This window comes from Cibotium barometz, chromosome 11, assembly GCF_041138505.1.
Source record: "Cibotium barometz isolate CiBa-2024 chromosome 11, ASM4113850v1, whole genome shotgun sequence".
In the NCBI taxonomy this organism is placed as follows: Eukaryota; Viridiplantae; Streptophyta; class Polypodiopsida; order Cyatheales; family Cibotiaceae; genus Cibotium; species Cibotium barometz.
In genome coordinates this window covers 38,871,396-38,932,343 of record NC_141056.1, presented here as the reverse complement: position 1 = coordinate 38,932,343, position 60,948 = coordinate 38,871,396, and the positions used below count along the sequence as shown (strand labels likewise).

General features: G+C 41.8%; 1 protein-coding gene across 7 annotated transcripts; it reads left to right on the top strand.

The window, feature by feature from the left end:
• The first annotated feature begins 10,919 nt into the window (after nucleotides 1–10,919).
• LOC147634156 (uncharacterized) lies at nucleotides 10,920–54,298 on the top strand. Of its 7 annotated transcripts, none has more exons than XM_086805298.1 (5): nucleotides 10,920–11,073; nucleotides 33,129–33,175; nucleotides 53,181–53,307; nucleotides 53,412–53,509; nucleotides 53,682–54,298. In XM_086805298.1, exons 3-5 carry the CDS (start codon nucleotides 53,209–53,211, stop codon nucleotides 53,755–53,757), a joined length of 273 nt encoding a protein of 90 aa, XP_086661424.1. In that variant the 5' UTR covers nucleotides 10,920–11,073; nucleotides 33,129–33,175; nucleotides 53,181–53,208; the 3' UTR covers nucleotides 53,758–54,298. The 7 variants fall into 7 exon arrangements, with proteins under 7 accessions (XP_086661424.1, XP_086661423.1, XP_086661428.1 ...); XM_086805301.1 differs by lacking the exons at nucleotides 10,920–11,073; nucleotides 33,129–33,175 and adding exons at nucleotides 36,299–36,317; nucleotides 50,946–51,071; XM_086805299.1 differs by lacking the exons at nucleotides 10,920–11,073; nucleotides 33,129–33,175 and adding exons at nucleotides 36,658–36,769; nucleotides 50,946–51,071.
• The last annotated feature ends 6,650 nt before the right edge of the window (nucleotides 54,299–60,948 follow it).

Below are 60,948 nucleotides of genomic sequence, written 5' to 3'. Positions count from 1 at the left end.
TGACTCTCATCTCGAGGTGAAGCAGGACAAGCTCATGTACAGAATCAAAGGTGCACTTGCACGACTCAATGCATGTGCTTTGTCGTATCCTTGATTTGAACTTGCATGCTATATATGGAACAATAGTAGAAGCATAGTATTGTATCTTGTTTTCCTCGTATATGAAGTTGTTCTTGGCACACATAGGAGTTTCTACTCTAGGAATTTTGTGGACATACAAGATTTAGTCATGGGCTTGTACCATGCAAGACATAAACCTAATATCCTACAGATATTGGAATGCACCCAAGGAACCCAGCCAACTGGCTGAATCCGGGATGCCAAGTGCTGTGATTACTGAAAGTAGAAAGCCAAAGATAGTAAATGGACTTTTGAAGGTAGAGAGCCAAACACTGAAGGCGTAGAGCGAAGTGTTGAAAGCCGAAAGCCACACGCTGAAGGTAGAGAGCCAAGTGCTGAATGCTAAAAATTGAAAGCCAAACACTGAATGTGAAAAGTGAAGGGTTGAGCTACAGACTAGTTGACGTAGCTAAATGCGCTCACCAAGTAAAATTAACTAATGCAAAGGTCTAATGCTCAAGAAGAATGTTGAGGAGTTGATAGGTCAAAGTTGACGGACGCAGAAGTCCAATGTCAAGGAAAGCTGAATGACAGAACGGTAGCAGGAGTAGAACCAGCTGAAAAACTCTCAGTAAGCTTAGTGCAGAGCTAGTGTGGGGACGAGCCATGAAGGTACAGTAGTATCAACATTGAAATGACACCAATGTACAAAAGAAGGCAAAAAAAACTTTAGATATGTGGATTGAGTGAGAGCACAAACTCGATGAACAACCCCACAAATTAGATCTTTAGATCTGTGGATTGAGTGAGAGCACAAACTCGATGAACATGTTAGAATTCGTTGTGCTCATGCTGCTAGATTGAGATATGTGGAGGAGAGGGACTCACAAAATACAAGAACAATATCTTGCTTATTAAGTTGCTCAAATATAACTAGGCTTCTTGCTCCATTTAAATTGCCTTCTAGCTCCACCTTTAAATAGGTGAGCTAGTGGACCTTAAGTCCCTTTACACACACACCCTTCTCCTACCCTTTTACATGACCTTAGTCTTTTAATACCCTCCCTCAATACCAACTATGAAAGAATTGGAATAGGTGGTATTGGACATAGGTTGCCTTTATAACATTAGGCGTACAAGGTTTAGGAATATAGGTGTTGTTACATTGAGATTTAAAACAGGTGCTCAGAGGAGTTAGAGGTTGATACAAAGTTAGCCTCTATCTCTTTGTTAGGACATTTAGAAGTAATATGTCCCGTTTGTTTACACTTGTTACATTTCATTTTGTTGGGATATTTGATCTAACAACTATTTGCCAAATGACCCACCTTTTTGCAATGGGCACATTTTACTTTGACCACTTGATGTGACAAAGCTTGTTTGATATTCGATGAAGTGGTTGCATTTGAAGATTCAGCTCCTCCCTTTGGCCTCTTTTCTTCATCAAGACAAGATTGAATGACTCCTTTGAGGGTGGGATTAGGTATGTTCTTCAGGGTGGTGACTAAGGTGGGGTACACCTTCTTGACTGCTTTTAGCAAAACAGCCACACTGCATCATCTTCATCCATTCTCACTGATGCAAGTTGAGCCATAAGGCCCTTCAAGTGAGAGATGAAGGCTCCAATGCCGTCTCCCTCTTTGAGTTCCAAGCTGAAAAACTCAATTTTAAGTGAGATCTTGGAATTCTTACCACGAGCTCCATAGAGCTTATCAAGCTCATCCCATTTCTCCTTTGCAGTCGGAAGCTAAGTCCACATGGTGGAGAGCCTCATCAAGATGAAGCATGATGATGGCTTGGGCCCTCTCATCATCTTCAATATCTTCAGCCTTAGTTCGATCAATAACCTTAGTGGTGCCGGAGATGAATGGCCAAAAACCTTTGGACATTATCTTGTACTTGACAAGGACTTGCCAAGTGTGGAAGCCCTCTCCTGAGAACTTCTTGATTTGGGTGTTTTCCTTTGACATTGGGTATTAGAGAGTAATGGGCTGATATATGAAGAGAAAAAAACCAAAAATTTATGATATTTAGTTTTAATTAGAAAGAGAAAGGCTTATGAGAGTGCAACAACCCTTAATCAAGCCAAGGATGTTGCATAAATAGGAGATTAAGATGGTTAAGCTTATGGTTTAGCACTTAGGGTTTGTGCCCAACCATGAATATTGATTTAGAGAGCTTAATTAGTGTTAAGGAACACTTTCTTTGGTGATTAAAATCACCATTAGTGTTTAGCAACACTATTAGTGCTTAAAAGCACATGATTAGTATCTAATGATACTTGTGTTGGTGATTAGATTCACCATTAGTGTTTAAGAACACTCTTAGTGTTTAAAAACACTTTGGAATAACTCCTTTTTGCTAGATTAGAAGCCTCATTAATGTTAATCAACACTATTAGTGCTCATAAGCACACTTTGAAGAGCTTTGTGAGCTTGAAGATGATGAGGAAGCTTGATGACGTTTTGATGAATGAGACTTATGAATACCTCATGTGGTTGGCCATCACTTCAAAATCAAGAATAAGATCAGCAAAACAAGCCCTCACAAGATACTTTAGGTGATTAGAGCAAAGAGGGGAGGATTAGAGCAAGAAAAAGCATAATTATGAAGCTTTAATGGTGAGCTTCAATGGAGTTGAGGGAGTGCAGCCTGGTTTTTCTGCTGTAGCAGACGCGTGGATGGATCATTTGCCTTAAAACTTGAGCTGTAGACTCTTGAGAGTGTGGGCTTCAAAAGCCCTAAGACAATGCAGCATCTAGTCGCCTATACACGGCACATTTGTGTACGGCTGCAGCTGCGCAGGGGAAAAACAGGCGACGTGCTTAGGCGGCAATGCAGCGGTGAAGAGAGAAGCTACCCATCAAACAGTCATTCAAAGATGAGCGCCCAAGTGTTATCTTCACTTTCTTAGTTGAAGTCTCCCCTAGATATGGCCTCCACAAGCTGCTAGAGCTCCTCCACCAATGGATGGGGGTTTAGCTCCACAAGTGAAAGGATAAGAAAAAATGAAGAAAAAAGGACCTATTCTACACCACAAAGGGGCCTAATCAACCAAAGCTCTAGATACCATGTTAGAATTCGTAGTGCTCATGCTAGATTGAGATATGTGGAGGAGAGGGACTCACAAAATACAAGAACAATATCTTGCTTATTAAGTTGCTCAAATACAACTAGGCTTCTTGCTCCATACAAATTGCCTTCTAGCTCCACCTTTAAATAGGTGAGCTAGTGGACCTTAAGTCCCTTCACACACACACACACCCTTCTCCTACCCTTTTACATGACCTTAGTCTTTTAATAGAACAGTCCCACAAATTAGATACAACCAAAAAATACAAAAAAGGAACAAAAACCCTCGAACTCAAGAAAAGATAGCTCCTTACCTGAGATGTATAGTGGTGCAACTTAATGAGCCACGACAGTAATTGGGGGGGGCGAAGAGCTATTGGCTATGAAACCAAACTCTAAACCCTAGGCATTGTCTTCAAGGCAACATCGTGGCCTTGTTGAGAAGCACGAGCCTCAATAGATAGATGCCAAATCTAAAACACTAGGCGAAGTGTGCGCCATCTCTAGCTTGTAAAGATGATTAGACATGGCCTCCGTATTTGCATTCAGACACGCTGAAACAAATCTCTGATGATGAGCACCTATGCAAGACCCATAACTAGTAGCCCGAAACCAATGATAATAGAGGGATTGAAAGGGCTATAGCCCTTCACAGTGAGGAAGGGCGAGTGGAGCAAGAACTTGAGAGAACCCAAAGACCCTGACAACCAAGGCACAAGGGTGATGAAAAGAAAAAATCCTAGACTGTGATACCAATTGTAGAACACTCATGCCTTTGTGCTAGGGTTTTAGAGTATGAATAAAGAGCGGCGAAATCATGTAAGAAAAGAGAACAGATAATTGGAATCAAACACGCACAATATACACAATAGTCCTAAAACTATTGTTCTCTATTACCTAAAAATTTATGGAAACCCTAATATCAATGTTGAGTACCTCTCAAACCAACAAAAAAAAAATGCACAAAAAGCATACAATATAGATGGAAAAGTTAGGGCTATTCAAACAGATTTAAAGTTCTCCACTTTATAGATGTTGATCAAAAGCACTCTAGCAAAGCTTCCTGTTTGTTCCTTCAAGAGGGCATAACGATGGTTTTCACACATCAAACTAGGTGAATACACTTTGTAGAAATGCTGGATATGCTTCTCTGTAAGAAGTGGCGATGGTGCTGCACTTTCAAGGCTTTAATGGTGTGTAGGCCTTCGTATTATGAAGATTGAGTAGAATATTGGGTTACTTTAAAATTGTGAGATCCCTGCTCCCACCATGCAATGAATTCAGGGGTACGAGCAGCGGAAGTAGCACTTCTTGCACGGGGCACGGTCCCTCACTCGGGGCCTCGCCCACACGGATATCTGGAGAAGAGACTAATCCCTTGGTTCTTCCAAAACCGAACCCGAAAAAACTTCCCTCGCTCGGAGGATAATTTTACTCTAACGCAGTCAAAAGCCTTAACTAACTAAACTAATCTAACCGAACCCGTAAGTCCCATAGTCAGATCAAGAAAAAGATTGCACTTAGATCATAGAGACCAACGCCCATTCACATCCATTTTCATCACATCATTTCACATCTCATCCCATCACCTCTATTCACATCACATCCATCCATCCATTCACATCTATCTGATTCACATCACATCTCATCACATCTATTCACCTCACATCTCATCACCTCTATTCACATCACATCCATCCATCCATTCACATCTATCTGATTCACATCACATCTCATCACATCTATTCACATCACATCTCATCACATCTATTCACCTCACATCTCATCACCTCTATTCACATCACATCCATCAGATAGATGTGATGAGATGTGATGTGAATCAGATAGATGTGAATCAAATGAGATGTGATGTGAATCACCTCACAACTATCTGATGCACATCACATCTCATCACATCTATTCACCTTACATCTCATCACCTCTATTCACATCACATCCATCCATCCATTCACATCTATCTGATTCACATCACATCTCATCACATCTATTCACCTCACATCTCATCACCTCTATTTACATCACATCCATCCATTCACATCTATTTGATTCTCATCACATCCATTCACATCTATCTATTTCACATCACATCTCATCACATCTATTTGATAGAATTTAAGAGAATTCTAATTTTGATATAAAGATTCTTTACGCATCTATTTATGCATAAAAATCAACTTCAGTGGGAATAACACTTTTATAAAAATCCTTTTATGCATTATTTATCAATTTTAATGAGAATCACACTTTTGAAAGAAAAATAAATCCTTTATGCATCTTTCTATGCATAAAATTAATTTTAATGAGAATAATACTTTTGAAATAAAAATAAATCCTTTACTTTCTATGCATAAAATCAAATTCAATGAAAACATTACTTTTATAATAAAAATTTCCATTATACATCTTTCTATGCATAGAAATTAATTTTAATAATTAATATCAGTGATATCCATGCATATTCATAGGTGAATATGTACATGGAGTAAATAAGAATATTTCTTTTAGAATGCGCAAATGGTGGGAATTACTCTTTTGGAATAATATAAAAATAAACTTTCTTTTCCATAAAATTCTAAAAAATTTTGCCATAACCTCCTTTGTATGGCTGACCATTTCTCAGTTTTAACATTCTATTATCAATTTAAATTAACCCAATTTGATGCAAAGAACTCTAATCTATACAATTTCCAATTTCCAAGAGAGTAAACAATAAGAAAAAGTTTAATTAATCTTTTTGTTAAACATTCTAGGATAAAGAAAGGCTGAATTGTAAGGAAGAGAAGGGGATGGCCTTTTCATCAAGGCATAGCATCAGAATTTACTTTAATCAAAAACAAAAAGATCAAGAAAACCATAGATTTAAAATTAAAAAGTAAGAAGAATTTAGCTTACATAGAGTTTGTTTGAGGGTTCTACTCTTGTTTGGATCAAGAGTGGCCACCAATTACTTTGGAGAGGATTAAGCCAAAAACAATTGAATTATCAAGAAAATTCAATGTAATTGGCTCTGGATAGGAGTAGAGTAACAGTGCATAAACACTATTAACCTTTTACAAAGGGGGAGGCTTCTATTTATAGGAAAAAATGAGCCTCTAACCAAGCAAACTGATTTTAGAATTTTCCAGATCAGTTTGGTCAAATTTTAACCATTTTTGGGTCAGTTTAGCTTACTTTTTGGATCTAGTTGAAACAAGAGAGAGGAGAGATGAAAATATCTCATTATTTATGAGTTTAAAACTTCTCCACACATGTGAAATAGGTTCCTCCTTCATGAGGGGAGATCCCCACACTGAGGTGTGAAAAATGCATCATTTCCTCTAAATATCTCTTCTTTTTTAACTAATAAACCTTGTCCTTAGTCAACTCTTCATCTTATGTGAGCATTTACTCATTTTTGGGGGATTTTCTTTTATTCTTCAATTTATCTCCTCCCTACATTTGGATTAATCTTATTGGTCCATAGGAACCTTAATTGGACCATAATCTAAAAATTTCAGAAAATCTGGACCCTTAGGCTAAGTTCCTTTTTACCTATTTTCATTTAATTCCAATTGCACATTGGAAAGTTCTTTTAGAATTTCTGTTTCAGGGGAAACCATTTTAGACACTAGGAGGATTTTTATATCCAAAAATATCTCAATTTTGAATTACCTCCCTCTTCTAGACATTTTCTCTCTCTAGGCCAAAACATGATCTTTCTTTTATTTCACAGAGGGGAATAATTATAAGATCAGAAGGGGAGGTTCTTACACCTGCACACCTCAAAAGCCAGAGGGAGGAATCTTACAAAATTTTACGAGGAGTGATAATCGTGTGCGCATATAATTATAATTACAATTCTAATTATAAAGTGTATACACTAATTATATTTCAAAACCTTAGAAGTTTATACTTGTATCATTTAGATGTAGATGTAACAATTTACAATGTTTAGGAACCAAGTTCCAACATTAATTTATACCATTCTTCTTCTCACCAATCTGCATTCTCATATTTAACATAAAATGTTCCCTTCCCGAGTTGACCATGTCTATCATTAAAATTTAGATGATCTTGCGTCTCTTCATCTTCTCAACCACCCTCTTCTTCTTCATTCAAAGTTCGAACGTGCATGGCTCTCATTCTTTCCCCCAATTCTTCATGCCTATCATCATCAATAACTTTGATAACTTTCTCAAGAGTTACACTCACAAAAAGAAATCTCTGTAAAAGATCCTCTTCTTGTCCTAGGTCAACTACTGAATTTGTTTGATATGTAGCCATCTTGTGATTGTACAACAAAATTGCAAAAAAAAAAATCTCAAGAAAATGAAACTCTAGCTATATCACAAAAATAAAAAATAATATTAGTCATCCAAGACCTGCAACGTCCGAATCAAGTGCGGATTGCCCAACCTATACTCTGATACCAACTGAAACCTACCCATACTCTGATACCAACTGAAACCTACCCATATTCTGTTCCATGATCTATGTAGAAAATTTCTCAAGATTCACAGTAAAATCACATCATACTTCAGAAAAATGAAAAGATTTTCAATTAATCATAACCGTTGACAATCCAAAGTAATATAATAATCGCCAATAAAAAAATCTCAAAATCAAAGACATAATCACCAACAAAAAGATCCAGTCAATCTAGGGCTTTTCTCTGATGCCCGTCTACCCAACCTCCACGATGGACATCGCGGCTATCCCAGGTATGCCTCTTCTAAATCTCTTCCTCTTTAGATTCTACCGAATGACTCCCAGAGAGCATAAATCACGTTCTCTGTCCAGCGTTCCTTGTCTAAGGACGACTGGCCTGAATCTCAAAATCTCTCTCTCTCTCTCTCTATCCTGCATAGAAATCACCTCAAGGCTCTGGAAGAAGCCAAAAACAACAACCCACGAGAATTAGTAGATTATCATGCACGAAAATGTTAAAGATAGAAATCCCTTCTAAAAACATAATCTTAAAGCAAATTAGAGATGATACGTTTTTTTAACCACAACCCATGTCTCCAAACCCATGTCTCCAAACCCATGCCCTAGTCCTTCTTCCACAACCCATGATACGTTTTTTTAACCACAACCCATGTCTCCAAACCCATGCCCTAGTCCTTCTTCCAGCCACTCCAACTGATAGTGCACGTTTATCAAAATCTCTTACTACATAGAGGGGTGTATACATAGACTTTCATCAATGTCATACCCACCTCTAGTATTACCATCCCAACCAGTTCCTCCTGGGACTGCACACCAGTACAATATTACTTAGTGACTTTGTAGTAGCAAACTCCGAGAGTCTAGAATAGAAAGACTATAAACCACTAACCCCACCTGAGTGTATCCTAAAACCTATTATGGAGCTAGGCTTAGAACCAATAAGGGAACCTTAAAGCATGCCAAAGGCCTTAATCGAACCCATGACCATTCTTAAGAGGCTATAAAAAGAGCCACTTCTAGAGCCTTTGCCTATGAAACCAATCTAAAGAGACCCCACATTGTTAGATGTAGTGAAAGAGGGCTTAATGGGAGGTGATAGTTAGCCTTCCATGGGTCATCATAGTTATCATAATATTTTCTCTAAGGTGATTGGTGATGACTTTATTTCAATCTTGTTAGAGGGACTGCCTCCTAGGGCAGATTTAATGTGTATCCCTTATTTTCTCGGAGGTGATTAGTGATGACTTCATCAACTACCCTCTTACTCAATGCCCGACTACTCAAATATATGCAATATACCCACATAAATGCTGCCATGTAAACTATGAGAACTACAACTAGTGGTATCATGAATTTCTCCACATGCAAAAGCCCTAGAAGAATAGCATAATATATCTAGTAAGATGGTAGCCAACCTAGGGGCGTCAGAAGGCCGTCGAGGTGACATGCTCTTGCCTAGAATTGATCGCGGGCAGGGAAGAGGGTTCCACCTAGGCTCGGCCAGGTCAGGGTGACCTGGGGGCCAGTGGGCAGCCCAAGGGTGTGGCCAAGGCAGATGGCCCCTCCTTTCTTTAGTGAGCCAACAGGTCAAAGAGCCAGGAAGAGGGTTCCACCTAGGCTCGGCCAGGTCTGACCTGGGGGCCAGTGGGCAGCCCAAGGGTGTGGCCAAGGCAGATGGCCCCTCCTTTCTTCAGTGAGCCAACAGGTCAAAGAGCCCTTGCGGGCAGCTAGGGCAAGGCATGGTGGACAGCCCAAATGGGCGCAACCAGATCTGGAGGGGATTCCCCTCTCTCTATGGCGGCACAGGTAGGCAGCCAGGAAAGCAGTCAGGAAAGTAGGCCGAGTTGCTTTCTTAAGCAACCAGTTTTTTTAAGCAACCAGGAAAGTAGGCCGAGTTGCTTTGTTAAGCAACCAGTTTTTTTTTGGAAAAAAAAAAGCAAAGTTAAAAACTCACTTGGCCATTTAAAAAAAAGAGGGGGGGGGTGGGGGTTTCCCTGGACCAGTCCAGAGCAAGTGGGTTCCCACGAACCCCTTCTTCTCTCGAACTTCTTTTCTTTTTCTCGCAGAGAATTTCGGACTGTTTTTCACAGATTTGGGAGTAAGTTTTGACTCTCCTCTCGAGGTGAAGCAAGAAAAGCTCGTGTGTACGGAATTAAAGGTGTACCTTGCATGACTTGATGCATGTGCTTCGTCGTATCCTTGATTTGAACTTGCATGTTAAGAGGTATGCGTTCGTACCAGACACATGCTATATATGGAATGATAGTAGAAGCATATTATTGTATCTTGTTTTGCTTGTATACAAAGTTGTTCTTGGTACACATAGGAGTTTCTACTCCAAGAATTTTGTGGACATACAAGAGTTAGTCATGGGGGCTTGTACCATGCAAGATATAAACCTAATACCCTACAGATATTGGAATGCACCCAAGGAAGTAAACCCAGCCAACTGCTGTTGAATCCGGGATGCCAAGTGTTGATTACTAAAAGTAGAAAGCCAAAGATAGTAAATGGACTTCTGAAGGTAGAGAGCCAAATGCGGAAGGCGTAGAGCAAAGTGTTGACAGCTGAAAGCCACACACGCGGCAGAGAGCCAAGTGTTGATTTGCTGAAAACTGAAAGATAAACACTGAATGCGAAAAGTGAAGAGGAGCTACATACTAGCTGACATAGCTAAATGAGCTGACCAAGTAAAATTAACTGATGCAAAGGTCTATTGCTCAAGAAGAATGCTGAGGAGCTGACAGGTCAAAGCTGACGGACGTAGAAGTCCAATGTCAAAAGAAAGCTGAATGACAAAATGGTAGCAAGAGTAGAACCAACTAAAAAACTCTCATGTAAGCTTAGTGCAAAGCTAGTGTGGGGATGAGCCATGAATGTACGACAGTGTCAACAAGAAAATGATGCCAATGTACAAAAGAAGGCAAAAAACACTTTAGATTTGTGAATTGAGTGAGAGCACAAACTCGACAAACAACCCCACAAATTAGATACACCAAAAAAATACAAAAAAGGAACAAAAACCCTAGAACTCAAGACAAGATAGCTCCTAACCCGAGATGTATAGTGGTGCAACCTAATGAGCTACGACAGTAATGGGGGGGAAGAGCTATTGGCTGTATAAACTTCTAAGGTTTTGAAATATAATTAGTGTCTACACTTTACAATTAGAATTGTAATTAGAATTATATGCACACATGATTATCACTCCTCGTCGTAAAAATTTTAAAGTAACCCAATATTCTACTCAATCTATATACGAAGGCCTACACTCTATTAATGCCTTAAAACTGTAGCACCATCGCCACTTCTTATAGAGAAGCATATCAAGAATTTCTACACAGTGTATTCACCTAGTTTGATGTGTGAAAACCATCGCTATGCCCTCTTGAAGAAACAAACAGGAAGCTTTGCTAGAGTGCTTTTGATCAACATCTATAAAGTGGAGAACTTTAAAGCTATCTGAATAGCCCTAGCTTTTCCATCTATATGGTATGCTTTTTGTGTATTTTCTTTTGTTGGTTTGAGGTACACAACATTGATATTAGGGTTTCCACAAATTTTTCTTTTGTTGGTTTGAGGTACACAACATTGATATTAGGGTTTCCACAATTTTTTAGTTAATACAGAACAATAGTTTTAGGACTATTGTGTATGTTTTACGTGTTTGATTCCAATTCTCTCTTCTCTTTTCTTACATGATTTCACCACTCTCTATTCATACTCTTAAACCCTAGCACAAAGGCATGAGTGTTCTACAATTGGTATCACAGTCTAGAATTTTTTCTTTTCATCACCCTTGTGCCTTGGTTGTCAGGGTCTTTGGGTTCTCTCCAGTTCTTGCTCGACCCACCCCTCCTCAGTGTGAAGGGCTATATCCCTTGCAATCCCTCTATTATCACTGGTTTCGGGCTACTGGTTATGGGCCTTGCATAGGTGCTCATCATAGATTTGCGTGTCGAATGTCTGAATGCAAATATGGAGGCCATGTCTAATCATCTTGACAAGTTGGAGATGGCGCGCATTATATGCCTAGTGTTTTAGATTTGGCATCTATGTACTGAGGCTCATGCTTCTCAACAAGGCCATGAGGATTTTGAGAATGAAGTGGCAAAACTTCCTAGAGGATGGTTTTTCACTAGAGGCTTCCATAGGAACAGATTTGTGTGAGGATAGATTCTAGTGGAAAAGTGAGGAGATTAAGACAAGAATATAAGGCTAGCAGTTTAGTCTCACTCGTACTAGAAGCAAATTGGGATTTCTCCTGAGAGACTTAGATTAGGGATTGATTGCTTTAAGCATCTTTATCGAGGAAAGCTCTTTAACTCAGAATATTGGCCTCGTGGTAACTAGGGCGAATTTTGGTTGAAAGGGAGAGATTTCTGGCCAAAAGATGTGGAGAAGCAACAAAATCCATTGATTGATGAATCAATTAGAAACTCGAACTCAATTCAGCCCTTGATTTAGGTGGTTGATATAGAGGAATCTGGTAGTTAGACAATCACAATCAATTGACTATTGAGATTTGGTGCATATATAGTAGCAAGTGGAGTACAACACAAATGGGTCTTGAGGGTATGGACGATGTTGGGGAACCTATCTCAACTAGGGAAGCCTGTATTGTGTGTTTTACCAACAATGCTTTGATAGAAAGCTATTGACAGACAGCATGGTTTGATAACACAAGCGATCTTGAGGGTACAGACGATGTTGGGGAACCTATCGCGACCACGGAAGCCTGTATTGTGTGTTTTACCAACAATGATAGAAGCTATTGGGCGAACAACATGGTACGATGCTATAGTCTGTACAAGTGGTTGGTGTCACAATTGTGACTTTATCTCTCTAACTACTCTTGATTAGCCTTCAAACCTTGAAAGGATACTAGCAGTGAAGAGTCACACCCTGTCACATGGGTCATCACTAAAGGACACATCTCTTTAAAGAGACACATCTATTGATCAAACATCCAAAGGACATAACTATTCATTCAAGAGTCACACCCTTTCGTCAAGGATGTGCCTTTTCATTTGTACTATTTAGGTACTATTTAATGAGGCTTTGTGTCTCAGTGCAACACAACACAACTTTCTTCTCTTTGCCTCATATTTACTCAAGTATTTAAGTATTAATCTCTTTAATTATGTTTAAGAATATTTAATTAAGCTAAAAGCTTAACAACGGTATCAGAGCAAGCAAACTCCAACCTATAGAATGTCCACAGCCAAACCCTAACCCAACCAACCTTAACCCTAAAATCAGTCTTAGAAAGGATTTTATGGAAGAACTAGAGAGAATTCTCCTTTCAATTTTACCCAAAATCCCAATTTTTCCAGATTTAGCCTCTTTTAGCCTTAGTCATAAAAAAGCAAAAATTAGAAGAAAAAAAACAAGATGGAAAGCACCTTATTGGCAACCATGTGTACCCAGCACCAAGCAAGCCTGTAGGAAGATCAACCATCACACCATTTCATGCATTAGTGCCTCTTGAAACCTTAGTGACGTTTCAAAGCAGTACGTTTTCTAAATTAAAAAAAACAAATTTTGGGCTCCTTCACACCATGAGCCCACGGCAACAGCCCCCAGTTGATAGCGTACAGCCCCCAGTTGATAGCGTACAGCCCAACATCCAAAAAAGGGTCCTTATATTTAGATTTTCAAAGCAGGAATTAAAAAAAATCGAACCCTTTGCATCCTACATGCACATGCATACACTTTTACTTTTGCACACGTGTACACATTTACACATGCAGTCACACACACGTACATGGACCCTCTCTACACACATTTGATAAATAAAATAAAAATAAACTGAGTACGTTTGAACTTCTAAAAATTTTAGTTATGAAATCGAATTTTTTTTAAAGAAAAACATGTAAAGACCAATACTTCTGCTTCTTCAAAATATTTTGCAATGATGGCCCCTCCTTCCCCCTCATAAAAGGTAAATCACAAGTGCACTCTACCGGCATCTAACCCTAGTACTCTCCCGGTTCCAGCTGAACTTCCTCCTTATATAGGATGGTCTATAATAGCCTCCCAAGCTTGTGACCTACCTTCTCCAATTCACATAATGTATTTGCTTCCCCTACTTGCTCATGGTTCTCACTAGGGCTCAAAGCATCAGCACACACAACCCCTAGAGTCCCAATATTCGGAGTTCTCATCTCATTCTACTACTATGGAGGACAAAACCCACAAGCTTGGCAATCCAACTCCAGCAGATTGAAGTAGGCTTTGCACCAGATGCAGCAACAGTTCCAACAAAAACTCCAAGAGTCCATGGCCACATTGGCTTCTCAAATCCAATAGTTGTTGCAGACGAATCGCCATTCTCACACGAGTTCTATACACCAATAGTCAACATTACAGCATCAATGCCAGACAATGACGACACCAATACTCCTCAGGTGAAAGGTGACGACACCAATACTCCTCAGGTGAAAGGTGACGACCTTAAGACTCTTTATTGTCTTTTGCAAGCTAGTAAAACAAAGAAATTAGAAATTAAACCCTCTGAGTCCTATGCAGGACAACATAATGAGTGTACACTTGAACAATGGCTTTATGCACTTCACCTGTATTTTGACTTGACGATCCTTCTCGATGCCAAGAAGATTACATTTGCCGCATCCTTACTAGAATATTGCCTTAAGTTGTTGGCAATGGCAACAATATGTTGAAAAAACGACATGAAAAAATTTGAGCGAGAAGCAGCGTATCCCTACCAATTGGGTTTTTTCAAGCTCGAACTCATTTATGCCACTTGGACCAAACTAGTTCTCTAGCTTCTTATATCTCATAGTTCACTAATCTAATATTGGAGATTAATTTTGTCCCCCAGCGGACGAGCTTCATACCTTCATTGAAGGTTTTAACCCTACACTTTGTACCAATGTGCAAAAGTACAACCCTATCGACTTTGTTACTACCATTCATTATGTCGAGCGTGTTGTAGATCTGAATCCGAATTCTCAAACATTGGCCTCTCAAGGTTGCTATGGTAGCGGTTTGTTCATGTATGGCTCGCGAAGGTTATGAACAATCATCATCGGGCAACTTTTAATTCCGACCTAACTCCCCTTGCTGGCAACATTCACAACACCCTTGCCAACAAGAAGGGTCATCTTCTTATCATTCTCAACATCAGTAGTTCTTCCAACCACGTGCATGTGATCGTGGGGACAAGGCTCTCGACATGATCAACCTCCCGCTTCTTGTCTTGCAAAATAACTTCGTCTTCTCATGAATAGCAAAAGATAGGATTGTGCACAATTTGTAATGGCAATCATAGATGGTTTGAATGCCCTAAATCACCCCATGCTCCTCAAAACTATAATGTGGAACCTTCAACTTTAGAAGACTGATTCGATAAAAACAAGCAGTATCTCATGCACTTCATGTTAGTACTAGCCTTTCTTTAATCATTTCTTCATAGAGTTCACATATTGACATGGAATCCATTTGTGGAAGTAAAGTTGACTCTCCTAACCTTGGCATATCTATGGCAAACTTTATTGAGTCACTTGATGTCAACACCCAAGATTCTTCTAGCATGACTTCAAAAGAATAGCAAGATGATAGTGAAAAGACCTTGGATTCTTTATCGAGTCACTTGATGTTAACACCCAAGATTCTACCAGCATGACTTCAAAAGAATAGCAAGATGATAGTGAAAAGACCTTGGATTCTTTATCTCGACATGATGAGATGCTAATGATTCTTTATCTTGACATGATGAGTTGCTAATGATTCTTTATCTCGACATGATGGACTTTTGTGAAGACACATAGAGTACCAAAGCGGATATAACACTTGTTTCAACCTTACCCACATGGGATGACACAATTTACATCAACAAGCAAGAGGATAATGTTTTCAACATTGTACAGAATTTCACACATTCTTCTAACAAATTAGATGAGTACTTCACTACTTTCAAGTTGAACACTTTAGCAGATACTTTTCACGTATTGTCGAGAGAATTCATGGTTGAACCTTCAAAATCTTCTACATTGCAACATAGCCAAGTCGACTTCAAGCCCAACATTTGGAAGCAGACGAAAAAGGAGACATTAAAAAATGAAGAAGAAGACATTTGGAAGTAGACAAAGAAGAAGACATTAAAAAATGATGCTACAACTTTGGATTTAGCCTTTAAAGCACGATAGCAAGACAATAGAGGAAATTTTTTCTATATTTCTCAATGTGAGCTTCACTACAAGCATAAATGACCTAGTGAAAAAAGATCTTCAGCACAACATCAGAAGTCTCTTATTTAGCTAGTGCCTTATTTCAAGTGGGAGGGAATGTCATGATTGTGACTATATCTCTCTAACTACTGTTGATTAGCCTTCAAATGTTAAAAGGACACTAGCACGAAGGGTCACACCCTGTCACATGGGTCGTCACTAAAGGACACATCTCTTCATCTATTGATTAAAGGACACAACTCTACAACCAAAGGACATAACTATTCATTCAAGAGTCACACCCTTTCATTAGGGATGTGTCTTCATTTGTATCTTTTTAGGCCCTATTCAACACAAGGCCTTGTGTCTCAAATGTAACACAATACAGCTTTCCGCACTTTGCCTCATATTTGCTCAAGTATTTAAGTACTAATCTCTTTAATTATGTTTAAGAATATTTAATTAAGCTAAAAGCTTAACAATTGAAAGGTTCGCATGTTAGTACGAGACCTGTGACACAGTTGGTATGGGTATTGTTTGGCTTGACTTAGTGAACACAAGATTGTGCGTATATTGCATAAGTTTTTCACACAATCAAGATAGTCAAGTTGAATTTACATTTTCATGACTCTAGTTGTGGAGTAGATGCATGAGTGTCATGTGCACGCTAGGGACAAGTAGATTGGCGAGCTAGAGTGTGATATGTTGTGGGCAGACACATGATTTTTTGTCCACTATTGATAGTGTGTGCTTTTTGGGCATTCCTTCCCTATTTATTGGGGGGAGGGGTACCAGTTGGGCACACACCGACAGATGGAGCACAGGAGTGCAGAGCACGTTGAGCAGGAGCACCATTGTGCGCAGGAGGATGTCGTCCTTGGGGGGATAACCCCGGGTGATAGAGGAATCCAGATGAGGACGACAGGGCACTCACGAGGGCATGACGCTATAGCTTGTGGCTCGGTGGGGACATCCAAGATTGTGAGCCTCACTCATGGCTGTCATGGTTGGCTATGTTGCAATGGAGAAGAATTTGAAGGTTCAACCATGAATTCTCTCGATGATATGTGAAAAGTATCTACTAAAGTGTTCAACTCTTGAAAGTAGTGAAGTACTCATCTAATTTGTTAGAAGAATGTGTGAAATTTTGTACAATGTTGAAAACATTATCCTCTTGCTTGTTGATGTAAACTATGTCATCCCATGCGGGTAAGGTTGAAATAAGTGTTATATCCGCTTTGGTACTCTCTGTGTCTTCACAAGTGTTATATCCGCTTTGGTACTATCTGTGTCTTCACAGAAGTCCATCATTAGAAACTTATCATGTCAAGATAAAGAATAATTAGCAACTCATCATGTCAAGATAAAGAATCATTAGAAACTCATCATGTCGAGATAAAGAATCCAAGGTCTTTTCACTAAGTGACTCAATAAGTTTTGCCATAGATATGCCAAGGTTAGGAGAGTCAACTTTACTTCCACAAATGGATTCCATGTCAATATGTGAACTCTCTAAAGAAATGATTAAAGTAAGGCTAGTACAATGATGAAGTGCATGAGATATTGCATGTTTTTATCGCATGTTTTTATCGAAGCAGTCTTCTAAAGTTGAAGGTTCCACATTATAGTTTTGAGGAGCATTGGGTCATTTAGGGCATTCAAACCATCTATGATTGCCACTACAAATTGTGCATAATCCTATCTTTTTCTATTCATGAGAAGACGAAGTTGTTTTGCAAGACGAGAAGTGCGAGATTGGTCATGTCTAGAGCCTTTTCCACGATCAAATACACATGGTTGGAAGAACTATTGATGTTGAGAATGATAAGAAGATGACCCTTCTTGTTGGCAAGGGTGTTACGAATGTTGCCAGAGCAAGGGGGGTTAGGTTGGAATTAAAAGTTGCCCAATGAGGATTGTTCATAACCTTTTCAAGCCGTACATGAACCACTACCATAGCGACCTTGAGAGGCCAATGTTTGAGAATTCGGATTAAGATCTGCAACACGCTCAGCATAATGAATGGCAGTAACAAAGTTGATAGGGTTGTACTTTTGCACATTAGTACAAAGTGTAGGGTTAAAACCTTCAATGAAGGTATGAATCTCATATGCATGGGGACAAAATTAATCTCCAATATTAGATTAGTGAACTATGAGATATAAGAAGCTAGAGAACCAGTTTGGTCCAAGTGGCGTAAATGCGTTCGAGCTTGAAAATCCGCATATTGGTAGGGATAAGATAAGCTGCTTCTCGCTCAAATTTTTTCCATGTCGTAATCGTTTTTCCATTATATTGTTGCCGTTGCCACCAAAGTAAGGCAATATTATTAAGTAAGGATGCGATAAATGTAATCTTCTTGGCATCGGTAAGGACTGTCAAGTCAAAATACAGGTGAAGTGTGTAAAGCGATTGTTCAAGTGTACACTCATTGTGTTGTCCTGCATAGGACTTAGAGGGTTTAATTTCTAATTCCTTTGTTTTACTAGCTTGCAAAAGACGATAAAGAGTCTTAAGATCGTCACCTTTCACCTGAGGAGGAATGGTGTCATCATTGTCTGGCATTGATGCTGTAATGTTGACTGTTGGTATAGAACTGGTGTGAGAATGGAGATTCGTCTGCCAACTATTGGATTTGAGAAGCCAATGTGGCCATGACTCTTGAAGTTGTTGTTGGAACTATTGCTGCATCTGGTGCAAAGCCTACTTCAATCCGCTGGAGTTGGATTGCCAGGCTTGTGGGTTTGGTCCTCCATAGTAGTAGAATGGGATAACTCCGAATATTGGGACTCTAGGGGTTGTGTGTGCTGACGCCTTTGAGCCCTAGTGAGAACCATGAACAAGTAGGGGAAGCAAATACATTATGTGAATTGGAGAAGGTAGGTCACAAGCTTGCGAGGCTACTATAGACCATCTTATATAAGGAGGAAGTTCAGCTGGAACCGGGAGAGTACTGGGGTTAGATGCCGGTAGAGTGCATTTGTGATTTGGGGTGGAAGGAGGGGCCATCATTGTCAAAATATTTTGAAGAAGGAGAAGTCTTGGTCTTTACATGTTTTCCTTTCAAAAAAATTCGATTTCATAACTAAAATTTTCAAAAGTTCAAATGTAGTCACTTTATTTTTATTTTATTTATCAAATGTGTGGTAGAGAGGGTCCATGTACGTGTGTGTGTGTGAGTACATGTGTAAATGTGTACACGTGTGCATAAGTAAAAGTGCATGCATGGGCATGTAGGATGTAGAGGGTTTGATTTTTTTTAAAATTCTTGCTTTGAAAATGTAAATATGCCTACCAAGACGTGGGAGCTGACTGTTGGTGTGCTTTTCAGGTAAGTGGTTTTTTTTGTGCATTCTAATCATCATAATGCCTAGCGGAAAAGAAGGACCTTTTTTTGGATGTTGGGCTGTACGCTGTGGCGGCGGCGGCTGGGGGCTGTTGCCGTGGGCTGATGGTGTGAAGGAGCCTAATTTTTTAAAAAAAAAAACTTTAGAAAATGCACTGCTTTTTGAAATGTCACTAAGGATTCAAGAGGCACTAATGCGCGATGGCTGAGGCTTGCTCGGTGCTGGGTACACATGGTTGCCAATAATGTGCTTTCCATCTTTTTTTTTGAGTAAGGCTAAAAGAGGCTAAATCTGGAAAAATCAAGATTTTGGGTAAAATTGAAAGGAGAATTCTCTCTAGTTCTTGCATAAAACCCTTGTTGCTAAGGCTGATTTTAGAGTTAAGGTTGGTTGGGTTAGGGTTTGGCTGTGGACATCCTATAGGTTGGAGTTTGCTTGCTCTGATATCGTTGTTAAGCTTTTAGCTTAATTAAATATTCTTAAACATAATTAAAGAGATTAATACTTAAATACTTGAGTAAATATGAGGCAAAGAGAAGAAAGTTGTGTTGTGTTGCATTGAGACACAAAACCCTTTGTATGTTTGATCAATAGATGTGTCTCTTTGAAGAGATGTGTCCTTTAGTGATGACCCATGTGACAGGGTGCGACTCGTCATTGGTGTCCTTTCAATTTTTGAAGGCTAATCAAGAGTAGTTAGAGAGATAAAGTCACAATCATGACACCAACCACTTGCACAGATTATAGCATCGTACCATGCTGTCCACCAATAGCTTCTATCAAAGCATTGTTGGTAAAACACATAGCACAGGCTTCTGTGGTCGAGATAGGTTTCCCAACATCATCTGTACCCTCAAGACCGCTTGTGTTTCATCATACAATGTTGTCCGTCAATAGCTTTTTATCAAAGCATTGTTGGTAAAACACACACACAGTATAGGCTTTTGTGGTTGAGATAGGTTCCCCAACATCGTCCGTACCCTCAAGGCCCATTTGTCTTATACTACACTTGGTACTATATATGCACCAAATCTCAGTAGTCAATTGATTGTGATTGTCTAACTACCAGATTCCTCTATATCAACCACCTAAATCAAGGGCTGAATTGAGTTTGAGTTTCCAATTGATTCATCAATCAATGGATTTTGTTGCTTCTCCACATCTTTCGGCCAAAAATCTCGCCCTTTCACCAGAATTCTCCCTATTTACCCACGATGCCAATATTCTAAGTAAAGAGCTTTCCTCGATAAAGATGCTTAAAGCAATCAATCCTTGATCTAAGTCTCTCAGGAAAAATCCCAATTCGCTTCTAATATGGGTGAGACTAAACTGCTAACCTTATATTCTTGTCTTAATCTTTTCACTTCCACTAGAATCTATCCTCACACAGATCTGTTCCTATGGAAGCCTCTAGTGGAGATCCCTCAACATGAACTAGAAAGCTTGCAATTGAAAAGAACTCCAAACCCCTCATGAATCTAGACTTCTATTTGAGATATCCTCCATTCTATTTCTAAGCTCAAAGCTCGTAGAATAAGATTTCCAACTTAAGTAACTTCCTCATAGAGAACGGACATTCTCCCAAGTTACATTCATATCTTGGCCTAAATGGCCCGACTCCTTGAGTCATTACGTATTTCTAGAGCAATCCACAACGAAGGCAGTAGCACTTCTGGACTCTACTTGCTCTCCAAATACAAACCATAAGTAGTCTAGCTCAACCAATTGTCATAGACAAACTGGTTCAAGCCACTCTCCACCCCCAAAATCAAGTGTTAACTTAAGGGAAGATTTTCAACATAAGCTTTCTTTATAGGAATCTCAACGACACTCGGAGACTCCCCAAGACAATACACAAGTCCCAAAATCAAAGAGATCCTATCAACCAGCTCTTATAGCCATCCCTTCAAGATGCAACTGATTGAATCTTTGGGACTTCAAAAGATCTTACTCTCAAAAGCATCTAGTGCTGTAAAGCACCAACTGGTCCAAGAATCATCTTGCCTAGAGTTCCCAGCGGGTCACACAACAACCTTGGTGAATTGCCATGCTTAGGACATCCGAGAAGATCCATTATCTTGTTATACCACAAATCAAAGCATCAGGAGACCCTACATGCTTTAGGTTTTGGCATCCCATACCACCAGAACATATCCCATGTAAAACCTCCGATAAGTATACAAATCTAAGGTGAAAGTGCTAATTTCCCCAAAGAATGGACCTTGATGCAACCATGACATCCAATTGGATGTCATGGTCAAACCTCCAGATCAACCTAGCACCCAGCCAGTTTAATCAGTAAAACTAGAGATGAAAGATACCATCATGTCCACAACCCCAGTTTACCATTCAGGCCAAAAACTAGGTACAAGGTACCTCACAACCTTAGTTTCCGGAACCAGCTCGTCATCTCGCTAGCCATCCATAACCGTCCACAACCTTAGTTTTCGGAACCAGCTCGTCATCTCGCTAGCCATCCATAACCGTCCACAACCCTCTACGTTTTGTGTGTAGGTCATGCCTATAGTTGGCCACCCATGAACTGCTCAGGTACACAACATGAATATGGTCCAGGTATCATCATCTCTCCACCCTTTTAGAGGGTTTGCTCTAAAGGACATGTTCGCATTACCCCTCTCGATGAAAATATGGTATGTGGATGAGCCATAACATGCCACGATATGTGAACCAGTACATGAAAGCATAACGCTTCTACGCACTATCACGAATATTCAATTCACGACGTAGAAAAGGCACAGAGCATGTAACACAAAATTTTAACAAATAAAATTGGATTTAACAACAAAAATTTGGCAATAAAAAGGCTTTATGAAAAGAACTCAATAAATAGGGATTTTGACAAAAGTACAAAAGTACAAAAGTACCAAATAAAAAAATCAGTGTATAAGAGTTTTTGAGATAACTCAGAATATGATTCACGGAGTGAATAAACACTCCCTCAAAATTTCAGTTTTATGAAATCTGCTTTACCAATTAGCCACTCTTGAACTCATGCAAAAGCATGTGGATGTCAATTTGGGCCCCACACATCAGGAACCTCCCGGCACCAGGAGAGAACATTCAGCTCATTTGTTGGTACATAATAGGACCATGTCCATGTGACATGCAAAAGCTTCGGGGTAGATCGGTAACTTCAATGCTCAGAAATCAGCAATCGTTCACGATGAGAATAAAGAACAAAACTGAAAGTAGATGTGCAGAAAATAGAGAGAGAGAGAGAGAGAGAGAGAGAGAGAGAGAGAGAGAGAGAGAGAGAGAGAGAGGGAGAAGAGGACACAATATTGGGTCCCGAATACCCTCTGTATAGGGCCCCCACCACGAATGGTGTATTTGTTTTTATTAGAATGATGCAAAATCTAAAAATAAAAGGCTGACTTGACCTGTTTTGCTGAGATGAATCTCTGCCCTTCACCCTTCACCCTCTTGCGTAGCTTCTCCCTTGGCTGTCCGGGCCCTTGAGTAGATATAGCACTTTGTGAAACATGAGATGATAGAAACACTTGGTAGGGCTGGGTATTTATACCCCCTCACATATTTAGTCAGCCAGCTTAACCAAAGGTGGCCAATAGTTTTCTTTTCCACCATGACTAGATAAAGTAGCAACTTATGCTAATAAAACTTAGCGTTTCACACCTACTATGCTGTCCATCCTGTGCTTAGGCCCTGGTTGGGTGTCCAGGTTGTTGGGCAGCCAAATGCAACTAGTGTGGGCCACCCCACACACAACTGATTGGCTAGACAGGGCCTGGGACCCTGTCGACAACCTGCCCAACCCACACTAGGCCTGGGACCCTGTCGACAACCTGCCCAACCCACACTAGGGCTTGTGGGCTCATCATGGGGCCCTCTTGGCCCCTTGGGGGTGGTTCTACACCTCCCCCATGCCCACATAATTGATCTTGGGGTAGCCCTATGGGCTGGCCCCATCTTTACATGCAAATCCTACATGCCTACACAGAGGTCTGACACTAACATCATTCCAGAGGGAGACTTACAGCACGGACTGGCACTGCTTCATGTGCAGGACAATGCACACACATGATCTCGGACGCATGGAGTGGAACCCTGGTTGACTCATCCTGGACTAGGCTCACATGGGACACGTTTTCCACTCCAGGTCCTGCACCTTCTTGTTCAGATATGTCTACGTGGCATCCAAGTGCGGGATGCACCTGACATCCCCATCTGCTTGACTTGACGAAAGTTGCATAGCCTCTAAATAGTCCATCAATAAAGCTGGATAGTCATCAAAGAACTCTTTGTCAAGCCATACCACTTCGTGGGTCCCTCGGTCTTGAAACTTTGTGAGAAACTATCTTTGTCTTCGGCCTCAGCCGCCATGCTTAAAGTGGTGCAAAAAGATCTGTTCTGGAACCATCACTTCAGCTTCATCAATGATATTTGGTTCCACTTTGTCTTTCACTTCTGAAGGGATCGAACTGCATATGGTTTTAACCAAAACTGACATGGAACACATCGTGCATAGTCCAGCTCGGAGGTAGCTTCAACTTCATTGAAACCTCGTTAATCTTTCTCTGGATTAGAAAAGGTCCGAAGCTCCTGAATGACAACTTTGGGCATCGCTTGTCCACATGTTTCAACCTTTGCTTCATGATCCAAAGATAAATGCAATCACCTTCCGAAAACTTCATATCCCTTCGGTCTTTGTTGGCTTGTTGAGTGTAGACCTCATGTGCTTTAGCCAACCTGTCTTTTACTGACTCCAAAATCTCATGGTAAGACTCCGTCAATGTGTTCGCTTCAGGTACTGAAGACGAGGTTCTGGTCAATAGTGACTGGAATGGTCTTCCAAATACTGCTTCATATGGAGTCCTACCAATAGTTGAAGAAAAGGAATCATTGAAAATAGCTTGAACTAAAGGCAAATACGATTCCCACTTACCTCGCTATGATCATGGACATAACACTTCAGCACGTCAAAGACCAACGGGTTGTAGATTTCTGTCTGGCCGTCCGTCTATGGTTGAAATGCACTTGAAAAATTCAATTTAGTACCAAAGTTATCAAACAATGCCCTCCAAAAATGAGTAGTAAACTTGGCATCTCGGTTTGACACTATGGTCCTAGGGATCCCGCCAATCGAGTACCAATGCCGAATGAGCAAATGGACAACATCTACAGTGGTCACATTGGCCTTGCACGGAATAAGTATAACAAATTTGCTAAATCTATCAACTATAGTCAAGCACTAAGTATTGTGCTTACTGAGACTGGGAGGCAGATTCGTGACAAAATCCATTTGATATATCTTGGAAAGGTCCCTCAGGAATTGGTAAGGGCTGCCCTATCTTCTTCCCACGATGAGCTTTTATCTTTTGACAAATATCACATTGTTGCACATGTGCAAACACATCTCGCCTCATCTTTGGCCAATAATATTACCATTCTAACTTCTCCAAAGTCGAATTCATGCCCCTGATGACCACCAATAATGGCGTCATGGGCGTCATGGAGGAGAGCTGCCCTGAATGACTTCATGATACACATTTGATTTTCATAGAAAAGCCAACCGTTGCATATCAAAAAGTGGCATGGTCTTGTGGTATCCAATGCCAATTCCCATTGTGTACCGAATTCCTCAGAATCCGCGTGCGTGTGCTTCATGTCATCTAGTCTTATACCAACAAGGTCGAGTCTAGTGGTTTGAATCAAGGTCACCTGTCCCTTTGGGCTCAAAGCATTGGCCATTGGATTGGCCTTTCCTGGAAGGTACTCAATCATACCACCAAATTGTTGGAATATCTGGCTCCAACAGTGCTGTCGGTCACTCCACTATGCACTTGGCATTGTCTGAATCCAGCGTAATGCCTGATGGTGGTCAGTGCGAATCTCAAAGTCACGGCCATAAAGAAAATGTTTCCAATGTTTCAAGGCCTGAATAACTTCGAGAAATTCCCGATTGGAGACCGAGTAATTCCTTTCTCGGGCACAGTAACTTACGAGACATGTAAGCTACTGGATGGCCATTCTGTTGTAATACACCTCCAATTGCGATGTTACTCGTATCAAAATGATCACTTGGAACGGCTTGTTCCACCAGGCAAGCGCCAGACAAGGGGCTTGTGACAAAGCCACCTTGAAGTTCTTGAATGCATCCAACGCTCATGGAGTCATTCAAATCCGCTTCCTTTTAGTCTTGAATACCCTTCAACAGATCGGTGAGGTCCGCCAAGAGGTCAGAAAACTTGTCTATGTGGGTGGAGTATGCCTGGCATATACCCACAAAGGATTTGATGTCATAAGCAATTTGTGGTACTTCCCAATTGACAATCTTAGCCACCTTGGCCGGATCAAGTCGAATGCACTAATGATATATACAAGGTAATGAACCTCGAACAAATAAAATTCAGACTTCTTCTCATTGACGTAGAGCTCGTTGCTTTCATGCAACTTCAAGACTTTCTCCACATCAATGTCATGTTACTCAACCATAGCTGAAAATACCAGTATGTCGTCCAGAAATATGAACACACACTTTCCAATCAATTCCCGGATCATCATGCGGTTGAATGTGGCTAGGGCGTTCATCAAGCCAAAAGGCATGACCACAAATTCATAGTGGGCCCATTTTGTAGGAAGGCTATCTTGGGGATGTCTCCCTCAGCAATCCTCACTGGTGGTACCCACTCTTCAAATCGAGCTTTGAGAACACTTTAGCCCCATTCAGCCTCTCGAGAATATAGTCTATTCAATGCATCGGGAATCTACTTTTGATAGTCATCTTATTGAGTGCACGATAATCGACACACAATCGAGAAGACCCATGTTTCTTCTTGACAAATAGGATCGGTGCTGCAAATGGCGACACACTGGGACGACGAATGAACCCAGATTGCAGTAATTCTTAGAGTTGGCGGTGTAACTATGATTCCATTTCCTTGGAAAGGCAATATGGAAATTTGCTTAGGGGTTTTGAGCTTGGGAGAAGGTCGATCTTGTGGTCCTCTGGTCTAGCGGGGGGGGGGGGGGTTCCGGGGGGAGCTAGGGAGGGAGATTGTCCAGAAGAAAAATCTTCTGGAACTTTTCATGGAGAGCCAAATACTTCTCGGAAGCACTAGCCACTGTTTGGGCAGTCTGGATGTAAATCATCACACAATGTGTGCCTTTCCTGATTGCTCGTTTAGCTTGCTTATGAGTGGAAATTTTGGAATTTTTGGCTCACACTTAATGGTCACTGGGGTGTTGGACACATTCCGGCTAATCTAGAAAGTGTGCTTGTCCCACTTGACATCAAGAAAGAACTTGTGAAACCACTGAATGCCCAAGATTATGTCCGCCCCTCCTACAAGAGGGGCAACCATAAAATCACGCACAAACTCTATGCCCTGAATGACTAATTTAGCACTTAGAGCTTTAAGCTTGATGCTCATTGTCATGCCTATGCTAAAACCCTCAACTTGCTTGTCCACTGAAGTCAAGATGAAACGGGCACGCCGAGTGGCCTGTTCCGTGACCACATCATCTGTGCTCTGGCCACGTATGTAGCCAAAGGTCTTGAGCAATTCATTGCGCTCATACTCTTGGTCATGGGCGCCCTTCTGCTCATCTTCGCGAGCTCTAGATTAAGCTTAAGCGCATTGGTCGAGGTCTTGGAGCCAGAGCCTCCCGTGCTCTATTCTGGGGAAGACCCCATGTGGTTCTGGCCTTTTCCCCTCGAGGTGTGAGGAGCTGGTTGGGAAGTCTTGGGCTTTCCGCCATTGTGCTTCATTTCAGCACTCTGTGCAAGGAAGAGTGCGTCTTTGAAGGTGGCTGGCCTAAACATATACACCTCGCACTGGATTTGCATGTCAAGGCCATAAAGGATTTGCGTGTCAAGGCCATAAAGGAATTGCCCTTTCTTGTCCGTATCAAATAAGCCCAACTACAAACATAAGTTTGAAATTTTATTGGTAAACTGAAGGATTGGTTGCACGTTTTGACATGCTCCCCTAAACTCGTCTTCTAGTCGCTCAAGGTAATGGGACGGTAGAAACCGTTGCTTAAGGTCACGGATAAACTTGTCCAAACATAAGCTACCATACCTAATCTGGTGTGGGCATGAGCCCACTGGGCCCACCAAGGAATGGCCTCACCTTCCAAGTACCAACTAGCTAAGATCACCCTGTCAATATCACTTTTTCGAACTACGGAAAGTAAGCCTCAAATTGATGCAACCATGAATAAAGCGTTATGGGGTTGAGTTTACCATATACTGACTGAAGTTCATTTTCTCGAGAAAATGACTTGAGGAAGCCACTAGTGTCAGTCTTGCGTCCAAATCCGCAAGGTATTGTTCATGTTCCATGCGTTGCATGACGTTGTCTTCATGTGTTATCGAATCTCCATTGCACGTATCTGCAACTCAAGCATTGAACTTGGCTGCGGTCATGACCCTTCAAAAGGGTCTCTTTGTAGAGGATTCAGAATCTAGGAAATGGAAGGAGAGGGAGGAGGAGACGGAAAACGTGGAGCTGGAGAACGGGTGCGCTCTTCTAGAGCCAGTACCTATGCCTTTTGCTCTTCCAATTTGGTTCTTTATTCTGCGTGATTGCTTGCATCATCTTTTGGAACATCTCTGGTACACTCATGCCTGATGCCCTAGATGGACTACCTAGTGCACTTCGGTCCCAAGGTTCTTGTTCTCTCTCGACGTCGTAGCTTGCCATAGCAAGAAAATCCACTACCTTTTCGGAGCGCAATCTAACCATCCACTGTGTGTGGGAGACTTCTGGAGGCTGAAAACCAACTGTCCTTCAAGGGACAGGAGTCACTCTAGAAGCGGTGGTCCACCCGAGTCTGAAAACTAACCACACGAGTGAGAAAAATTTTCTGGTTCCTTGCTGAATCTTTACACTTGAAGTAGGCTCTGATTCCACTGTGACATGTAGAAGCTTCGGGGTAGATTCGTAACTTCAATGCTCAGAAATCAACAATCGTTCACTATAAGAATGACGCACAAAACTGAAAGTAGATGTGTAGAAAATAGAGAGAGAGAGAGAGAGAGAGAGAGAGAGAGAGAGAGAGAGAGAGAGAGAGAGAGAGAGGGAGAGAGAGGGAGAAGAGGACAGTATTGGGTCCCAAATACCCTCTGTAGGGCCCCCACCACGAATGGTGTATTTGCCGTTATTAGAATGATGCAAAATCTGAAAATAAAAGACTGACTTGACCTGTTTTGGCTGAGATGAATCTCTGCACTTGACCTTCACCCTTCACCCTTGCGTTAGCTTCTCCCTTGGATGTCCGCGCCCTTGAGTAGCTGTAGCACTTTGTTAAATATGAGATGATAGGGCTGGGTATTTATAGCCCCTCACATAAATATGAGATGATAGAGACGCTTGGTAGGGCTGGGTATTTATACCCCCTCACATATCCAGTCAGTTCAGCAGTTTTCTTTTCCACGACTAGATAAAGTAGCAACTTATGCTAATAAAACTCAGCGTTTTCACACCTACTATGCTATCCAGCCTGTGCTTATGCCCTGGCTGGGTGTCCATGTTGCTGGGCAGCCAAATGCAACTAGTGTGGGGCTGCCCCACACACAATGGATTGGTTGGACAGGGCTTGGGACCCTATCGGCGCTTTGCCCGAGCCCCTAGGGCTGGCCGATAGCCTACCTATCCCACACTATAGGGCTTGTGGGCTTAGCATGGGGCCATCTTGGCTCCTTGGGGGTGGTTTCACATCTCCCCCATGCCCACATAAATGATCTTGGGGTAGCCCTATGGGCTGGCCCCATCTCGACATGCAAATCCTACATGCCTACACAAAGGTCTAGCATCCAGTATCATACAAGATACATAGAACCACTGACATCATTCTAGAGGGAGACTCATAGCGCAGACTGGCACTGCTTCATGTGCACGACAATGCACACTTGACCTCGGACGCATGGAGTGGAACCTTGGTTGACTTGTCCCAAACTAGGCTCACATGGGACCAGTTTTCCACTCCAGGTCCTGCATCTTCTTGTTCAGATATGTCTATGTGGCATCCAAGTGCGGGATGCACGTGACAGTCCAAACCCTAAAGGGTTTGGGCCATGCTTCCTTGGTTATCCTCTTGTAAAGCAACAGGTGGAGGATAGGGTCCAAATAATCCCGGTGGCTTAGTTGACTGCTCGCCATGGACTTCAAGTAAAAAGCTTGTCTAATATGGGATGAAAAAGCACACTGACAAAGCTGCCACTAAACTTGCTGCATATACAAGGATAATCCTTTGGTCCTGTTGAAATTAGAGCATTGTGATGAGCTATGGTGGATCAAACACTAGAATCAACATTATTAACAAAGTGATTAGTAAATAATTAAGATGTAATTAAGATGTAATTAGTGGATAATTAACAAATAGATTAATGTAGGCATGGATACTCAAAAAACAGCAAATTCTCATTAGGGCAATGCCTCAATTTATAGAGTTTACATCAAGCATCTAATCCCACTGATTTCTCCATGATTCACTCCACCTCTTTTCCTTGATTCTCTCCACCTCTTCACTTTTCCCAAAATATCTCCCAGAATATCTCCACACTTCCCAGAATATCTCCACACTTCCTAAATCTTCTCATGCTACCCTTTATTCTCTCCCAGTAGATTCTTCTCACCTTTTCACAGGTTCTTTCACATTTACATCTTCTCTTTTACAGCCTCTAACCAAGGGCTTGTTCCCGCACACACCCTATTCATCACTTGTATATTTCAACACCTCCCCTCAAGTGAATACTCCTAGAACACCTAGACCTTATACCAAGTTTGCCTCCCCTTACTGATAGTCCGCGACTAGTGTCTACACCTCCCCTCAAGTTATCTTAGCACACCTGGACCCTGTATTATCAAGTTTCTTTCTTACTTGACAGCCCGCGACCAGTGCCTCAAGTCCCTAAACTCCATAGTCCTTGACACTCTCTCTCTCTCTATGTGTCCAAGGCTACTATAAGTGCCCGCCGCGACCTTGACTAAAGTGCTCACACATACATCTACCACGTGGCCTACATCATCAGTGGCTCAAGTCCCTAAACTCCATAGTCCTTGACACACTCTCTCTCTCTATGTGTCCAAGGCTACTATAAGTGCCCGCCGCGACCTTGACTAAAGTGCTCACACATACATCTACCACGTGGCCTACATCATCAGTGCCTCAAGTCCCTAAACTCCATAGTCCTTGACACTCTCTCTCTCTCTATGTGTCCAAGGCTACTATAAGTGCCCACCGCGACCTTGACTAAAGTGCTCACACATACATCTACCACGTGGCCTACATCATCAGTGGCTCAGAGGTGGTTTTACTTTGTTGGGGCAGGTTACATTGGGTTGTGGGGTCTCTCTCTCTCTCTCTTTCTCAGAGATTTTCACATGGCTCCTCACTCTTTGGAGCCTCACATCTTCTCTTGTCTTCAGTCTTCTTGTCGTGGCAGCTTCTCTCCACGCGTCCATGTCTTCTTTCAGTCTTCTTAGGGTAGCTTCTCTTCTCGTATCCATGTCTTCCTTTAGATCTTCTTGGTGTGGATCTTCCTCTTGGAAAGAGATATTCTTCTTCTTTCATGGCGGGGCCATGAGCTTGTCCGTCAGGTCTTGTTGCTCCATGTGAGCAACATGTTTCAATGTTTTGCTGATAGTTTTTTTGGGCTTTTGATGTTCATCTTGTGTCATTATGCAATGCAAACCCAAATTTATGCGAGAGGTCTTACCTCTTGCCTTATTCTGGACAAGGGCAGTGTCTGTTCCCATTTTTACACTGATGTAATGTGCCCAATACATAATGCGTATAGCATTCATTCTCATGCACATTCCCAAATGCAACTCTGGCTGTGAATAATCTTGATTTTAAGTGAGATTTACAGGCATTAACCAAGGGTTAAATGCAAAATGATGATTTTCACAAATTTATCAGCACAATTTTACCACCAAAAAATACATTAAATCAAGGGTAACCAATTTTGTACGGAATGGTTGGAGTATCAAACCAACTCCGAATTGAAATCTGAAGTTATAGGGATCTGTATCAGATACCTAATGGTTAATTTGAACCCTCAATTGTACCAAAATATAGTGATTAGCACTGATTAATCATTAATTAGCAAATTAATCCACTGTTTTGTGTGCAAAAAACAGAGTATGCGGGGAGTCCAGATCTGGTGCCTTAGACTCTAAATGAGCTCAAATGCTTTCAAAGCCATCAATAGCAATGAGTCTAGTAGAGGATTAAGCCAAGAAACACAAGATTTGACCAAATATTGAAAGCTTAATCTCTGTTTTACCAAAGTCACCTGCAGATTTGATGAAGAGCTTAGATCTCACTGTAGACTTAATGAAATTGAATTCTGTTCTCCTTCATCCGACGGCAGTTTGCTACGTTGTTTGGATGAGCTTGAAGAGCTATAAGATACCTATCATGTGCTAGAAGGGTTTGGCCTAATTTTATGTGTGCAAGGAGAGGGAGCTCCTCCACTGGCTGGGGGTACAGAGGTGAGTTGAAAAAAGAGGGAAAATTATAATTTTCTACTAATCCTAATTAGCAAGATAATGGGCTCACAAATTAGCATGGCTCTGATACCATGTTGAAATTAGAGCATTGTGATGAGCTATGGTGGATCAAACACTAGAATCAACATTATTAATAAAGTGATTAGCAAATAATTAAGATATAATTAATGGATAATTAACAAATAGATTAATGTAGGCATGGATACTCAAAAAACAGTAAATTCTCATTAGGGCAATGCCTCAATTTATAGAGTTTACATCAAGCATCTAATCCCACTGATTTCTCCATGATTCACTCCACCTCTTTTCCCTGATTCTCTCCACCTCTTCACTTTTCCCAGAATATCTCCCAGAATATCTCCACACTTCCAAGAATATCTCCACACTTCCTAAATCTTCTCATGCTACCCTTTATTCTCTCCCAGTAGATTCTTCTCACCTTTTGACAGGTTCTTTCACATTTACATCTTCTCTTTTACAGCCTCTAACCAAGGGCTTGTTCCCGCACACACCCTATTCACTTGTATATTTCAACAGGTCCACCCAGAGTGTCCAGAGCAAAAGCCGCCCCACTCGGTGTCCAATTGTTGGATTGTTTTGATAAGGAAAAAAGCTTTTTCTACCCCTCAAAAATTAGGGAAAAGCCAAAAAAGCAACACTTAGGCATGCTTCTTTTTGTATCCATGAATTTAGGGAAAAAGCTATGGGCATACAACGCGCACACATATGCTTTTTCTGTATCCAAAATTTGGGAAACAAAAGCAATATGCCAAAATGACTTAGAGAAAAAAAAAAGAAAAAACCCATTCTGGGTAGTCTCTGCATGATGATTCAGCGAGGTTCCTAGTACCTCCAAAGACATGGTCATGGAATCCATATGATCAGCCTAGGTTCAACTCTGAAAATAAAGAGCATAAAAGTAGACAACAATGGTGCGAGAGAGCACTAAAGGCAAGGGTTGTGTGAGGAGATGATGCATAAACAAAAGGAGCATGCTATGCTGGGTGGCCAAGAGCCTTTTGTTTTTCTCTGGTCAACCACAGAAAAAACAATGTGCTCCACATGGCAATCACCCAAAAAGTAACTTTTCTATAAAAAAAAAGGCATTAAGTAAATGCGTCCTCCTACACATGCCCAAATCGGCCTATTATGCCCAAAAAAGTATCACATGTGCTTTTCCCTCATCCATATACTTTTTTGCTATTTAAAGAGAGGTTTGACTCCTCTTGTTGTGCGCCTAGATCTGGCCACATCTGCCCTAACGCATGACGCCGCCACATGATACATCCAGAGGTATGGCTCCTCAAATTTTTTATTATATTTTGTTTTGTTTGTAAAGTACCAGAGCGCCCCACATACGGGTATCCACTTGGGTACCCACACATACGGGTAGTCACTTGGGTACCCACACATACGGGTAGTCTCAAATATGTTACACTTCTTCTAGAAGACCGTGTTTGGTTTTTGAGGATTTTTTTTTGTTTTTGTTTTTTTTTTGCATTTTGTAGATATCCACGTTCTTAGACTCACAAGAGGTATAAGAGGATTGCCACAGGTACGCTCCTATGTGGTATTGAAAATCCACTACTCACTCGATTGATAGGATATTTCCATCATCGATATTTGGTCTTTTCAAATATCTTGCAATTCTTATAATAGCAGATGTTCAATTTTTGACGATATCTTGTGAAATCGCTATTGTATTTTGTAGATATCTACACTCAAATTGTATATCTGTTGCACGCCCACTATGTAAATTGTTTCCATTATTTAGTGTTTTTGAATATGTTGCAATTTATAGGAGCACATATTTTGTTGTTGAAGATATCTATGTTCAGCCTGTATACTTTTTTATGTTTTTGCTGATTGTATTTTGCAAATATCTACGTTTTGGTGCACTCTTACGTGTTATTGTGAATCTATGCAAGCCACACAAGTTTATTTTCAAAAGGTGCGAAAGAAAAATCAAAAGGCCCTTTTGCAAATTAGGTGATTTAAGAAAAAACTATAATTTTTTAACAAATTCTATTGCTTTTGTTGATTCTATGAAGATGAAGCATCCAAGGAACTTTGTAGATGCCTGCGTTTTACACAATATTGAAGATGAATAAGGCAAGTGGAAGCCCATGAAATTTGGATTATACTCATGGATTAGGCCCGTTACACATACCCCACCGCCCATGTATGGGCAGGGGATTGGGCGGGGGAGATTGCCTGCCCATGAATTATCGGCAGTGGATACCCCCACCACATCAGCATGGGCAGGTAGGGGTATGGCGATGTGTAATGGGCCTTATTATGAAACCATCTCAAAGAGGGCCCATTGTGTGAGGAAGGAATGCCATAATGATACAAAAGACCACTGGAAAGAACGCATAGTAGACTTCAAAATGAGTGGCAAGGGAATGTCTACCTAATGAAGTTAAAGTGCAACATGTTTACAAGTCGACAAAGCTAAATCTTAACACCAATAAAAAACACTTTAAATCTCCTTCTCATTGTGACTGTGCTTCATATTTTTCTTCCAGTCAGCTTTATATTGAAGATTTCATACTTCTTTACATTAAACTTTATAACATCGGATATGTGTTTCTTTTGTAGACTTGTTTCTATCCAACTTCTATGAATGGAAGCCAATGAAGGCATCACTGGTTTATTCAAGGTCTGGAATGTTGACATAGGAGAGGAGTTGTGCAAGGGAAGGGATATAATAGGAAAGATTATATTCTTCTACAAATTCATGTACATTAAATTCATATAATTTTCAAGATCAAGATAATTCAGTTGATTGTGCTTGAAGATGGGGATATATATCACGAGCTTTAAGTTGAACAAACTTGGTCTATCCATGTTGTACGAGTTGAAATGGGTATGAATGGCAAATCCCCAGAGACCCTAAGGTTTATCGTGGATGGACAAATAGTGAGGCAAATAGAAGAGAAAACAACCTTGATTATTGAATTGAGAGACATATATTAAGCTGAAAAGGAAGACATCTATCTTTACCTCTTGTTCTTTTACCCATGGTTTACTAACATACAATTTTATGATGGTTTAAAGGCATTTAACTTTTTTTAGTTCATGGAAAATTTAAGAAAACTTTGAGATTTGAGCATATAGGTGGTTTTAGTTATATTTTTATGAAAAATGGAAATTTCAAGTCGAATTTTTTTGTCCATCATTGGGGGGAGATTCCTAGAGAGTCTTGATAAAGTGCCACCCACACAATTGGAGGGAAACCTTCTTGCAAGCCTGGTAAGAATCTGATTTTGATTATGACTATCTCATAGCTAATTGGAATCTCATCATCTTAGTGGTCTGGACAAAAACCGTTCACTATCTGGCAATATGTACCCTAAAAAGTTTGTTGAACTCTCTGAATTTTATTTTTCTTGTTGATGTCGAGACCATAAGTAAGTTCATTTTTGTGTACTCAAGTCTTCCCCAGCCACTCAAAACCTGCATCCTAAATGTAATCACCTAACAGAGAAGTGACATTTTTGAGCTTAGCCTCAATTTAATATCAGATCACCTCATACGCTAGGTGTGTCCCCTCCCATCTAAAGCAAGTGCATTGGGCTTTGAAGTTGATCTAAAATTGAGTGGTGCACACTAAGCACATAGGCCCATCCATGAATATCAAACAACCTTTGCACTTGGTGTGTACCCTCCCTCTGAATGTTTCATTTTCATGGTGGCATTCACATCGCTTAATCCAATCTTCTACAAAATTGTAGTAGATGAAGAAATTGGAGCGAGCCTTGAAGGTGATTTCAAGCTTGGTAGCTACACCTTTGCCAGGTGGCAAGAAAGATTGCCACCACGAGGTGGGAATGGTCTACCGGCTAGACTTCCGTGTGGTGGAGTAGGGCTATATAACCCTAGAATGAAGCACCTTTGCTAAGATAAGTGGGGCTAGGATTCTTTGCTTCATTCTAGGAGTGCCACCATGCAAGAAAGACAATCAGAGGGAGGGGACACACCAAGCGCATAGGCCTGCCTACGCATTTGGTGTGTACCACTGAGTTTTAGGTCACTTGCTCCATTTTCTTTGTCTTTCTACAAAAAGCCATCCATATAACACCATTCAGAGGGAGGGAACACACCAAGCGCATAGGCCGATCCGATATTCACAGATCAGCCTATGCGCTTGGTGTGTCCCTTCTTTTGAGAATGGTGCTATGTGGATGGCTTGGAGGAAGATGTGATTTCAAGCTCTAAACAATGGAGGAAGAGAGGAAGGGCTTGGTAGCTACCCTTTGCCACGTGGAAACATAAGAAGCAAAACATTTAGAGGGGACACACCAAGTGCATAGGCCGATCTGATATTGACGTATCGGCCTATGCACTTAGGAGCAGGAGAGGTCACAAGTACAGGAGAGGGTGTGTCCTGAATATAGTTGAACTCGTATGGCCCCTTGGCCATAAGCCACCACTGTAGGAAAATTCACTGGAAGACGGTGAAGTGTGTCCATGGAATATGAGTTGGTGTTTTCAGCCGTAACAAGTGATATTTGCCCCGGATATATGTTGTGCCCGAAAAATAATGAAGTGGAGGGTTTCTGAATTATAAAAATGCCTCATATTAATGTTTACAGGCACAAGGAAAGATATATTGCCATTGAGGGTTGCAGAGGCCATGATGATCAGCAGGTAATGAAGGACCATGAACCAGTTGGTCGAAAACAGCACGCCAGGTTGGTGTTCTTAAAATAAAAAATAAAAAAATGCGCTAGTTACTGGCCGTGCCTTATGTTCTTTTTTTTTTTGGGTGAGTTAGAGCTGGTCGTTGCCGTGGGTTCCCCTTCTTTTTTTTTTTTTTGAGTTAGCATTGGGCGCTGCAATGGGCGTCTTCCTTCTTTTTTGTTTCTTGTGCGTTGCGCTGGTCACTGCCGTGGGCATCTTTACACAGGTCGGGTTGCCGTTGATGTGTTGGCCGCCGGCTGCTTGGGTCGTTGGGTAAAGCCACGTGGGTTAAGCCTTAACTTGTATTATGTGAAACGTCACACAAAAAACATGAAAGGTTGTGGCTTTCAGAAAACGAATGGGTGGCGCCCCTTACGTGGGGAGGATTCAGCCCCAAGGGAGTGCTATCAAGACCTCCAATAGAGTACAAGGGAGCCTTCAAGCATTTGGATGGAACCCTGATGTGAGTCTCTGCTTCCCACCATTTTTTTTTGAGAAAATTGGGGGAAAACTGCTTAATCAAGCAAAATTGGCAAAATTGGGCAAAATTAAATGGGGCATTCTCTCATGTTCTTCCATACAACTGTTGCTATCCTTAATTCTAAGGTTAATTTGTTGATTTAGGGTTTTTGATTTTTAGGATTAGGATTAGGGTTTTTTGGATGTGGGTATCCTACAAGTTGGAGCTTGTTTGCTCTGATACCACTGTGAGGACTTCCTAGTCTATTAAGACATAATTAAAATTGAATACAAGAACTAAAGATAATTAGAGAGCGGAAAGCTAGTTGTTTGCATTGAGACACAAGGCCTTGTTAAATAGGGCCCGAAGAGGTACAAATGAAGAGGCACATCCCTGACAAAAGAGTGTGACTCACGAATGAATAGTTGTGTCTTTTGGACATAGAGGTGTGTCCTTTAATCAATAGATGTGTCCCTTTGAAGAGACGTGTCCTTTGATGATGACCCATGTGACAAGGTATGACCCTTCACTGGCGTCCTTTCAATGATTAAGGGTAATTAAGTCACAATCATTACAGAATCATCTTGACTAGAGTTCCCAGCGGGTCACACAACCTCGGTGAATTGCCATGCTCAAGACATCCGAGAAGCTCCATTATCTTGTTGTCCCACAAATCAAAGCATCAGGAGACCCTACATGCTATAGGTTTTGGCATCCCATACCACCAGAACATATCCCATGTAAAACCTCCGGTGAGTATACAAATCTAAGGTGAAAGTGCCAATTTCCCCAAATAATGGACCTCGATGCAACCAAACGTCCAATTGGATGTCATGGTCAAACCTCTGGATCAACCTAGCACCCAGCCAGTTTAATCGGTAAAACTAGAGATGAAAGATACCATCATGTCCTTCAGGCCAAAAACTAGGTATACAGGGTCCCTCACAACCTTAGTTTCTGGAACCAGCTCGTCATCTGGCTAGCCATCCATAACCGTCCACAACCCTCTGCGTTTTGTGTCTAGGCCATGCCTATAGTCGGCCACAGGTACACAACATGAATATGGTCCAGGTATCATCATCTCTCCACCCTTTTAGAGGGTTTGCTCTCTAGGACATGTTCGCATTACCCCTCTCGGTGAAAATATGGTATGTGGACGAGCCATAACATGCCACGATATGTGAACCAGTATATGAAAGCATAGCACTTCTACGCACTGTCACGAATATTCAATTCACGATGTAGAAGGCATAGAGCATGTAACACAAAATTTTAACAAATAAAATTGGATTTAACCACAAAAATTTGGCAATGAAAAGGCCTTATGAAAAGAACTCATTAAATAGGGGTTTTGACAAAAGTACAAAAGTACCAAATAAAAAAAATTGGTGTATAAGAGTTTCCGAGGTAACTCCGAATATGACTCACGGAGTGAATAAACACTCCCTCAAAATTTCGGTTTTATGAAATCTGCTATACTACCAAGCCACTCCTGAACTCATGCAAAAGCATGTGGATGTCAATTTGGGCCCCACACATCAGGAACCTCCTGGCACCAAGAGAACATTCAGCTCATCTGTCGGTACATAATGGGACCATGTCCATGTGACATGCGGAAGCTTCGGGGTAGATCGGTAATTTCAATGCTAAAAAATCAGCAATCGATCAAGACGAGAATAACGCACAAAACTGAAAGTAGATGTGCAGAAAATAGAGAGAGAGAGAGAGAGAGGGAGAAGAGGACACAATATTTCGTCCCGAATACCCTCTGTAGGGCCCCCACCACGAATGGTGTATTGCTTTTATTAGAATGATGCAAAATCTGAAAATAAAAGACTGACTTGGTCTGTTTTGGCTGAGATGAATCTCTGCCCTTGACCTTCACCCTTCACCCTTGCGTTAGCTTCTCCCTTGGCTGTCCGGGCCCTTGAGTAGCTGTAGCACTTTGTGAAACATGAGATGATAGAAACACTTGGTAGGGTTGGGTATTTATACCCCCTCACATATCCAGTCGGCCAGCTTAACCAAAGGCAGCCAGCAGTTTTCTTTTCCACCACCACTAGATAAAGTAGCAACTTATGCTAATAAAACTCAGCGTTCACACCTACTATGCTGTCCAGCCTGTGCTTATGCCCTGGCTGGGTGTCTAGGTTACTGGGCAGCCAAATGCAACTAGTGTGGGGCTGCCCCACGCACAACCGATTGGCTGGATAGGGCCTGGGACTCTATCGGCTGCCTGGCCAGAGCCCCTAGGGCTGGCCGATAGCATGCCCAGCCCACACTAGGGCTTGTGGGCTCAGCATGGGGCCCTCCTGGCCCTTTGGGGGTGGTTCTACACCTCCCCCATGCCCACATAAATGATCTTGGGATAGCCCTATGGGTTGGCCCCATCTCTACATATGCAAATCCTACATGCCCACATAGAGGTCTGGCACTAACATCATTCTAGAGGGAGACTCACAGCGTGGACTAGCACTGCTTCATGTGCAGGACAATGCACACACGATCTCGGATGCATGGAGTAGAACCCTGGTTGACTCGTCCCGAACTGGGCTAACATGGGACGAGTTTTCCACTCCAGGTCCTGCACCTTCTTGTTCAGATATGTCTACGTGGCATCCAAGTGCGGGATGCACGTGACATCCCCATCTGCTTAACTTGACGGAAGCTGCATAGGCTCCAAATAGTCCGTCAATAAAGCCGGATAGTCGTCGAAGAACTCTTTGTCAAGCCATACCACTTCGTGGGTCCCTCGGTCCTGAAACTTTGTGAGGAATTGTCTTTGTCTTCGGCCTGAGCCATGCTTGAAGCGGTGCAAAAGGATCAATTCTGGAACCATCACTTCAGCTTCATCAATGATATTTGGTTCCGCTTCGTCTTTCACTTTTGAAGGGATCGGACCTGCATATGGTTTTAACCAACTGACATGGAACACATCGTGCATAGTCCAGCTCGGAGGTAGCTTCAACTTCATTGAAACCTCGTTAATCTTTCTTTGGATGGGAAAAGGTCCGAAGCTCCTGAATGACAACTTTGGGCATCGCTTGTCCACCTGTTTCAACCTTTGCTTCATGATCCAAAGATAAACACAATCACCTTCCGAAAACTTATATCCTTTCGGTCTTTGTTGGCTTGTCGAGTGTAGGCCTCCTGTGCTTTAGCCAACCTGTCTTTTACTGACTCCAAAATCTCCTAGTAAGGTTCCGTCAATGTGTTCGATTCAAGTACTGAAGACGAGGCTCTGGTCAATAGCGTTTGGAATGGTCTTCCAAATGTTGCTTCGTATGGAGTCCTACCAATAGCTGAAGAAAAAGAATCATTCAAAACAGCTTGAACTAAAGGCAAATACGATTCCCACTTACCTTGCTGATCGTGGACATAACACTTTAGCACGTCAAAGGCCAACTGGTTGTAGATTTCTATCTGGCCATCCGTCTATAGTTGAAATGCACTGGAAAAATTCAATTTAGTACCAAAGTTATCAAACAATGCCCTCTAAAAATAACTAGTAAACTTGGCATCTCGGTCTGACACTATGGTCCTAGGGATCCCGCCAATTGAGTACCAATGCCGAATGAACAAATGGGCAACATCTTCGGCAATCACATTAGTCCTGCATATGGAATAAGTATAATAAATTTGCTAAATCTGTCAACTATAGTCAAGCACTAAGTATTGCGCTTACTTGGACTGGGAGGCAGATTCGTGACAAAATCCATTGATATATCTTGGAAAGGTCCCTTAGGAATTGGTAAGGGCAGTAACAAACCTATCTTCTTCCCACGATGAGCTTTCAACTCTTGACAAATATCACATTGTTGCACATGTGCAAACACATCTCGCCTCATCTTTGGCCAATAATATTGCCATTCTAACTTCTCCAAATTCGAATTAATGCCCCTGATGGCCACCAGTAATGGTGTCATGGGTGTCATGGAGGAGAGCTGCCCTGAACGACTTCATGACACGGATGGTTTTCGTAGAAAAGCCAACCGTTTGCGTATCAAAAAGTGGCATGGTCCTGTGGCATCCAATGTCAATTCCCTCTGTGTACCGAATTCCTCGGAATCCGCGTACATATGCTTCATGTCGTCTAGTCCCGTATCAACAAGGTCAAGTCTAGTGGTTTGAATCAAAGTCACCTGTCCATTTAGGCTCAAAGCATTGGCCACTAGATTGGCCTTTCTTGGAAGGTACTCAATTATACCACCAAATTGTTGGAATATCTGGCTCCAGCAGTGCTGTCGGTCACTCCACTGTGCACTTGGCATTGTTTGAATCCAGCGTAAAAAGTCACAGCCATAAAGGAAATGTTTCCAATGTTTCAAGGCCTGAATAACTCTGAGGAGTTCCCGATCGGAGACCGAGTAATTCTTTTCCGCGGGCAGTAACTTACGAGACATGTAAGCTACTGGATGGCCATTCTATTGTCCAATTGCGATGTTACTCGCATCAGTGACTTGGAACGGCTTGTTCCACGAGGCAAGCGCTAGACAAGGCGCTTTTGACAAAGCCACCTTGAGGTTCTTGAATGCCTCCAACGCTCGTGGAGTCATGAATCCGTTGCCTTTTAGTCTTGACACCCTTTAGCAGATCGGTGAGGTCCGCCGAGAGGTCAGAAAACTTGTCTATGTGGGTGGAGTATGCTTGGCATATACCCACAAAGGATCTGATGTCATAAGCAGTCTGTGGTACTTCCCAATTGACAATCTCGGCCACCTTGGCCGGATCAAGTCGAATGTCTTCTGCACTAATTATATATCCAAGGTAATGAACCTCGAACAAATAAATTCTGACTTCTTCTCATTGACGTAGAGCTCGTTGCTTTCCCGCAACTTCAAGACTTTCTCCACATCAATGTTATGCTGCTCAACCGTAGCTAAAAATACTAGTATGTCGTCGAGAAATATGAACACACACTTTCCAATCAATCCCCGGAATACCCGCATCATCATGCGGTTGAATGTGGTTGGGGCGTTCATCAAGCCAAAAGGCATGACCACAAATTCATAGTGGGCCCGCTTCGTACGAAAGGCTGTCTTGGGGATGTCCCCCTCAACAATCCTCACCTGGTGGTACCCACTCTTCAAATCAAGTTTTGAGAACACTTTAGCCCCATTCAGCCTCTCGAGAATATAGTCTATTCAAGGCATCGAGTTTTGAGAACACTTTAGCCCCATTCAGCCTCTCGAGAATATAGTCTATTCAAGGCATCGAGAATCTACTTTTGATAAGCAGCTTATTGAGTGCATGATAATCGACACACAATCGAGAAGACCCATCTTTCTTCTTGACAAACATGATCGGTGCTGCAAATGGCGACACACTGGGACGGAAGAAGCCAGATTGCAATTATTCTTGGAGTTGGTGGTCCAACTCCGATTCCATTGCCTTGGAAAGGCGATATGGAAATTTGCTTGGGGGTTCCGAGCTTGGGAGAAGGTCGATCTTGTGGTCCTCCGGTCTAGACAGGGGGAGCTAGGGAGGGAGATTGTCCCGAAGAAAAATTTTCTGGAACTTTTCATGGAGAGCCGAATACTTCTTGGAAGCACTGGCCACCGTCTGGGTAGTTTGGATGTAAATCATCACACAATGTGCGCCTTTCCTGATTGCTCATTTAGCTTGCAAGTGGCTTATGAGTGGAAAGTTTGGGATTCCTTGATCTCACTTAATGGTCACTGAACTAATGATTGCTCCAACCGAAGCATTGGGATTCGAAGAACTAGGGACATCCACTGGGGTATGTATGGAAGCTGGGCTCACGACTAAAGCGGTGGAAGCTGGGGTGGCTTAGGACACTCCCGAGAAGTGTGTCCTTTTGTATGACAAAAGAAACACCTACCCTCCTTCTTGTACTGAGCAATCTCCTCGGCACTCAACTTGTCACCGGTCTTGCCCACCTCTGCTTTCTGGTCTGGAGTAAGCTTGGGCGCATTGGTTGAGGTCTTGGAGCCAAAGGCTCCCGTGTGTTAAAATTACAGCAATGTGATGAGCTATGGTGGAGCAAACGCTAGAATCAACATCATTAACAAAGAGATTAGACGATAATTAAGACGTGATTAGTGAGCAATTAACTGATAGCTTAATGTAAGCATGGATAATCAAAAACTAGCAAATTTTCATTAGGCCAATGCCTCAATTTATAGAGTTTACATCCAAGCATCTAATCCCACTGATTTCTCCTTGATTCACTCCACCTCTTTTGCTTGATTCTCTCCATCTCTCCCAGAATATCTCCACACCTCCTAAATCTCCTTATGCTACCCTTTATTCTCTCCCAGTAGATACTTCTCACCTTTTCACAAGTTCTCTCACATTTACAGATTCTCTTTTACAGCCTCTTGCTAAGGACTCGTTCCCGCACACACCCTATTCACTTGTATATTTCAACACCTCCCCTCAAGTTAATAGTCCTAGCACACGTGGACTCTATACCAAGTTTCCCTCTTACTTGATAGTCCACGACCAGTGCCTCAAGTCCCTAAACTCATAGTCCTTGACACTCTCTCTCTCTCTATGTGTCCAAGGCTACTATAAGTGCCGTGACCTTGACTAAAGTGCTCACACATACATCTACCACATGGCCTACATCATCGGTGGCTCAGAGGTGGTTTTACTCTGTTGGGGGAGTTACATTGGGTTGTGGGGTTTCTCTCTCTCTCTCTCTCTCTCTCTCTCTCTCTCTCTCTCTCTCTCAGAAAAGATGATCTGACTCCACTTCCTTAGGAGCCTCCATAAAGTTTGCCGATGTCGTTCCTTCTCCACTGGGTTTGCTGTAGCAGTCTCTTGCCATGTGTCCTGGCTTTCCACAGTTGTGGCAAGTGAAGGTCCTTCCTCCTACTCTGCCTCTTCCTCGTCCTCGTCCTCGAGAGAATCCTCCTCGGGTGAAGAATGCTTTTTCTTCTCCTGCTGTTGAGTCAAGCCATTTTTTCTCTTTGCCTCTGGTCTCTTGCTCTAATAGAGCTCCTTCTATCTCGTGTAGCTTCAATTCATGTACATTCTTTAGTGTTGCTACAATGTTTTCATATTCACCTTTGTCCACATTCTTCAGAAGCACTGCTAGTGCCTCATCATCTTCTACCTTTTTGCCAATAGCTGCTAGTTGTTGCTTAATGCTTTCATATTTGTTCAAGTGTGTGATTAAAGGTTCACTTTCCTTTATATCCAATTTGCAGAATTGCATTAACAGATTTATCTTTGAATTTTTAGCTTGTGTGTCAAATAATTTATTGAGTTCATCCCATGCATCTTTTGCCCACTGTATCCCTGTGATGTGATGAATGATTTCATCATTTAAACTGAGTGTGATAAGTCCCAATGCTTTTTCATTCTTGCTCTTCCACTCATTTTTCTCTCACCTCTGGGCATTCATCTCTTCCCTCAACTAGCCCCCACAAATTTTTCCTCATGAGCAGATACATGGTTTTTGTCTGCCATGTATAAAACTGCTCCCCATTAAATTTGACTCTCTATTGTGTCGTACTCATGATAATGTGAAGGGGGTCTTACCTCTTGATCCAATTTCAAGGGCAGTGTCTACCCTTTTACAACTCAATCTGGTATTTAAGAGATGATTACAACAGATTTATCAGCATAAAATTATCAGAAATTACATTAAATCAAGGGTAACTAATTTGTACGGAATGGTTGGAGTATCAAACCATCTCCAAATTGCAATATGAAGTTATAGGGATCTGTATCAGATACCTAATGGTTAATTTGAACCCTCAATTGCACCAAAATACAGTGATTAGCACTGACTAATCACTGATTAGCAAATTAATCCTTTCTTTTGTGTGCAGAAAATAGAGTACGCAGGGAGTACAGATCTGAGGCCTTAGAGTTTAAATGAGCTCAAATGCTTTCAAGGCCATCAATAGCAATTAGTCTAGTAGAGGATTAAGCCAAGAAACACAAAATTTGACCAAACATTGAATGCTTAATCTCTGTTTGCAGATTTGATGAAGAGCTTGGATCTCACTGTAGACTTGATCAAATCAAATTCTGTCTTCACCAGCTTGTAGAGCACCCTTGAAAACCTCTAGGGCCAAGAGGAATTAGAGCAATTTGATTTGGAGCAGCAGAAATATCAAATTTTCTTCAAAAACAATGCGCCTGTAGAATCGCAATTTTCCTGAGCTGTAGAGGGCGGTTTGCTGCGCCGATTTGCGTGGCTGGTGGACTGTGGGGAGGCTGGCTATGCATGCCTAGAAGGGCTTGTCCTAATGTTGCTTCTGGAGGGAGATCAAGCCCCTCCACTGGCTGGGGGTGCAGTGGGCTACTTGAAAACAACTAAAAAAGTGATTATTTCTTAATCATCTACTAATCCTAGTTAGATAATGGGCTCATAAATTTGATGGATTCTAGGCTAGGGCTAGGCTTTGATACCATGTTAAAATTACAGCAATGTGATGAGCTATGGTGGATCAAATGCTAGAATCAACATCATTAACAAAGAGATTAGACGATAATTAAGATGTGATTAGTGAGCAATTAACTGATAGCTTAATGCAGGCATGGATAATCAAAAACCATCAAATTCTCATTAGGCCAATGCCTCAATTTATAGAGTTTACATCCAAGCATCTAATCCCACTGATTTCTCCTTGATTCACTCCACCTCTTTTGCCTGATTCTCTCCACTTCTCCCAGAATATCTCCACACCTCCTAAATCTCCTCATGCTACCCTTATTCTCTTCCAGTAGATACTTCTCACCTTTTCACACGTTCTCTTACATTTACAGATTCTCTTTTACAGCCTCTTGCTAAGGGCTTGTTCCCACACACACCCTATTCACTTGTATATTTCAACACCGTGCTCTGTCATGGGGAAGACCCTGTGTGGTTCTGGCCTTTTTCCCTCGAGGTGTTAGCCTTGGGAGGAGCTGGTTGGGAAGTCGTGGGCTTTCCGCCATTGTGCTTCATTTCAGCACTCTGTGCAAGGAAGAGTGCGTCTATGAAGATGGCTGGCCTAAACATACGCACCACCCACTGGATTTGCGTATCAAGGCCATAAAGGAATTGCCCTTTCTTGTTCGTATCAGATAAGCCCAACTGCAAACATAAGTTTGAAATTTTATTGGCAAACTGAAGGATTGGTTGCGCGTTTTGACGTGCTCCCCTAAACTCGTCTTCGAGTCGCTCAAGGTAATGGGGCGGTTGAAACCGCTGCTTAAGGTCGCAGACAAACTCATCCCAAACATAAGCTACTATACCTAATTTGGTGTGGGCATGAGCCCAGTGGGTCCACCAAGGAATGGCCTCACCTTCCAAGTACCAACTAGCTAAGATCACCCTGTCAGTATCACTTTTTCGAACTGCGGCAAAGTAAGCTTCAAATTGATGCAACCATGAATAAAGCGTTGTGGGGTCGAGTTTACCATTATACTTACTGAAGTTCATTTTCTCGTTCATGTTCCAGGTGTCGCATGACGTTGTCTTCACGTTGTCGAATCTCCATTGCACGCATCTGCAACTCAAGCATTGAACTCGGCTGCGGTCATGACCCTTCGAAAGGGTCTCTTTGTAGAGGATCCGGAATCGGGGAAACGGAAGGAGAGGGAGGAGGAGACGGAAAACGCGGAGCTAGAGAACGGGTGCGCTCTTCCAGATCTAGTACTTGCGCCTTCTGCTCTTCCAATTTGGTTCTTTGTTTTGCGATTGCTCGCATCATCTTTTGGAACATCTCTGGTACACTCATGCCTGATGCCCTAGATGGACTGCCTGGTGCACTTCGGTCCCAAGGTTCTTGTTCTCTCTCGTCGTCATAGCTCGCCATAGCAAGAAAATGCACTACCTTTCCGGAGCGCAATCTGACCATCCACTGTGTGTGGGAGACTTCCGGAGGCTGAAAACCAACCGTCCTTCGAGGGACAGGAGTCACTCTGGAAGCGGTGGTCCACCGGAGTTTGAAAACCAACCACACGAGCGAGAAAAAATTTCTGGTTTCTTGCTGAATCTTTACACTTGAAGTAGGCTCTGATACCACTGTGACATGCGGAAGCTTTGGGGTAGATCGGTAACTTCAATGCTCAGAAATCAGCAATCGTTCACGATGAGAATAAGGCACAAAACTAAAAGTAGATGTGTACAAAATAGAGAGAGAGAGAGAGGGAGAAGAGGACACAGTATTGGGTCCCGAATACCCTCTGTAGGGCCCCCACCACGAATGGTGTATTTGCTTTTATTAGAATGATGCAAAATCTGAAAATAAAAGACTGACTTGACTTGTTTTGGCTGCGATGAATCTCTGCCCTTGACCTTCACCCTTCACCCTTGCGTTAGCTTCTCCCTTGGCTGTCCGGGCCCTTGAGTAGCTGTAGCACTTTGTGAAATATGAGATGATAGAGACGCTTGGTAGGGCTGGGTATTTATACCCCCTCACATATCCAGTCAGTCAGCAGTTTTCTTTTCCACGACTAGATAAAGTAGCAACTTATGCTAATAAAACTCAGCGTTTTCACACCTACTATGCTGTCCAGCCTGTGCTTATGCCCTGGCTGGGTGTCCAAGTTGCTGGGCAGCCAAATGCAACTAGTGTGGGGCTGCCCCACACACAACCGATTGGCTGGACAGGGCTGGGACCCTGTCGGCTGCCTGGCCAGAGCCCCGAGGGCTGGCCGACAGCCTGCCCAGCCCACACTAGGGCTTGTGGGCTCAGCATGGGGCCCTTCTGGCCCCTTGGGGGTGGTTCTACACCTCCCCCATGCCCACATAAATGATCTTGGGGTAGCCCTATGGGCTGGCCCCATCTCTACATGCCTACACAGAGGTCTAGCATCCAATATCATACCAGATACACAGAACCACTAACATCATTCTAGAGGAAGACTCATAGCGCGGCCTGGCACTGCTTCATGTGCAGGACAACGCACACCTGACGTCGGACGCATGGAGTGGAACCCTGGTTGACTCGTCCCGGACTGGGCTCACATGGGACCAGTTTTCCACTCCAGGTCCTGTACCTTCTTGTTCAGATATGTCTACATGGCATCCAAGTGAAGGATGCACATGACAATCCAAAGCTTGAAAGGTCTGGGCCATGCTTCCTTGGTCATCCTCTTGCAAAGCAACAGGTGGAGGATAGGGTCCAAACAATCCCAGCAGCTTAGTTGACTGCTCCACGGACTTCAAGCAAAAAGCTTGTCTAATATGGGGTGAAAAAGCACACTGACAACAAGCTGCCACTAAACCTGCTGCATACAAGGATAATCCTTTGGTCCACCCAGAGTGTCCACAGCAAAAGCTTCCACACTCGGTGTCCAATTGTTGGATTGTTTCGATAAGGAAAAAAGCTTTTTCTACCCCTCAAAAATTAGGGGAAAAGCTCAAAAAAGCAACACCTAGGCATGCTTCTTTTTGTATCCATGAATCTAGGGAAAAAGCAATGGGCATACAACACACGCACATATGCTTTTTTTGTATCCGAAATTTGGGAAACAAAAGCAATATGCCAAAATGCCTTACAAAAAAAAGAAGAAAAAACCCATTCCGGGTAGTCTCTGCATGATGATTCAGTGAGGTTCCTTGTACCTCCAAAGACATGGCCATGGAATCCATATGATCAGCCTAGGTTCAGCTCTGAAAAAGAACCTGTGAAGAGCGTAAAAGTAAGCAACAATGGTGTGAGAGAGCACTAAAGGCAAGGGTTGTGTGAGGAGATGATGCATAAACAAAAGGAGCATGCTATGCTGGGTGGCCAAGAGCCTTTTTTTAATCTCTGGTCTACCACAGAAAAAACAACGTGCTCAAAAAGCAACTTTTCTCCAAAAAAGGCATTAAGTAAATGCATCCTCCTACACATGCCCAAATCAGCCTGTTATGCCCAAAAAAGTATCACCTGTGCTTTTTCCCTCATCCATATACTTTTTTGCTATTTAAAGAGAGGTTTGACGACTCCTGTTGTGCGCCCAGATCTGGCCATATCTGCCCTAACGCATGGCGCCGCCACATCCAGAGGTATGGCTTCTCACTTGGGTACCCACACCTATACAAGGGCAGCAAGTTCATGGCCGCTGGACACTGCAGCACGCAACAGCGGCCCTCTTCTTCTTTCTGGATCACTCTGCACAGAGGTAAAATAGTACCCCTTCTATGTCCTCTTTCACCGCCTATGCCCTTCTCTATTTCTGGCAACCAGCAGGGCCCTCTGCAGAGAGCTTAAATCAACCATATCTTCGTGCATACCATAGCCATAGGCATGCAGAAGTTTGGCAATTAGCTTCTTAGCATAAGCCAAATAGTCTAGTCAAAAAAGAAACCACCAAGCATAAACATGAGACAAAAAAGCACATGGTGATACTCATGACAACTAGGGCACCAGACATAAATTTCCTGCAGATTCTTTCTATCTTTAGCGGTGCATTTTCCCTATCAACTACTTATTTGCTGTACTATTTGCTACTTCCCTTAGTGCTAGGCTTCATTATGGCTGAGTTTGCCCTGCATCTCCGGAGGTTTGACAGAAACTCAGTACAAAGAGCTGTGTGTGAATATATGCTCTTATGTGTGTGTGGAGTGCGTGTGTGAGAGCATATCTTGATATCGTAGTATCTAGTCCGTACTATGCATAATGGAGTTGATAGTTATATAGTCTTGTGGGTTGACTACCATGAGTATATAACATGCACGTTCCTAAAAGGTGAATTTGGGCATGTTCCTGGATTCATCTAGGTATATAAATTTCCTGCATAAAAACTCAAAAAAGCAAAAAAAAAAGCATCATGCTTCTCTCTCTGCCTTTTCTCATGGATATGGAGCAGTTTGCACCCCTCTCCCATATCCAACCATACCGACCTTCTCCCTCAAGTTTGGTTACTCCTTGCCTTCTGTCGAGGTGTCCCATACCACCCAGACCTTGGAAAGCGAAAAAGCAATGTGATGACTTAAGCTCCAGAAGATCCAGGCGATGGATTTTATCAAATCGCTCCGTTCAAGAGCTCCTCATGCTTCAAGCCAGCAGGTCCGGCTCTGATACGCAATGTAAGGACCACATACCTAGAAATTCCAATAGGGTTAGAAGTAACCCGCATCGAATCGACATCAATGACTGTGATAGATTGTGGCTAGTGACTCACCACCTAGCCATAGGCTCCATTCCAGAGGCACCCCTGAGCCTGCGGTTGAATTGCCCCGCAAGTCAGCAAGCCATGCCATGGCATCCCAAACCACCAGTGCGTTTGCCCACCTGCAGGTACTATGGCCTTGAGTCTTGCTCGTCCAGGTGGAGCTCCTCCACCATGAGGGATCCTCTCATCATAAGTGAGCCCAAACTCACTTATATAGTAATAACCCTGCTATAATTGGTCCTTTGCTCTACAAATAAGCTTTTAAAGTTTAGACATAAATAGGCCCTAGCTTACTTTTAACTGACTCTACGCCAATTCAGACCTCATCCTTGCTAGCCCTTAGCCCTACGGGAGGGTCCTGTTGGCCCTAGTGCCCGGCTAACTCCTAACCCTAACCACAGGTCAGCTTATCCCTTAACCATGGGTTCTTCTAACCCTGGTTAATACTGGTCCAGAGCCTAGTTTGGGACGTAACACTATTAGCTCTCCCATGTCTGGCCAAGCCCTAACCCTAACCTTGGTGTCACAATTCCTCCAGAGCTGTGACATACGGAAGGATCTCCAAGATGTTGTCTTGGGAGTATCTAGGAGCATGATGGACTCACTCATGGAAGGGTGGTAACCCTGGTGAGTGATTTTGTGAACTCATGAAAGGTGAGTGTTATGTGAACTCATGGAAGGGCAGTTGCTTTGGTGAGTATTTGAATCCTGCATGGGTGGTGCCCGTGGTCGGGATTTTACTTTGGTGTACAAGATGGCAAGTTGGGAGATTTAATCCAAATTATTGTGCACAAGCATATGCCTGTGAAATGCACTTGCATGTATGACTTGTTTTGTTGCCTGGACATTGCTTGGTATTTTTGCCAATGAATGTTCACGGGCATTGGGTACGCCCGGACACCCTGTGCACATGTATGTGCACACCTGTTTGGGACTAAGGCGGTGATTTTATGTGTTTTGCAGGTGGTAAGTGTTCACACTCAACTTTATTTATATATTATCACTTTGTTCACTAAAGTTTATGGTTACTAAATGCCTATGATGCATACTACTGCTATGGCTGACATTTGCATACAATGTACTTGATGAACACTTATTGAATTTTCCACAGTGGGTTAAGAGGACTGACTTGACACTTACCTCTATGGCTGGGAGGTCGACCTACGTAGCTCGTGCCTGACATGTCCTGGATTGGGGCTCACAAAGGCTCACGGCATACATCAAAATATCCTAAAAGGTACCACTTTTCTACATGGTTCTTGCACTGTTGATGAGCTAGTTTGTCATTGTGTACCACAGTGCATGGGTGCACGTGATAGTAGTAGCATGTAGGTCAGGAAGACATGCCTATGGGCAAGCCGAAGGCCAGCCCATGGCTGTGTGCCGGTTGAAAGCCTGATTTAGGGGCTGTGTTCAGCCATGAATCGTAAGAAGAGCCAACCGATAGCATAAGGGATCTTGCTGTCCCTGTCGGCCAGTAGAAGAGGCTGCCCTGGTGGCACCAGCAGCATGTTGTGGGACCTTTGCAGTCGGCTAGCAAACTGGAATGATCAAACCAGAAAAAGTGCTAACATTTTATGTTGGGTTACAGCATTTTATGTTTGTTTTTTTTTTTTTTGGGTCCAAGAGAACCTGGCCAACAACATTCCCTGGTCGACCAGCTCTCTTGAGGACTATATAAACCAGTGCATCATTCCCTTCTTTATTCATTCAGTATTCAGCAAAGTTCATCAGCAGTTCAAGCAGCAGATATTCATCCTATCATCTCCAGGCAATCATTGAAGATCCTCTTCATCATAAAGCTAGCATATGTGCAGTCCTTCAGCTATTTGGACTTGCATAAGTGGCCCGAAGAGTCTTCTGCAGTGCCTCGGATTGGTGGATCCTCAGTTGACATATGGTCTTCCTTGTCCTTGTGTTGGGCAGTCATATTGCTTGTTTTTCAAGCATTGTATAGCATTCTCCAAAGAATAATATAAGCAAATACTCCGCCGAGGGGGGGGGGGTGGGGTGGTATTTGGGACCCAATACGGTGTCGTCTACTTCACTCTTATTCTCCTCTCTCTCGCTCTCATGTTTCTATGTTCTTAGTATTCCATGATGAGTTTCCATGGACAGTTTTGTATCACCCCAGTGAGATAGCTATGTTTATGTTTTCTTTTTGTTTTATTTTCCATTCCATGATGAGATATGCCATGGACATTATTGTATCACTTTGGTCTTATAGGACCGTTGGGTTTTTAGTAGACGCTTAATATATCTTTCTTTCTTTCTTTTTCTCTCTACTTTGTGAATTGGATGCTAAAGATTCTCACCACGTGCGTTTGGCGCAGTTTCTGCCCCTGCGCAAGGTTTCATACTTTTGTGGTTGTTGGGCACTTGGCTAGCAATTTCGGGACAGCCAGCAGCTTGTCACAGATGCGTCAGCCATGATGAGTCTCAGTGACACTGCCTTTGGGCTTGTCTGAAGGCTCAGCAAGTTTGGCAGAGCATTTCACTGTGGTCCCCGCCACTACCCGCACCGTTACCTGGGGGCAGTTGCCTGCTGGCAGGTGAAGGCTGGCCTAGCACACTTCTACGAGGACAACGGAGGCGGCCTTTCTCTCATGCTTTCGCATGGCCGCATTTCAGTGGTTGCAGCCTAGCTGCTTGCACATTTGATGAGTTTTGCAATGAGACTATTGCAAGCGAGGCCACTCCCACAGGGGAGTCCATTCGAGCTATATGGATTGATCTTATCCACACTCTGCAGGGACGCCTAGAGCGCCTGGCAGGGGACTCAGGCAGCATTCCTCCACATCTGGAGACGGTCATCTGGTATCACAGGCCACCTATTTTTCTTTCACACCCTCCCCTCCCCCTCCCCCCCCCCCCTCCCCCTTCTCCCTTCTTCTTTCTTTTCAGGTCACGCCGCAGGGATGCCCACTTAGTTCTCTCTTGTTTACAATTGTTACACATCCAATCTTATCTTGGCGACTGGATAACCTAGTGGAGGATGGTGAAGTTGTAGGGCTTACTCTTCCAAGCGGAGAGAAAATGGTCAGTCATGCATTGGTAGATGATTCTTTCATGTTACTCAATTTAGAGAGAGAGAGAGAGAGAGAGGGAGAGAGAGAGAGAGAGATACCGTGAAGGACTGGCAAAGTCTGTTGGAAACATGGCAAATGTTCTCAACAAGGATTACATGTAACTGAATATTCTACACACAATCATATGACGTGCTGCCACTACTGTACAAAGCCACTATATACAAGGCTACACAGAAACAGTTTTGAAGGGTCATTGTCACAGTTTTCAGATCCCTTGCATGCCATTATCTTCCATGAATATTTCATGTCTTTTCCAGGTCTGAAAGAAGTTGAAAAAAGACTGTTATGGCAGCAGGGGGTGCTTTTGGAGGCACACGTGGATTGCAGCCTATCCCTCCTGAAAAAGGAGTGTTTCCTTTGGACCACTTTCAGGAATGTAAACATGTGCGTCTCCATGTGTAAGGCACATGCAAAAACTTCAGCCAACTTTTTTCCACTTAGTGCTTTTATCTTTAGCTTTGGTCTTTGAATCTTTCTCGTAACTGCAGGTCATGAAGGAATATCTGTCCTGCCTAAAAGACAACAAACATGAGGCTGAAAAGTGCAGGAACTTGTCCAAAAGTTATCTGGAATGCCGTATGGAAAGGTAAAGCTGTTCATGCTGGTTCATTGAATGAAATTGTCATTGGAAGATTCAAGCTTACAGCATAATGACAATGGCGTCCTTGGTGCGTGCATGTCTGCATGTGCTTGTGGGTGTGGGTGCACGCATGGACACGCATGTGGACTTTGAGTGTAAATTTGGCTCCTCTTTGCAGGAATCTTATGGCAAAGCAAGATTTGTCAGAGCTGGGCTTCAAGGAAGATGGTCTGTCTGTCAAAAACCATCAGTAGCTTTGTTCTGTCATTCAGGCTTGAGTAGTTTGCACGACCAAGAAACCTTAATTGCTCAACAGCTTGTAGTTCAAATTGATGACTAAGCCTGTTGGCTTAATCACCACTTGCAAGAAGTGTGATGCTGCACCTAAGTTCTTAATGTAGTACTGATTTGCATGCATCATAGGAGTTGATTTATCAGATCTCAAATTTGAGGTACGGTCTTCATTTCATTGAGCTTGTCATGCCCTTCTTGTAACAACCATTTATGCTATGGTGCTTCACCTAAATCGGCCACCTTATGTGAAGTAAGGAAGCATAGGAACTTTCCACTTTGCCTATCTTGTGCAAGGGGATGACAAGGATTGCCTTAATTGTACCTGTTGGTAGAAGGGGTGACTGTGCAGATGTGTGGAGACATTGGACTCCTTTTTGTAGTGAAACTTGTGACGTTACTTTACTGAGACGATATTGTAATAGTGAAACCTATATCCAAAGATTGCTGCCCCTGAACCAAACCCTCCTCATTGATGGGTTTCAGGGTGTAGTTTTCCTTTAATTGTGCTCTACATCTCATGTGAAGGGAATCCAAGTTGAAAGGAAATGGCTGGAAGGAAGTGTGATGATCAAACTTGCATGTTGGTGTGCACGTGCGTGGGTGCATGCCTGTGGTTTTGTGCTTAGTGAGTATATGCCTCAGTCTGCAGTAGCAGCTGCTATGGATCTCTGGCAAGAACATGCAGCCTGAGCTCTTATGTAGAGTAGAGACCTAAGTCCTCTGTGAGAAGGCATGACAAAGCAAAGAGGAGAAGAGTACAAAAAGTAAAGAATTTATAGATAGACAAACTGATAATGTTCTCATCTTTTGATGGACTCCTTGCGTTCATCCCTGCAAAGGTGAGCTCTTAAGGGGAAAAGTATGTTATAGCCTTGGAGTGATGGGGTATAATTATTACTCTCTGAGCCATGCAAGGTATAGCTTGGTTGGCTATATGGGGAGTTATTTAAGGACTCCCAAAAGGTAATAGCACACTTGGCTCTACATAAGTGAGCAGGTACAGAGTGTTTGACCAGTTGGGTATGATCTGGATCCATTTTATTCCTAGAGGCAGCGGAAAGTGGTTGGACAGACCATAAGTATTACATTGTGTCTTTGGAACTTAATGCTCTTACTAGGAGTCTCTAGCTATACCCTCTCTCAAGACTACACACCTCTCTCCTTGTTTGTCAATGCAGTCAACCATATAAAAATCACCTCTAATGGGATATTTTGGTTGATTTGTTGCCAAAAATGCCCCGTCCATCGTGCTTTCCTTGTTTGTTTGTGTATGTGTGCATGAGTTTGGTACATTGCATGGAGGCTGATCAGAGGACAGCTACATGAGGTTGTAACATAAATTTTGCAAAATTTTAGCAACTAACTTAGCTTGATTCTTGAGAGCACTTGCTTCTTTCTACTTTGCTGCATAATCAATTGCTAAATCAAAATAGACCTGTTGCTAGTGTATTCGGTAGGATTTGAAAGGACCCACATCATTGAACCCCTCTTTTTGGTAAGATCCCAAAGGCAATGTTGTGGCGATGTATTATTTATTTGAGTTGGCTTACCGATTCTTTGGTGCACGCCATATCCTCTACAAAATGTGTTTTGAGTCCTCCATTGGAGCAGGCCATCATAATTTATGTTGTCAACTAGTGGTGAACTCATCTTAGTTGTAGACAAGTAGTTTAAGGTTGTATATTTCACACAAGCTTATTTTATTGGGCTTCTCTTGGGTTAAGGGTGGGTTAAGGGCCCATAGTAATGGTTAAACATACATGGTCAGATTACTATTCAAAAGTATTTTGTCGATGATATGCAACAATGCTTGATGTTCCACATAGAAACAAACAAATCATGTCAACTTCCAAAAGCAAATTATCATTCTTAGAGTTTTATTTACTATAGCTGGATTATTCATTTTCCCTTTTGGCAAGTGCTTGCAGCTTTATTGCCTTGTCCAAGTCGTGTGAGAACACAACCAACTACTTACCTAGGTGGACCTACATAAACACATATCTCTTTAAACAATCTCTTCTTCGTCACTTCTTAAAAATGTCTTGTGGTATGCTTGGTCTTTTTTATTAACTTGTGCAAAGGTCAAGATATATTGGCATAGTAGATGATATACCTTTTGTAGAACCTTGCATGGTTGTGTTAAATTAGTTGAAGGTTCCATAGTTTTGATAATTTTCATGTATTTTATTTTCCATTGTTGGAGCTACACATTCCATAAGATATAGAGTCGTTTTGAAATGTACCCATATTTTGTTCCATGATCTATGCACAAAATTTTTCAAGATTTACAGAAAAGTCACATCATACTTAAGAAAAACGAAAAAGATTTTCAATAAACCATAATCGTTGACAATCCAAAGTAATATAATAATCGGCAATTCAAAATCTCAAAATCAAAGAGAATTATCAATAAAAAGATCTAGCTAATCTAGGACTTCTCCTCGACGGCTGTCTACCCAACCTCCACGCAAGACGTCGCGGCTAGCTCGGGTATGCATCTTCTAAATCTTGTCCTCTTTGGAATCTACCAAATGGCTCCCAGAGGGCTTAAATCATGTTCCCTGTCCGGCGTTCCCTTGTGTAAGGATGGGCGGCTCGAATCTCTCTATCTTGCACAGAAATCATCTCAAGGCTCTGGAAGAAGCCAAAAACAACAACCCACAAGAATTAGAAGATTATCATGTACGAAAACGTTAAAGATAGAAATCCCTTCTAAAAACATGATCTTGAACCAAATTAGAGATGATACGTATAAAAAAAACACTGGAAAGTGGTGTTGGATTCGTTTCGCGAATACCGACCACCCCGTGCGGAATCTCCCAATTATCCGAACATGGACTTTATTTTTCTTGTGATGAACTAAATTTTTTTAATACTTTTCTTTGACAAATAAGAAAGTACGCGGATGATCCAAATCATATACTTGGTGATAGTACAAGAGTGGATGAAGTGAAAATTTTTTTAGATTGAACCAGAGACAATTTTGGATCGTAGGGTTAGGAAGCTTAGACATCGGGACATAGTTGATCTCCTAATAAAATGGAAGACATACAGTTGAAGATGCCACTTGGTTGTTAAAGGATCACATGAGGAGTCACTTTTCTCAGTTCATGCACTGAGGACAACTCTTTTTTTAACCCATGGAGAATGTAATGTACTCCATATGTACGTATTTTTTGGATCCATTTGACTCGGCGATTTTTAGCATCTATATTTTTTGGATCCATATGTACCTATTTTTTGGATCCATTTGACTCCGCGATTTTTAGCATCTATATTTGATTTTGAGAAGTGGAAAATACTTAGAGGACATAAAAGATTAAGTTTGGTCATAAATTTAGTAATTTTAGAGATGTCGATTCTTGGTCAATTTTGGGACTTGTAAGCGATTTCTATTCTATACTTAACCATGTTAGATAATGTATAAGAGGGTCATAGTGAGTAGTTTAGTCTAAAGGGAACTCATATGGGGGTTTACATAGTAAATATAACCGCAGGGCACCTGAAACACGGCCTGGATACCAAATTGACTCTTAATTTTCAATAATGGCCTCGCATGAGGGGGTAGATAACTTTATTTGTCAGAGAGAAGTATTAAAGAAAGTTAACTCATCACTAGAAGAACAAAGTCTATGTTCGGCTAATTGGGAGATTCTGTACCGGTTGCCGGTATTCGCGAAACGAATCCGACACCACTTTCCAACGTTTAAAAAAAACGTATCGTCTCTAATTTGTTTTAAGATTATGTTTTTAGACGGGATTTCTATCTTTAACATTTTTGTGCATGATAATCTACTAATTCTTGTAGGTGGTTGTTTTTGGATTCTTCCAGAGCCTTGAGGTGATTTCTGTGCAAGAGAGAGAGAGACAGAGAGAGAGAGATTTTGAGATTCGGGCCGGTCGTCCTTAGATAGGGAACGCCGGATAGAGAACGTTATTTATACCCTCAAGGAGTAATTTGGTAGAATCTAAAGAGGACGAGATTTAGAATAGGCATACCCAGGATAGCCATGATGTCCATCATGGAGGTTGGGTAGACGTGCCTCGGAGAAAAGCCCTAGATTGACTAGATCTTTTTATTAGTGATTCTCTTTCTAATTTTGAGATTTTGTATTGGCAATTATTATATTACTTTGGATTGTCAACGATTATGGTTTATTGAGATTGTTTAAAGAGAGATGTGTTTATGAAGGTCCACCTAGGTAAGTAGTTGGTTGTGTTCTCACACGACTTGGAATAAAGCTGCAAGCACTTGCCAAAAGGGAAAATGAATAATCCAGCTATAATAAATAAAACTCTAAGAATGATAATTTGCTTTTGGAAGTTGACATGATTTGTTTGTTTCAATAAACCATAATCGTTGACAATCCAAAGTAATATAATAATCGGCAATTCAAAATCTCAAAATCAGAGAGAATTATCAATAAAAAGATCTAGCTAATCTAGGACTTCTCCTCGACGGCTGTCTACCCAACCCCCACGTAGGACGTCGCAGCTATCCCGGGTATGCCTCTTCTAAATCTTGTCCTCTTTGGATTCTACCAAATGGCTCCCAGAGGGCTTAAATCATGTTCTCTGTCCGGCGTTCCTTGTCTAAGGATGGTCGGCTCGAATCTCAAACTCTCTCTCTATCTTGCACAGAAATCATCTCAAGGCTCTGGAAGAAGCCAAAAACAACAACCCACAAGAATTAGAAGATTATCATGTACGAAAACGTTAAAGATAGAATTCCCTTCTAAAAACATGATCTTGAACCAAATTAGAGATGATACGTATAAAAAAAAACACTGAAAAGTGGTATTGGATTCGTTTCGCGAATACCGGCCACCCCGTGTGGAATCTTCCAATTATCCGAACATGGACTTTGTTTTTTTTGTGATGAACTAAATTTCTTTAATACTTTTCTTTGACAAATAAGAAAGTACGTGGCTGATCCAAATCATATACTTGGTGACAATACAAGAGTGGATGAAGTGAAATTTTTTTAGATTGAACCAGACACAATTTTGGATCGTAGGGTTAGGAAGCTTAGACATCGGGACATAGTTGATCTCCTAATAAAATGGAAGACATACAGTTGAAGATGCCACTTGGTTGTTAAAGGATCACATGAGGAGTCACTATTCTCAGTTCATGCGCTGAGGACAACACTCTTTTTTTAACCCATGGAGAATGTAATGTACTCCATATGTACGTATTTTTTGGATCCATTTGACTCGGCGATTTTTAGCATCTATATTTGATTTTGAGAAGTGGAAAATACTTAGAGGACATAAAAGATTAAGTTTGGTCACAAATTTAGTAATTTTAGAGATGTCGATTCTTGGTCAATTTTGGGGCTTTTTATGCATGTTTTGTGGTCACTTGTAAGCGGTTTCTATTCTATACTTAACCATGTTAGATAATATATAAGAGGGTCATAGTGAGTAGTTTAGTCTAAAGGGAACTCATATGGGGGTTTACATAGTAAATATGGGAGTTTACATAGTAAATATAACCGCAGCAGCAGCAGTGGGCACCTGAAACACGGCCTGGATACCAAATTGACTCTTAATTTTCAATAATGGCCTCGCATGAGGGGGTAGATAACTTTATTTGTTAGAGAGAAGTATTAAAGAAAGTTAATTCATCACAAGAACAAAGTCTGTGTTCAGATAATTGGGAGATTCTGTACCGGTTGGCCGATATTCGCGAAACGAATCCGACACCACTTTCCAGTGTTAAAAAAAACGTATCGTCTCTAATTTGTTTTAAGATTATGTTTTTAGACAGGATTTCTATCTTTAACTTTTTCATGCATGATAATCTACTAATTCTTGTGGGCTGTTGTTTTTGGATTCTTCCAGAGCCTTGAGGTGATTTCTGTGCGAGAGAGAGAGAGAGAGAGAGAGAGAGAGAGAGAGAGAGAGAGAGAGATTTTGAGATTCGGGCCGGTCGTCCTTAGATAGGAAACACCGGATAAAGAACATTATTTATACCCTCAGGGAGTCATTTGGTAGAATCTAAAGAGGACGAGATTTAGAATAGGCATACCCAGGATAGCCACGATGTCCATCATGGAGGTTGGGTAGATGTGCCTCGGAGAAAAGCCCTAGATTGACTAGATCTTTTTGTTGGTGATTCTCTCTCTAATTTTGAGATTTTGTATTGGTGATTATTATATTACTTTGGATTGTCAACGATTATGGTTTATTGAAAATCTTTTCATTTTTCTGAATTATGATGTGATTTTTCTGTAAATCTTGAGAAATTTTGTGCATAGATCATGGAACAGAATATGGGTACGTTTCAGAGCATAGGTTGGGAAATCCGCACTTGATTCGGACGTTGCAGGTCTTGGATGACTAATATTATTTTTGATTTTTGTGATATAGCTGGAGTTTCTTTTTCTTGAGATTTTTTTTAACAATTTTGTTGTACAGTCACAAGATGCCTACACATCAAACAAATTCAATAGTTGATCTAGGACAAGAAGAGGAGCTTTAACAGAGATTATTTTGTATGGGTGTAACTCTTGAGAAAGTTATCAAAGTTATTGACAGGCATGAAGAATTGGGGGAAAGAATGAGAGCCATGCGCATTCAAACTTTGAATGAAGAAGAAGCGGGTGGTTGAGAAGATGAAGAGATGCAAGATCATCTAAATTTTGATGATAGACATGGTTAATGGGAAGGAAAAAAATTATGTTAAATATGAGAATGCAGATTGGCAAGAAGAAGAATGGTAATCAACCTTTCCATATTTGTCCCCAGAGATGGTAGAAAAGACGCGGCGTGAAGGCCTATGTTTTCGTTGTTTACAAAAGGGTCACAGAACTTATGAGTGCAAAACAAACCAGCATCACGTGAGGAATGTGAGGAATTAACTACAAGAGATCAGAAAACAAGGTAAAATGTGCAGGAGAATGTACATGGATTTTCAAGTAATGACCGCTCGTGGAGCAAGAGGAAAAGCTGTTGTAACTATGGCCGAGGAGATTGAAGAATATGCAAATGTCAATGCTGCTGTTTATGTAGGTAAGGTCAAAAATCAAGCTTCAATTATTAAAATTCCTATCAAGATTACGAATAGCGTTTTTCAAGTGTTGATTGAATCGGGAAGCACCCATAGTTTTCTATCACCCCATGTGACAAAACAGTTAAGAATACCTA

Bases quoted from the DNA above. Each gene is read 5' to 3' on its own strand.
- LOC147634156 (XM_086805297.1), top strand. From the start codon at position 36,287: ATGAACCAGTTGGTCGAAAACAGCACGCCAG. The intron at 36,318-53,180 runs GTTGGTGTTCTT...TGTCTTTTCCAG, and splicing joins GGTCGAAAACAGCACGCCAG to GTCTGAAAGAAGTTGAAAAA. The intron at 53,510-53,681 runs GTAAAGCTGTTC...TCCTCTTTGCAG, and splicing joins CTGGAATGCCGTATGGAAAG to GAATCTTATGGCAAAGCAAG.